The sequence below is a fragment of the Solea solea genome, chromosome 13 (assembly GCF_958295425.1).
Source record: "Solea solea chromosome 13, fSolSol10.1, whole genome shotgun sequence".
Lineage (NCBI taxonomy): Eukaryota > Metazoa > Chordata > Actinopteri > Pleuronectiformes > Soleidae > Solea > Solea solea.
This window is the reverse complement of record NC_081146.1, coordinates 27,074,139-27,136,288: the sequence shown is the minus strand read 5'-3', so window position 1 is coordinate 27,136,288 and position 62,150 is coordinate 27,074,139. Positions and strand designations below refer to the sequence as shown.

The following is a 62,150-nucleotide window of genomic DNA, read 5'->3' as shown; positions in this document are numbered from 1 at the left end:
AGATTAAAATAGTCTTGAGTGGGTTCACTCAGTTCCTTAACCCTAATCCAAAAGGCTTGATAGTTGACATTTTAAACCTTAGCTCGTCAAACAGTTTAGAGCTTAATTTCATTGAAGTTTAATTCAAGTGTCAACCAGCTATTTCATTTTAATTACGTTGTTCTGCTGACTTCATTTTTCAAATACAATATGCACATAAGCATACGAACAAAGTCAACAGCCAGCTCCTGAATGCCTCATCGTGGCATTACTATTTTACTTTTTTATTTTATTTATTCATTATTAGGTAGAAATATGAAATAATAGATACCTAATCTGTAAATATATACAGATTAGGTATCTATCTATATATCTATATATATGTATATATACATATATATATATATATTATGTATATATAAATGGTCTGTATTTATATAACACTTATAGTCTCGATGACTACTCAAAGCTGCTTTACACTACAGTTTTACCATTCACCCATTCACACTCATTCACTCACACTTTCACACAGTGCATCAATGTGCAGTGCATTTTCTATCACTCATCTTTTAAACCCATTCACACGCTGCCGGCACAGCTGTCAGGACCGATCTATTCTAAATGTCCCATTATTTCTTCTGATTTTAATGCTCTTATCAACATAGAAAAGTGGATCAGCTTTCTTTGTGTAAATGTTTTTTTTTATTGAGACAACATCTCTGTCACGCTGCATATTTTGTGTTATTCCTCTTATTGTGAGAGCCGCACAATAATAAGAGAGGCTGTGTATCAGCCTGCAGTGTTTGAATAAAGAGCTTCAACGCAGACAGAGTCCTGTGGTTTAATGTGTTGTTGTCGTAACGAGCTAATCCGAGCTAATCCGAGCAAAAGGAGCTTGCGGTCTTCGGTGGTCTCCTTACTACGGTTCGGGGGTCTACCAGGCCTTGGCTGTTAACACTGCAGACATCATGACTTGGATGTGGGGAGTGCGTCGTCTGTTGTTTTGTTCAAAAAGAACATTAATCTTGCAATAAAAACTGACGGTGTTGAAATGGGTTTACGTTAACGCCGCTAATGACACGTTTAACTGACAGACAGCACTAACACACACATATATATATATAAAGATGTATATATATACATATATGTAGTTTTTTCAGGTCAGGGTTTAGCAGCGTCTGCATATCAACAGTCTTAGACAGTACCAGTTCAGCAAATATATGCTTTTATAATATAAACAACTCTTTTACACTTAATGCAATGTTGTATGCCTTCTTTTCCATGCAAACATAAATAAAGTCAAATCAACACACATGGAACATTTGATTATTGTCAGAACAACTATTTTTTACTTTGTTCTTTACACAACAGTTTTATTTGCAAAAAAAAATAAGCATAATTTACATGAACAAATGAAAACAATAACCAAACCCTTTAATATGTATAAACTAATAAAATGCACTTATTTAGTCATTATTTAGTCTGTTGTGCTAGTGAACTGAAAAAGATAATAACAAAGCACATGTTCTCTGTGTGGACCATTTTCAAACAATAAAATACAATATTTTTGAATGATTAAATCGATATTTGTTTTGTTTCTTAAAAAGTGTTGTTTAAAATGTTGACACAAATCTAATTCCATAGTTTTTCGGCATCACATTTGAACAAGTATCCAAAAAAGTTTGCGTCACCAAAAGTACCGAACGTTAGTGATGCTGCGCAGTGCTCGTGAACCCGTGTCCGTGTCCGTGTTCGGAGGGAAATCTACAGAAAGAGGCTTGGACTTTTGAATTCCCAATGTAGCCTGATCAAACTGTTTTTCCAGGATGTCCAACCCTACCTTTAACAAGAGGGTCCATCAAAACATATACATACTAAGAAAAACTAATAAACTCGTACAACATTAGAACTAGAACTGACAAAAAAAACAAAAAAACACATGAGCACAGCCGACAGTCATCTCCTTCATCACCTGAGAGGATCCAGACCCTGCACTGTAACAAATGACTGTAAAAATACTGGATATTTTGCACAGTAGTGTACTGTTTTCCATTAATACAGTTGACTACTGTAAATTCTGATGTCTTTGAGGAACAAAATATTAACGGCAAGCTCCTGTAAAATTTTACGGTAAAAAGCAGTATTTATTTAAAATTTACAGCAAGCTACCTGTCATTTTACAGTATAATATAGTATTTTTTTATCCTTTTCCGCTTTTTTTTTTTTAAATCAGACTTGATCTTCGGTCAGTTTAATAGTTCATCTGAGCAAAACAAAAAAAATACGTGAAATTAAAACTAGGCGAACACATCAGTGTTTTTATTTGAGATTGAGGACACAATAACAAGAAGATGAAGAATGAGTTTTCATCCAGACTGCTGAAAGCACCAAACTGGACATCACCTGCTGCTTTCCTCACCGTTCTCTCCGAAGGTAAATATAATCTTGCAAAAATCAGCATAATGCTAATGTGATTTTGTGTTGGATTAACATTTCATTGACAGTCAAAAGTATGTGCCGCATGCTAGTGTAACCCACCCTTAGTGAGGATTACTGTATTTTTGTTGATGAAGTGGTTAATTCATTCAATTTAAACTGCTATCAGGCACCATTATATTATTTTTCACTGTCTTGTTATGATTTCTAACAATTACAGCAGTTTCGGGCAGTTTACGGTCAAGTCCACCAGGTGGTTTCTGGGATACGCTTGTTATATACTGTTGAAGGAGAATGACGTCATATAAGTCAGCTCCTTATATGAGTGGAAATATTGCAGCGTATTCAGTTTATGGTGGTGTCTGACACTCATTTTATATTCACATTAGGTAAGTCTGTGTGCCTTATGTTTGTTAATCTGTTAATCGAGTTTAATAGAAGTATTTTTGTGATGCGTTTGTGCTGGCTCGTCAGTAGCTAGTTAGCAGCTAGTTAGCTTGTCACGGAGAAGGGTGGGTGTCGTTAAAACAAATATAGCGATACTCTATTGTTCAAATGTTACCGTGAGTGTTAAAATAATTCTGTAAAATGTTGAATGTCATTTATGCACTGTTTTCTAATTTTCTTTTTACGTGTTAAGCAAGATGTAAGAGGGTCTAGTGTGAGCTTGTTATATTTTTTTTCTTTCCGATCTGACTGTTGAAGGAGAATGACGTCATATAGGTCAGCTCCTTATATGAGTGGAAATATTTGAGTGGACTTTTTATGGTGGTGTCTGACACTCATTTTATATTCACATTAGCGCGGCTGGTGTGTGTGTGTGTGTGTCGAGAGAGAGCGAGCGAGCGAGGAAAAGCGCCGTACCTGAGCGAAGAGGGACGGAGTCACCCTGCAAGGAGGGGAAGAAGATTAGGGTCAAGCTACAGGCGGGATTCTGGACTTCAGGCCTGGGTTCTGGATGAACGTCGGTTGCTCAGCCAGTAAGATTTTTCCTACACCAAGGATTTCCACGGAGTTCAAAATATTTTTTTTTTTAGCTCAACACTAACTGCACGAATACATTAGTGGGCCCACTGCTGCAGCAAATTTATAAATTAAATTTCTGGCCAGAGTATTTTTTTATTACTATCATTTCTGTTAGGGAAGTTTTATACAAGTTGCCAACTGTGTTTTTTTTTTTCTCTTTCTTTTTCTTTAATCTATGTATCTATATATATTTTTTCAAATAATAATTTTGATATCAAAAAGACAATACAATTGTATGAGTTTCTGTGTGTGAAGTCAATCATTCTCCATAGTCAAAGAGATATCAGTTATGTAGTTCACTCAATTCATAACTGTGTCCTCTTTAAGAAAATCTCGAACCAGGACACACATTTTTATTCTATTTCAAGTGGTGATCCCAGACCCTTAGTTTTTTTTTGAACATATTTACATGGAAGTATTACGGGTTAAAGTATAACCCGGTTACACTAGCATACCTTACTCTCATTTAGCAACTATGTGGACACAAGTTTAGCTTTCTGTTGAAGCATGTTACTTAAATTAGCATAAGTTGGCTTGGGCATTTGATTTGTTGTCAGATCTAAATAATGTGGGCTACAAGGTTCTATTTTACCATTTGTTTTACTTTTTCAAGTAAAACGGTTTATGGGAGTTTATAGGGAGATGCTTGTTATCCAGGTTTATGCAAAAAGCTAAAAAGTAGCTTCAAATATGCACTAATGTAATATACAGTAGCTATACGTTAGTTGACTAGTTGTTGATGCAATGATTTTTTTTTCTTGACAGAGTATTTTAAAGATTGTTTTGCTGTGAAGGCTTGTAGTGAAAACATGATAACTTGCAACATATGTGGTAAAACCTGCAGGAATACATTTGCACATGTCAGGCACATGCAAACTCATAGTTGTCTGCCTAATGCATCTTTCAAGAGCTTTTTCTAAGTGTTCGGCCTTTCGCACTCACACTCATCGCCATAAATATGTAAAGAATGTAACTAAACTGGATAATGCAGGACATTTAACATGTGATATATCTGTTGTGGTAGAGAAGGGAACTGAATTTATTGTGGGAGACGACAATGATGAGATCAGACAGTCAATTGCTCATCTTAATTTTGATCATCTAAATACCCTTATTAGTCATGATGTGACAGTAAAAGGGACAACATATAAGAGCAACATATTTGTTGTTGTAGGTCATAATGATCATGGCCTTGTAGTGGGAAGAATCAAAAAGGCTGTCATTCATAAGAATTCAGCCGTGTACTTCATCACTGGTATATCAGGCTGTTCGTCAACCAGAGATTAATGCTTACCACACTTCACCAATGCAGAAAGCCTACTACTGTGTCAGTCAAGCAGAGCTCCTTGATCACGACCCACTGCCTGAGTATTCAGTTTGGGGTATATCTTTGCTAACTCTTCATCATTCTGTCCCAACATTTTAGATTCATGTCATCCATTGGTGATGAAATAAAGGTCATCATCATCAAGAATTTGTCTGAGGATACTCAAAAACAGATCATCACAGCACTTGAAGTTTCGGGTGTGGAATCAACAGAGGACCTCAAATATGTACAACATATCAACAGATCACAACAGATCATCGTGCACAACAGAAATGTGCCTGTTATCCAGCAACGGAAACTTCTGGAGGCATTAAAAATGGGTAAGTATTATCAATATAGTGTTTTCCTGTCCAGTTAAAGCTGCAGTACTTCTATTGTCTATTCAAAACAATAAATGGAATTGCCATACGAATTCACAATCTCTAGTGTTTATGATAAGAGTTTGCATGCGTATGTGGCAAATATTGTGAAATAATAATATATTTTATTTCCATGTGTTCTAGAATCTATAAATCTTGCCTGGTGACTCAACACATACAAGTCGCACTTCACTCTCTTGTCCATTGCCTTGCTCTTCATCTTCACTGTCCAGCATTTCATCCCTGTCAAGCTCTTCAGAACCATCAAAACCATGTACATCGCACAGCCTAAGACAATCAGCCAACATATTCAGTAAGTGGTATGAAACCTTTGAAGTCCCATGGGATAAAATGCCAGAGGAAGTGCAATCAGCCAGAGCAAGAGACCTGCTCCTGACAAGCGACGCCAGATGATCAATTGTTGTTGATGAAATGTTTAGCAATATTTCTCGTCTCTACAACGACTGTACATGCAATTCCATTCTTAATATTTGGATACTGTTGTCCATGTTCTACAGATGTTTGCCACAGCAGCCGGTGTTGAGCACACCCTGACCCTCCCAACCAGTCCCCGACTGATTCTAATGGGTAAGTGTCATAAAAACATGACATGGAGTATAGAACAAAGTCAGTCTGTCTTTCTGTGTCTCCATCTGTCCAATTTTTCTTTCTGTAACCGTCTCCTAAACTTAAGTTTTAACATGGTCTGTCATTGATTTAGTTCTCTCATCATTCTTTTTGCTATCTCAAGTTGTGGAAACTAATGATTTGCAATAAGATAATTTATGATACTTGATATAAATACAGTAGAAAATGTAGGATAGGTGTTGCACACTTGAACAGAGACTCAGTGTAACTTTGTATGTTGTGTCTTTAGTGTGTTATTCTGCAAAATACACAGACATTGCAATGAATACATCGAACACATTTCTGTCCAGCCTTCCTCTTAGCACTACGGTTCAATGTGTGTGTATTGACCTAAAACACCAGTTAAACAACAACAAATAGCTTTAATGCCACACAAACACATCAAGTTGCACAAAACATTACTTTAAAAAAAATAGAGGGATGGCTTTTTTTGTGAACATCTTATGCTCATATAAGGCCCTTATACCCATATTTGTTTTCCCTAACTGTTGTCTGCATCAGTTGCTGGTGGTGGAGTCACATTGGGACATTGGATGATCAGCATCGAAAGCCAGGTCATCTGTGAAGGCATCCAAAAAACCTTCATCACAGGGCTTGCTGCAGTTTTTGCCACGTACTATGTGTTCAACCTGCACTACCAAGAAGAAGATGCAAGGACACTGGAATTTGTTCAAAGGTAAATGAGTATGTTACCCCTCTTCCCAGCTCTGTTCAGAAATATTGAATTGTCATTTATTATAAGCCATACTGGTATATTAACTTTTACAGTTGTTGTTGCACCTATCGCCTACACATCAAAGCATAGCCTGCTTCCTTTTGGCACATATCTTAATTAAGGAATGGGGCTGTTCAGACTGGCCATGTCACTCTCTGTGGTGCTCTTATTGAGCAATGTGTCCTTCGCTAAATGCTCTTCTTAAGTTGACAATAGACACAATGGTTGAGGAGCCTGAAATACAGTCTTCATAAAGTATGTATATGTTGAACTTTGCCAAAGATTAACTTTCCCAAAGATGACAAAGTTTCCTAATGCCACCCTCAAATCAAAGTTTAATAGATACTGTAATAATGGCAACAGCTGATCTGTTGTAATCCTGAATCATGAATGTTTTGTTTCTCATAAATAGTTTATCAAAATGAGATGATTCTCTCATAATTATGAGACACAGGGGTCATTATCATAAAAAGACATCCTATTTTTTTTTTATTCAATTAATGTGATAGGGTTCCATATTAAATGCAAATGATCTTTATCTTATATATTTTCTCTATTATTACATTTTAGGCGCCTCATTGGGATTAATCCTGAGAGGGGAAGAAAGACCAGCCAGGGGAAGGTGGTGTCAAAGAAGACAGGAAAGCTGGTCCACAAAAAGGCAACAACGGTGAATCCCCATGTGGCCACTCTACTAAAAAATTTGATGGATGACCAAAACTAGCAGTAAGGTTAAATCGAAGTTGAATTGGCTGATAATTTGTACTCTATGCTTTGCAAACAGTCAAACCAGACCTGGTCAATTTTGACCCGGGGAGGAAAATACAAAGTTTAATGAATGTAATGTTAGCCATTACTTTTCATAGTTCAAGAAAAAATTCTGACAACCAAGTAATAATGGTGTTTTTATGGATTTTGTAGATACTGAAAATGTTCAGCTTTAAAAAATGCCTAATGTTGTAAGGCCATCTCTTGTCTGAGCCATTTCTGTGATAGCTATTTTAATTTATTATTATTATTATTATTATTATTATTATTATTTTTATTATTATTATTGTTATTTCAGGGGTTTTCATTTAAATTTTTGAAATCATTAGTTTATATCACTGTGAAGATCACATTCTACAGTTTTACAGTAATAAGTTGTTAATGGAGAATACTGTAGGAACTGTAAAATAACAGTATAACTGCAACCAAAGAGCTGACAGTATAATACTGTAATGTTTATTTTACATACAGCACAGTACTGTAATATCTTAAAGGTACTAAACTGTTGTTGTAAGTCACAGTAGGTACACTGTAGAATAACAGTTTCAAGCTGTAGCTGCCAGTAGTTTACTGTAATTTAACAGGACATTTTGTTACAGTGTGGATTGAGAAACTTCCTGGAACTGCTATGACAGGAAGTTTCATGGCAGAAACAGAGAAGTCACTTCATATGAGAATCACAACAGAGAGGACAATACAGAGAAAGGTACAAGACAATATTTCAATAATGCTTTAAAAACATTTGAGTTGTTTCTTCACCTGTTTTTTTTCCACTTTTCCAGAGTGGGAGAGAGGAAGGGGCGATTGAATGAGTTTGTCAGAGTTAAAAGTTTCTGAGGGCTTAAATTTATTTCATAACTAAGGGATTTCTGAACGTTCAGAACATCCTGTTTTAGGATGACAGTATCAACTGTGGAGTTTCCTTTGGTTCAGTTTCTGTATTTGTCATGTACAGTTTTACTGTGGAGGAAGAAGAAGCACAGACATGAGGATGTTTGTTCTCATGTGGGCAACTCTTTTCTCTGTGACAATCATCCATGCAGGTATTCACTTTTCATTGTATTTATTTGTTAAATGTCTGTACAAAATAGTTTGATATTTGTCTACATTACGTTTCCCTCTTCTAAACCTGCTCATCACACATGTAGAATTGAAAAAAGGACACAGTAAAATCTGTGACTAATCGTCCCTGCTTTGTTTTAACAGGTGCTTCAGAGTGGGGAAAGAAAACCTGTTCTGCTGAATTTTGTATCACTCTTGCTAGGAAGGAAATAACCGCAGTGGCTGGACTCTGTGTCGTGATCCCGTGTTATTTCACTACACCCAAAACATTTATACCCAACAATCTAGTTTGGTACAAATGTGAACCAATTAAGCGGAGATGTAGTGATGTAGAGACCATATTCCAATCTAACATGGTCAACACAAAGATTCCGTCTGGGTTTAGGAGACGTGTAAAACTGCTGAAGCCTGGCGTGAGGAACAACTGCACGATCATTATCAGTAACCTGAAAGTGTCCGATTCTGGCTCATATCAACTTAGGGTAAATCTCTTAAAGGGATACACGTTTGCTCCAAGGACAATGGTTTCTGTTAAAGGTAAGGTATGGTACCTTTATTTATGCAGTACTATCTGAAGGCACTTCACACTTTCAACATCTCACGTTATTCACACCCATGTGCTGTTTTTCTATCACACAACTCTCACACATCACAACCTTAGGGGCAATTTGGGGTTCAATATCTTCCCCAACGACACATCAGCACACCAGCATCAAACTAGCAACCCTCTGGTTAGATGACAATCTGCTCTGTCTTTCTTTATCTTGATCTACAGCCGATACAACAAATATTGGTACCTACATTTATGTTTGACATTTATCAGCCATTTGAGAAACTACAAAATGTAAATATAAAGGTTGATATTTTATTTTAAATGTAAGTACATTTCACCAGAATCCATTAGCGGAATGCTGTTTTATTCCAGGTCTGAGTCAGAGGCCCACAGTGAAGATTTCTGGTCTGAAAGTGGGACAGTTGACCTACATGTCTTGCACTGCTCCCAGTCTCTGCTTGGAATCGGATCCTAAAATCATCTGGATTTGGAGTGGAGCAGGGAAGAATGAATCCCACATCACAGGGAACAGCACAGATTCCAAGTTTGAAAAACAGAGACACAGTTCAACTCTAACGTTCCACCCTTCAGCTGAACATCATCGCACCAACATCACCTGTAAGATCAACTTCACAGGAGACGTGACTACGGAGGAGACTGTGACTTTGATGGTGACCTGTAAGTAGAACATGTGGTTCTTCACCCGCAGAAGTGGTTTAAGGAAGTCTGTGTTCAAATACACACTCATTTTCATTTCTGAGAACATATTGATGTTTTTAATCAGTCCAGCTGTACACACATGTCATTGTGTGTTTGTGTTTGAATGACAGGTATTAAGGGAGGAAACATAGTCAAGAGTAACAGTGAATCAAAGATCAAGATTTAAACTTTCCAAAAAAAATCATGTGTTCATTGTTAATATGGTGGCGGTGGAAACAAATGGATGAACAGATTAACTCTTAATTGTCCTGAGGATAGATTGATATTATGCATACTTGTATGTGACAGCATTTGTCCTCAAACCACTTCTGAAGTTTTATGAAGTTTTATGATTTTCTGCTGTTACAAATGAAACCTTTGGCATCACTACTTTATGCTCGTCACCTTGTTTTTAATGAAGCAAATGAGCATTATGGTTCATGTATTGTTGCCGAGTGCCAAATGCTAATGATGTCCCCCTGAAGAATCGGAACTCCCATTTTCAAGACTTGAAAAGACGAGTTTATCATCAAGACTATTTGGTCAGCACAATGTTGAGGTTTGGCTAAAGGAAGTTCACAGATTGGATAATACTAGCTGCCATTCACATCAGTGTCCACTCATGCCATGCTGTGTCATCTGTTTTCCTGTATTTCTGTAAATCTTTGAGGCTGAAATTCTCCCTTAAGCAGTTTGAGGAGTGCCTACATTCAAATGGCCATTGACATTGATGGAAACGTTAGAAATCACACTTTCATAACTCACAATGTCCCTCGGCCCACTTGTTGCTGGTTTTGCCATGGCTGGGCACAAATGTTTGTTAACATTACAAATAAAGCGAGGAGTTGGTTCATGTTCTAGCAGTATGTAGATAATCAATCAGTCAATTCAAGTGTTTGTTCACAAAGTTGTGACTGCTGTGGAATAATGTTCTCAGCTCAGGGTCCCAGGAGATTGTCTGCTTTGTCATGTGACACCTACTGCACGTCTGTGCGTCCTGCAAGAGGGTTTCCTCCTCTGTGGCTCTTCCCGAGGTTTCTCTGGTACAAGGGCTTTTGTGCAGGACAGAGGCTGTCACTGTGCAGACTGTAAAGCCCTTCCAGGCAAATTGTGTTTGTGATGTTGGGCTATATGAATAAATGCCTCCTCTGTTGCAACACAGAGAAGTTTAAAGAGGCTTTGGGGCCCCAGGGAAACATGTCCACAGCAACAATTATGAAGTGACATAGAAAGGAGGGAGGTAGACGATAATGGCAGCAACATACATGAAGTTACATGAAAGTTATGATTGACAGCTGAGGAGTTCAGTGATGCTGATGTAAAACTGTGTTTTTGTACCTCAGATGTGAAGGAAGTTCGAATCACTGAGGATGCAAGTGTGAAGGAGGGTCAGACTCTGAACCTTAGATGCAGTGTTGAAAGTTTCCCTCCATCACTCATCTTGTGGACTAAATTTTCTGGCTATGACATTCAAAGTGGAACAGAAAATTATGAGCAAAAGGATGCTGAAACCCTCCAGGTGAAGGAGAGTGGAACTGCTACTCTTTCCATCGCAAACGTAACTGCAGAAGATTCTGGACTGTACATATGCAGGGTAATACATCCGATTGACACCCCAAAGAAATATGTCAACGTAACAGTAATCTGTAAGTACTCTGTCTGGTTATATGTTTTTAGATATAGTGAATTATTCGTATCAGATTATCAAAGTGCAATGTGTTTCTAAACAAAGCTTTGTGACGCTTGCGTCATTGTCATTGTCTGGCAAATTTAGAACAATAATGTGTTTGTTAAATTCTTAAGATTGTAGCACTCCCCAGTGAAATGTTTTAAAACACAATGTATCAGTCAAGATGATATAATACTTTATTAGTCCCACTATGAATGGATGTTTGTCTCCATGTGGCCCTGTGATGGACTGGCCACCTGCCCAGGGTGTGACCCCGCCTTTAGCCCTAGTCCCACTATGGGGGAAATTGCCTGTGGAGCGCAGCACATTGTAAAATACAGTATATACACAAGGATGCACAGTATAATGGTTGCATATCTGTGACATATGTATGTGATGTACGTTTATTTCTAATTCAAATAATTTTACGAGTGATTTGTTTGACAGATGTGAGAGAACCTTGGATCACTGGAGATACGACTGTGAAGAAGGGAGATGTTCTGAATCTCACGTGCAGCACTAACAGTTTCCCCCCATCTCTTATCTCATGGACTAAGCTTGGCTTACCTGGAACTGACCTGCATACTGACACTGGATCAGCCACGCTCATCATCCCAAATGTGACAGCAGACCATTCTGGTCGTTACGTCTGTTCAACAAAATACTTAGACACAACCATGACTATAAATGCTGATCTAACTGTGACTTGTAAGTAAACAGAACAAGTATTTCTGAAGATGAAGTGTTAACATTTAACATATTCATCATCATTTTGTTGATTTTGTTCGTGCTCATGTGCTTACAGGGTTTTCAAAGATCTTCAAAGCCTCAGGATGTAAGGCTGAGTTGGATGTACTAACCTGTGTGTGTATCAGTGGGGGCTTACCTTTACCTGCTATCAAATGGCCGCTGTTGAGAAACTATACAGAGTATTCAACCACTGTCACTGTGTCAAACTACACGGTCAACAGCTTCCTGATCCTGACTGTGAAAGGCCACCAAAATATTTCTGTTGAGTGTGTCAGTAGCAATGAAAATGGGGAAGCAAGAGAAAACCTCAACATCAGCATAAACCCATCATACAAAGAGGGTATGTTTTTTCACGTACAACCCTTTTGCTACATTATTACAGAGCTCCGTGACCGTAGCTTTTAGTGCCACTGTAAATCAATACTTTATTGCCTGAGGTATTTCATGTACATAATGTTTTTCATGTACAAATCCAGCTTCCTACAGCTAACTCTTTATGTTCCACTTTGTTCATTTTCATTGTTCTCTTGACTACAGGTCAATTCATGACAGTTGTTAAAAAGTTTCCATGGCTGCAAACCATCGTTGCCTTTTTGACTGGCATCATTCTCTACGTAACCATTTGCTGTTTGGTACAAAGACGCCACAGGTAAATATCAATCTCACAAGTGTATTTACAAGTTTTGTTCATGGACAATGTTGATTTAAATACATTGAAAGTATATTTTGATTTATTCTTTCTTTCTTTCTTGTAGAAAAAAACAGCAGAGCAACTGTATTCTTGATGAGACTCTGGAGATGGTTACCAATCAAGAGGATCCACTGGTATTTATGTTTAGAATTGCAGCTCTGCCCTTGGGGTCTTCCCACCAGATTAAGACTGACAGACACAAATTATATATGTGAACAATGGCCAGAGGCGGTCTATCCATCCCATAATGGCACTTGAAATTTTATGTATCTGTCTGTTATTTTTTAAACACATTTAATCACTCAATAAGGAACACAAATGTAGGCTATATGAAAGAAAATGATTGTATTAAGTAACGCATTGACCATATATCATCAGACTAACAAAGCTTGTCAAAATGAAACACTGATGGCAACTGCACAGCCATATAACATTTTAATTTACAGCCATTTTAAACATGACAAAGTCTTAACAGCTTATGTCAGTCAACTTATACAAACTTAACTTCAATGATCTGCCTTCATCAAACTCAATTAAATTCATTTCACATCATGAAAGAAGTCTGCAGCACCTTGGAACTTCCAGACATATAGACTTGAGTTAAAATACTGTCATAACCATGTTGACCTTATATTGATCACTTTCCATTTTAATGCTATGTGCTATGAAAGCACATATAATGACCTTTATAATTATCTAAATGGTTATGTTAAATAAAATAAAAAACATCTAACTTTTGTTTGATTTTAGAAGTTGAGTAATACCCTAGAACAATGGTTCTGACTTAAGAAAACATCATTATTCTGCTCATTTGTTGGACTTCATCTGCCTATAATTGTAACCGTACTTAACCTTACAGACATATGATGGCCAGGCACAAGAACATCATCAGATGCACAGCCAGGAGGAAGCTGAATATGAATGTGTGGAAAGGAGGGCCCTCCAACCCAGTGGTGAACCAACAGATGTGGAGTATGCCAACATTGATTTTTCACTGTTGGAGAGAAAATCTCCAAGGGATGCAGCAAAAAACCAAGAGACCACAGAGACTGAGTATACTGAAATTAAAAAAGTTACAACGCACATAGAAGACGGTGGAAAGGAACATGAGCCGTTGGAGGGCAAAGAGGCTGTCATGGAGGAAGATGCAGAGACAAAAATAAACCCAGATGAAGGTGAAGGTGAAGGGGAGGACATGGCAGTATACTCCGCTGTCAAGGATACAATGGCTGAAATGTGAGGATTGTGTTGTATTTTGGACAAAGTTTGATTTCAGTCATGAATTTGAATATAAACTCCTGATCAACATTTCAGTTGAAAAATTGCAAGAATTTACATGTTGCACTCACTGTTGGATCTTAAGAAGGTTCTAAGTAGTGCTTCAAAATGCAAAAAGAAGAAATGGGAGTGAGAAAAAAAATTAGTAAGCAATTTATTGCAAACAACCATTAAACTGAAATAGGCTGTTCATCAGCTGATAAAAACTTTAAGACCACAGCCTTTAAAAGCCTAAATCTTTGCAAAAAATGTGGATTTAGTGCCATTTTCTGTCAGGTATCCACACTGTCATGACCTCCTGATGGCAAAGGCAAAAAAAGCTTTCTCTCTTTGAACACGGTCGGATTGTTGAGCTGCATCAGCAAGGCCTCTCGCAGCGTGCCATTGCTGCTGAGGTTGGACGCAGTAAGACACTCATTTTAAACTTCTATGTTACTTATCCTGGCTGAAAGTTGGTTGCACAAAAGCAATGATGCATAAGTTCCCATGGTGATTGATATGTTATCCTGCTGCTCAGTCCGTCCAGTCAGCTGTCAGTGGGTTCAGACATAAACGTGTTTTACGTGTTATTCGTGATCTTTTAGATCAGCCTTTCTCAAAGTGTGGTCCGCGAGTGACCCCTAGTGGTCCGCGAGGTGATAAGCAAGTAACATATCATGTTTTGAAATTGAAAATGTCAGTTTTAATTTCAGTGTTTCGCAAACTGCCTGCGACATGTATGTGTTGTTTTCAATATCAAATCAACTAGTTCATTTTAGGAGGTTTTAGATGTATTTACCTTCATTTTATTTACCTGCATTAATTATTAATGTGATTACATGTGGTCCAGTGTTATTTTAATTCTGATGATTTCATGACGACCGATATTTGTATTTGATAAAAACAAAAATTAAGTTAATATTTAATATTGTATGGAATTAGATTTCTGTCAATATTTTCAAACAACACTTTTTAAGATTCAAACAAAACATTGATTTAAGCTTTCAAAAATGTTGTATATTATTGTTTAAAAATACACTTGATACCGTGATTTATAGCGCCTGTGGCACGAAACTAGGACAAGGGATTGAGTCGGGCTATGTTGCTTATCCTGGCTGAACTTAGCTTCAAATCAGTTGCACGAAAGCAATGGTTTCAAGCAATTTATTCTATGCGGTAAATCTGGTCCAGACCAGGCTAAAAAACAGGATATGTTAATCCTGCTTCTCAATCTATCCAGTCAGCTGTTAATCTGATCAGAAATAAACGTGTTTTACAAGTTATTCATGGAGTGTGGAGTAAACTTGTTTTTTGTTGTTTGCTTGTTTTGTTTTTTTAGATGAAACTGCGATGCGAGGTAACTATTTAAATTACAAATATGATGATGTCAGTGGATTTATTATTTTCCCCTTTTTTAAGTTTTATTTGTAGGATACGTCTGCTTCTGTTTTACATGGAATCCCAATGTCTCCAACCTCAGTTTACAGTACAGAACAGAACAGAACAGGTGACTGTTCTGTGCCAATTTTTCAAGAAAAAGAGGAAATCTGGGAGAAAACTATAGTTGTACCGTGTCCTCATTGCTCCTCTCTTACGTGATTAATACAGATGAAAACTTTGTTACTGTGTTCTTCATCCTTAGGACCCATAACACAAACATTTAAAAGTGCATCCATACGTTGTATTTCTTAAATTATTTGTGAAGCAACCTTATATAAATTTCCAGATAATATTGTAATACTGAAATGCTGCACTGTGACCAGCAGAGGGCAGTCTGGCATAATCAGTGGTGTAAAAAGCTGCCTGTGGTTTGCAGCTGGTCCAGTGGTGAACTGGGCAATGTGGTTGAAAATCATATCACAATATAACTACATCATATCGATCGATATTGATAATTATTGAACATTTTTCATGACCTATTAAAAATGAATAATATAAAAAAAAATAATATACTCAAACTCATAAACTTTCCTCTTATTTTAATCACTACAGTTATCAGTCAGACCACACAGAGGAAAATAGTCATGTCAAGCACGTTCATGAGATGTTTAAAACCAAACTTTTCAAATATGCTGACTGGAAGCATGTCCTGGGCTCTGTGATAAGTCACTGTCTCAGTTATGTCTTTGTAACGTTTAGATTTTTTATCATACGGCACTGTTGGGGAGAACCTCAACAGGGCGGTCTGTGTAGCTCCACATGTAGCAGCGGATGATGTTGATGGCCGTGCCGTGCAGCGTGTCTAATCCGGGGGGTGTGAGCGACAAAGATGGTCGAATAAGTTTGTTGATAATAAGTAATAAGCTCTTGGTGTTTGTATTTCTAGGCGACATTGGCATGACTGTAGTCGGACTTTAAGTAACCAAAAAACTGCCATACTGACGAGGTAGTGTGTCCAATAGTTACTGAGGATTTGACGTTTGACTGCCACTCCACTCTGGCTCTGACCACTCTACAGGTTGCAAGCATGGTAGCAACTTGGTTACGAGGGAGGGGCTGAGTTTGTTCATTCACCCAAACCTGCTTTGTCTATTTTTTATAGCGCTCTTTTTTGTTTCCTAACAAAGTTGGCTGACTTTGTCAAACGTCCTATCAAATGTTTTTTTTTGTATTGATATCGCGGAAGTCACTATCCTGATACATATCTTTATCGTATTATCGCCCTCCCCTAGTTGAAACTAAAAGTCCGATTTTGTGATGTGGGTCACAACTCTCATTTGACATTTGGTCTGTCTAAATATATGAGATTGTGTCCCCCATTAAAGAGGACACGGCTCTCTCCCCTCTTTTTCCCTGTCTCTCAAAATTCTCCCTGAAAACTGCCTTGATCTTTCACAGCGTAACTTTGTGATATGATGGACTCACAGACAAGCACATCGCACCCTAGACCAGGCATGACCACAGAGTTTGGATATCGGGTTAGCGCTATTTCAAGGAAATGCTGAGTTATAAAATTTGAGGACAAGGTCAAGGTGAGGAGCTAGTCAAAAACAACAAAAACAACTTTTTTGTATTGTTACAATGTTGTATTGTATTCCTCAACAATACAACCCCACTATTTTCCTGTATTCATGGCACTTTACCGAGGACTTGTTTTGTTTCATTCACAGAGGACTGTTTCATAATGGCTGAGTCTGTTCAAGCAAAATCAATTGTTTTGTCACCTCAGTCTTTTTTTCGTGCACTATATGAGCAGAAAGTAAATGAACTGTTCACAGACATGGAAAATAAAAAAGTGAGAAGAATTCCAAGAATAATCTAGTTGTAGCACACCTTCACTGCATCATGGTGAAGATTGAAAAATAGGTCTATGTATCATTTTATTATTTATCCATTTTATTTAGTTTGGACAGAAACTATTATTAAATTGGGTTTTCTGAACCCATGCCACGACCCATGATGGCTTTCTTTGTGTTCCTCTCTGGTCTCACAAGGATTATATAACATTTAGGTCCAAACAGCGCCACCAAGAGGCCAAAACTGGAGGCTAGGATGGCAAATACCTCCACTGCATCTGCATATTTGCCTGGTGAGTTGATGTAAGCAGGGATAAAGGCCACCCACACTGCACAGAAGATCAGCATGCTGAAAGTGATGAGTTTGGCCTCATTGAAACTGTCCGGAAGATTCCTTGCTAAAAAGGCTAACAAACAACTGAGGATGGCCAGTAAACCAATATAACCAAGTAAAACTGCAAAACCAACTGTGGACCCAACTACACACTCATAAACTATCTTGTCATTGTAATACTGGGTGTTTTTATAAGGCATTGGTGAAGCAGAGACAAGCCAGACAGTGCAGATTGCTGCTTGAATAGAAGTCAGAACCAGAACTGTCCCTCTCTGCTGCACAGCACCAAACCACTTGAGACTGGACTCACCTCCTGGTTTGGAGGCTCTGAACACAGCCAGAACCACCATGGTTTTCACCAGGATACATGAGACACAAAGCACAAAGCTGATGCCAAATGCTGCATGTCTCAGTTGACAAGTCCACGGTCTGGGTCGTCCAATGAAGAGCAAGGAACACAAGAAACACAATTTAAGTGAAACCAAGAGAAGAAAACTGAGTTCTGAATTGTTGGCACGAACTATAGGTGTGCTGTGATGATGGATGAAGATGCCCAGAACAACAATGCAGATAAACGTGCCCAACAGTGAGGTGAATGTCAAGCAGATACCCAGAGGTTCATAATAGGAGAGGTACTCTGTTTGCTTAGGAACACAGTGGTCACGCTGCAGGCTGGACCAGAAATCTTCTGGACAACTGGTGCACTCCATGGAGTCTGAGAAAAGAGGGAACGTGATGAGATACATGTTTGTCTAACATCTCTGAACTGTGGCATTTAAGACTTTAACACCCACCAGTCATATTGCTGATCTTTCCCTCAGAACAAGGGACACAGTCAAAACAACACTCAGGTTCCCCCTTCTTTCTGGCCATGCGGGTACCTGGAGGACAACTCTCACTGCACACTGACCGAGGAGGCTGTGTGGAGAAACATCTATATCTGTTAGACTAATGTATAATTAGAAAAGCAAAAACATAGTACACTCTAACAAAGTAATAATTAACCTGTTTGGATTCAAAGTTCCAGAAGATTTTGTCTTCATCCAGTGTGAGTTCTTCAGCTTTGAAGGCTGACCTCTGAACCTCACCCACTCTCTGAACTTTCGTTCTTCCATCAGGGAGCCACACCCAGTTCATGATGTCGTATACAGGTATGGCATCACCATTCTCATCAAATGACACTTGATGACCAAATGTTGTGGTGAAGTTGACTTTTTCCAAGTAATATATCATCTATGACAATTGAAAGGACAACTGAAAGGATTACTCCTGTGTTATGATAACTTAATACCACCTAGTATTCTAGTTTATTCTATTATTCTTTACATTCCACAAGAAATATAAAAGGTTTATTTGAAATTAAGATTCAAGTGTAAAGTGATATCTCACCTGCCATGGCTCCAGTCGTTGTAAATGAGCACAGGTGTTGTTGCTGAATGGTCCTCTCCCTGGTTCACACTGCAGCATGTCGTCAAGAGCATACGCCAGAGCGTACACAGATTTATACACATTATAGTCTATCCTGAGGTCTGAAGTGTCCAAGAACTCACTCTCCACATCCTCTATAGCTTCCTGTCCAGTGCATAATTCTCCTCCAGCTTCTGCCCAATCTGCTGGTGGTGGTTCAAATCTACACCGAAAAGTGTTTTCCCAAAACTGATTCACCTGTAATGTAGTTCATTTTAAAATCAATTCCAATGTATTATTCCTACAAATACCAAATCAGAAACACATTCTCACCATGTAATTCTCATGAGTGGTGTTGTGATGTAGGTCAGGTCGTATTTGTAACAGGAAATCACGAAGCTCTGGTATTTCTCCTCGACGGATGGCAATGCCCAGTGTTCCACCCAGATACGGCATGAGGTCAGGCGTCTGGAGCACAGCAACTGACGTCCAGTCTACACTGGCAATCCACTGCAGGCCTGTCACATTCTGCCTTACCACCTGAATGTTGCATTATAACATGTATACAAGTCATACTTTCACACCAGTAAAGTGTACTCTAGTTTCCACAGTAGATACACAAACCTGGGTTGTATTTGTCCTAGTAAGTAAGCTTCCTCTAAGACCCTCCTAACAAAAGCTTAAAAAAACAGACATAATAATAATAGAGTCTGACAGACATTAAGTGTATGTGTGGTTATATGAAGTTGCAGTTCAACAGCTGACTGTTGCTTGTGCCTATGCACAGAACAGCTGTTCAGAGTACCTACCCTTTTTGGAGTCCCTGGAAGGGGTGCTAGAAAGTGCTCCTGCTAGGGATTTTCTGGTTCTGCTGGGGAACTTCAATGCTCATGTGGGCAATGGCAGTGAGACCTGGAGGGGTGTGATTGGGAGGAACGGCCCCCCGATCCAAACCCGAGTTGTGCTTTGTTGTTGGACTTCTGTGCTTGCCATGGATTGTCCATAATGAACACCATGTTCAAGCATAGGGGTGTCCATATGTGCACTGGGCACCAGGATACCCTTGGCCATGAGTCGATGATCGACTTTTTAGTCATGTTGTTGAACCTGCGGCCACATGATTCCGGTGAAGAGAGGTACTTTTGGCCTGTGGGACTCCAGAGGCAGCTGATAGGTACTGGCAGGCCAAGCGGAATACGGCTTCAATGGTCGCTAAGGCAAAAACTTGAATGTGAGAGGAGTTTGGTGAGACCATGTAAAACAATTTCTGGTCAGCTTCGAGGAGATTCTGGTCAGCGATCCGGTGACTCAGGAGGGGGAAGCAGTGCACCGCCAAGTGGAGATGGGGTGGAGATCCTAGTCCGCATTGCTGGCAGTAAGTCGGGTCCGCTTCCAGGGCTGCCAGGGCTGCCCTTTGTCACTGATTTTGTTCATAACTTTTATGGACAGAGTTTCTAGATGCAGCCAGGGAATTGAGGGAGTCCGGTTTGGTGGGCCCAGGATTGGGTCTGCTTTTTGCAGATGATGTGGTCCTGCTTCATCGTGCTGTGATCTTCAACTCTCACTGAAGCAGTTTGCAGCCGGGTGTGAAGCGGCTGGAATGAGAATCAGCACCTCCAGCCGAGACCATGGTCCTCAGCCTGAAGAGGGTGGACTGCCCTCTCTGGGTCGGGAGTTAGATGCTGCCCCAAATGGAGGAGTGTAAGTATCCCGGGGTCACAAGTGAGGGAAGATTAGAGCGAGAGGTCAACAGACCTGCACCTGCAGTAATGTGGGCTCTACATCAGTCTGTCATGGTGAAGAAGGAGCTGAGCCTAAAGGCAAAGCTCTCAATTGACCAGCCATTCTACATTCTGACCCTCACCTATGGTCCCAAGCTGTGGGTAGTGACTGAAAGAACAAGATCATGGATACAAGCGGCCGAAATGGGTTTCCTCATCTGATGATCTGTAATCATCTGCCTCTCTTAGCTTCTGTTACAATTTAACAGTTCTGTGATTTATGTTTCAACAGATTCAACAGATAATCAGGAGCAACTTCTTTATATCTAGTGTACTCTACTGTTTTTGACATTAATTATATGGTTCTGACACATGTGAGTGTAGTTTTCCAACTAGTATTCTGTTGACAGTCACCTTTAGGATAGTTGACAAGTGACAGACTAATCAGAAGTAGATATTCAACAAATAAGATGCTGGAACAATCAACAGATAAGTCATTCATTCATTCATTCATTCATTCACTACTGCTTTATCCTCAGATGAGGATCATGGGGGCTCTGGTGCCAATCCCAGCTGACATAGGGCGAAAGGTCGGGGAAAATCCTGAACAGGTCAGATAAGTAATTACATTTTAATATAGGCACTTTAGGGTTACAATTTATAAACCAACTCTTGAAGCACAATTTACTCTACTGACATTTACTCAGTTATATGTCACTATCAGTTGAATAAGTGTATCTTATCTGTAACAGGTATTTGGTATCTGCTAACATGATACCAAATACCTGTTAATTTGATTAGTCAACAATTGACTTTACAAATAAAGTTTCTTTTCTTTCTTTTTTTTACAATTGTCTTTTATTTTAATGACTATCCTTTAAATGGTAAATGGTCTGTATTTATATAGCACTTTTCTAGTCTTAATGACCACTCAAAGCTGCTTTACACTTCACCCATTCACTCACACTTTCATACAGCGCATCTATGTGCAAGTATTTTCTATCACTCATCCTTCATATCCATTCACACACTGCTGGCACAATGCCGAAGACAAATTCTTTTCTGTTTTATATTTGAACAAAAACCTCACACAAAATGGATGTGCTGTGCTCACAAGTTTGTTTGTTTTTGTCTGAATCAGGTCCAAATGGTTCAAAACCCTTCTGGTAAGAATGTTACAGAAACAGCATGCAGACAATATGGAAATGTGAATTACTTTTCATAATTACTATTAACGGCTTTATGCACCACATTTGAATAAAGAAAAACTATCTACTTACTCTGTCATAAGATCAAAACATACAGTGAACATCAGACATAACTAATGAGAAGTGCAATTTCTAGGCTAAATGCAAATGAAAATATCTCTGTTTCAGTTTTCCTAAATGTTAATATTGAGAAAGAAAATGTTTATCATTACATTTTGTTTAATTCTTTCTCCTAAAAAGAACCAATAAGAGAACCATTAAAGCCCAGAATCAATAAGCAGTAAGCAGTAAAAAAAAGTTCAAATCTTTATACCACATATTTAACATGGCTCTAAACAAAGAACACAGGATGATGCTGTTTCTTTCCATGTTATATAATTATATACATTATTGTGCATGAGTTAGGCTGACCTAATACTAGCTCAATTTTTTGTCTTTCCATAAAATGGATGACATATACTTTTACTTGACTTTTGTAGCTGAACTAAGAAACATCTCAGCAGCAGCGTTATCAAGGTAGATACCTCTCCCAGTAGTTGGATCACATGACTCTCATGTGCAAACACAATCACCACTCGAGCTGTAGATTTCCTCATCACATCCACTATTCTCCTGAGTTCAGCAGGGTCGTCACCCCAGGGCAAAATCTCTGTGTACGCCAAACAACCTCCACCCACTGGACCCATATCAGAGTGAAAGATTCGGGCACCGTGGATTCCATAATCATCATTACTGATGAGCAGACCTGCCCAAGTCCATCCAAAGCGTTTTAGAATCTGAATCATTGCACGAACCTATGTGGACACAGAGCAGAGGGATTAGTGCACAGGCTGGAATCATCATTCACTAGAAATCATGCTAAACAGGTTCATCAAACATGTTTAAATCATGTTTAATCACTGTTGTTAAGTTGTATATATCTGACACCACACAACTCTGGAAGAAGACATCTTGTATCTCAATGGGACCTTCCTGGCTAAATTAAGAATAAATAAAAAAAAAAGAAAAAATAGACACATTACATGACTAGTGATACAAAAAGGGTATATTTTACATCGCAGTGTATATACACAGACAGGACTATTCTAATGCATGATTTATTTAATGTGTTTGATTTTGTAGATTCAGTTTCACCTGAAAAGTATCATTCGGGATCGTCCTAAAGAAAGATGGGAACTTCTGTCTGTCACCCAGGCAGGTACATGTGGCAAAATAACTCACCTGCAAAAGACAAAAAAAAATGATTTATTCAAACATTTCAAAGTTAATTACCCATAACTCATTTCTAAAATTGAAATGAAATCACAGTTTTTGAGTTGAACTTACCAGAGGCACTTTGTACAAACCTAAGACCGTGGATATGGAAATAGTATTTGTAGAGGTATAATCACCCACAACCCCTAGGACTGGAGGCGGTCCCACACAGTTCTCCTCTAATGTAACTTGCTCCTCTTGACCACTGACTAAGGACAGTGCTGCACGGAATCCAATTCGTAGTTGGAGACAGTTATCATACAGACTGTATCCCAGAGTCACATTGGGCAGCAGATCAGAGTTTCTGTTAATCTCATCAATAGCAAAGGCCATGGTCTGAGCCTTTCTGAATCCTGTAGCATCAAAACTAACAACATGACACAAGTGTTTACTCCAAAAAAATATTCATTACAATGTCACTGTGCAAGGCTACAACAACATATTATGAATTCAGTCTGAGGAATACTTCAACCATAATAACAAAATGTACATATGCAGTACACGGTCAAAAGTACAGTCTTGATCTGCATCTGCTTTGTTCTGTTTCTGTGAAACTCACTCACCCAAAGCAATCAGGCTGTTGTGGCTCTGAGGTAAAAGACAGGTCAGGTTCGGCAGCAAAGAAGTGGAGTTTGAAAAGTCCACCGAGAATCACATCTCCCGTCTTGTGCATTCCATTTAAATGAAACTGTTCCTGCAATTCACAAGAGGAGGAATAAAGAGAGTAGGACACGGCAGAGGAAAAGCAGGAGAACAACATTTGGAAGAGGAGGCTGGCGTCTAAAACACTTCTCATGACTCTCCTCTGGTTCATCCCCTAAACTGGCTGCAGTCTTATCACACTATCACCACATTTTATTGATTAGCAGGCGCCCATGTCTAATCTTGTAACACCACCCATCAGTGCAGAGGAGGAAGGGAAGCTGCAGGGGCAGGGCCCAAAATAAATCTTCTGACATTTATTTGTACAAAATGAAACTGTAGATATGATTATTAATGGTTTGATTTTGCATAGGTGTATATATATATACATATATTCAGAATTACTACTGTGTAGATCATGTTATTACTTAATACCCTCATCCTTATTTTGCTTATTATCAGAATTTTTATTTAATTTTTTTTTAAATTTTTATTGGTATTTTTATTGAAGCTGCTCCCCCAGCACGCGCTTTTTTTCCGTTAACTGGATGTTTATTTGACATCATCAAACTTATATAATGTTATGTAATAACAGTTCAACACAATTGTAATATTTCTACAACAGTTTTATAGCTTTCACATAACTCAGGGGTTTTATACATTATTATAATTATTATTAAAAAGGTACTTTTTAAATCGTTTTACAAAAACAATTCCAGTGCATATTAATCGTGAAGTTTACAAATAAAGCTCAGTCCACAGTCCACACCGTTATCTGCCCCGTGTCACGATGTATGGGACTGAACAAAGTGATACGTGTTAAGTGATTCCACGTTTCCACATTACTGTAAATATATTTGAGTATGTAGACTTGCAGTATATGTGGACATTTTTCCTATAATGTTGCATGTTTTACTCCACTCTCATTATTTGACTCTGAAGTAGTTACTTGAAAATAAGATTTTGCACACATAGCATATTTATGAATCAAACTTTTACTATCAAGAAAATACCCGTAACAAAATATTATATGAAAAACACTATCCAAATATATCAATATATATGTTAAAAAGACATCATATGGAATCAACACCAGCACTTTTTAAAACTTTAGTACTTAACTTACCTATAAACGAATGTCTATTACATTCAAATCACACAATACTGATTTAATCTATCAGGTCTCTGTGTTTTGTCAGTGTAGCAGTGATTTTGTGTCACAAAGGGAAATTCTGGAAAAACTGGAGACATGATGTTTTATGTCAGTTTACAATAGCGACATTACAATAATGAAACCAGATGATGGTAAAATGGTGAAAAAGTGGCCATGAAAAGTTCAAGAAGTGAATTCTTTTTTTGCTTTTCCTTTTCTTTGAAACATTTTTAAGAATGAAAACAAAAGTGTAGAGGGAAAGTTACACTATATGGACAAAAGTATTGGACCACACCTGTTATGTATTTGAATTCTCGGCTCCTTATCGCCAGTGAAGGACAATCTTAACACTTCAGCATACCAAGACATTTTGGACAATGCTATGCTTCCAACATTGTGTTTGAGGAAGGACCGTTTTCTATTCCAACATGACCCATGTGCACAGAGCAAGGACTATACAGACATGGTTTGATGTGGAATAACTTCAATGACTTGACTTAAACACCAGCACCTTTTGGATGAACTGGAACAGAAATTGCGAGCCACGCCTTCTCGCCAACATCAGTGCCTGACCACATAAATGTGCTTCAGAATAAATGGACACAGATTCTCATAGAAACACTCCATTACCTTGAGGAAAATCTTCCAAGAAGTGTGGAAGCTATTATTGTTTCAAAAGTGGTGACCAACTCCTCATTAAAGTACTGAATACAGTACCCCCCAGACCGATGGGGACCAGATCCCCCACATCCAACTAAGCCCCCAGGCCACCATAGCTGCCCCCACCCAGACCGCCAGCCCCAATATAGCTGAGGAGCAAACAGGAGTCGGGAACCCGGGAGAGCACTCACGCCCACCCCACCCCCGTCCACCAGGGAATGATTTGGTGGTGTGTTTGCATGTGTGTGTGTGTGATATGGGGTATGTTGGTATCTAGTGTGCTGTTAAAATGGAGGGGAAAGATGTGGCAGCGACACCCCACTGCTGGCAGACAGTGGAGCTGTCAACATGACCCCCCACCCCCCAGACCCTGATGTCTATCATACGATAAAATTAGGGGAGAACGGCAGACCAGGGGTGACGGAGAGCAACCCCACCATGTGGTGAGGGTAACCACGCCCCACACCAGATGAGATGAGGGCATCTCATCATGGGGGTAAATCATCGGACCAAGCCCCGCCCCAGGACACAGGGGCCTACATAAGTGGTAAGTTATTCAGATGAATGGCATGTACATGAATCCTTTTTCTAGTGTTCGCTCAGTAATGGCCACCCATTCGTCTTAGACACAACTTGGCACACTGATTTTTCTTGCAGCAGTAGGCTACAGTTCTTTGTAATTGGCTGCTGTTGTTTTCAGATACCAATCTATTTTATGGTGACTTTTCTGGGTAATCATCTTCTACCAGTTACTGATGGTGTAATCTGTCTCGTGGAGCCTTCTGCCTTAACAGACCTCCATGCTGCTGTAAGTACTCCTAATATTCCACAGATTTGTCATAATGAGTAGAATATAACACAAACATTCTGTTGCATTACAGGAGGATGATGACGACACCTTATTACCTGCCACAGAGAGAGGCCTGTTGAGGTTTACACCTTTTTAAAAAACAAACAAACAAACAAACAAACTATGATTTCAGTTAATAGTGTTGTTCCACAATATAACTTCAAACTTGTTTCTCTCTAACAGAGCAATGCTGGAAATTACAATGAGGAAGAAGGTCCATCAACCTCCACAGCACAGTTTACCTCAGTCAGATGTTGTGCAAGTACCCAACCACTCCTGTTTCCTGCCGGAGTTGTGTTGTTTGATAAATGGTCCTTGTACTCATAACTAGATACTGATTTCAATAATATTACATGAAAAAAAGACGTAATTTAAAAAAGCAGTTACTCTTGAAACAACAAAAATTACTCATGTACAATGAATTCAGAAAAATTCCAGAAAAATATCAAAACAGTAAACTAATTTATTGTATCATATCTTTATTGCCTGTTATTATGACTCAATTCTGTAATACAGAGTGGATCACACCGAGAGACAGAAGTGGTAACGTTTTTACTGTGTGGTGCCACGACCCATGATGGCTTTCTTTGTGTTCCTCTCTGGTCTCACAAGGATTATATAACATTTAGGTCCAAACAGCGCCACCAAGAGGCCAAAGCTGGAGGCTAGGATGGCAAATACCTCCACTGCATCTGCATATTTGCCTGGTGAGTTGATGTAAGCAGGGATAAAGGCCACCCACACTGCACAGAAGATCAGCATGCTGAAAGTGATGAGTTTGGCCTCATTGAAACTGTCCGGAAGATTCCTTGCTAAAAAGGCTAACAAACAACTGAGGATGGCCAGTAAACCAATATAACCAAGTAAAACTGCAAAACCAACTGTGGACCCAACTACACACTCATAAACTATCTTGTCATTGTAATACTGGGTGTTTTTATAAGGCATTGGTGAAGCAGAGACAAGCCAGACAGTGCAGATTGCTGCTTGAATAGAAGTCAGAACCAGAACTGTCCCTCTCTGCTGCACAGCACCAAACCACTTGAGACTGGACTCACCTCCTGGTTTGGAGGCTCTGAACACAGCCAGAACCACCATGGTTTTCACCAGGATACATGAGACACAAAGCACAAAGCTGATGCCAAATGCTGCATGTCTCAGTTGACAAGTCCACGGTCTGGGTCGTCCAATGAAGAGCAAGGAACACAAGAAACACAATTTAAGTGAAACCAAGAGAAGAAAACTGAGTTCTGAATTGTTGGCACGAACTATAGGTGTGCTGTGATGATGGATGAAGATGCCCAGAACAACAATGCAGATAAACGTGCCCAACAGTGAGGTGAATGTCAAGCAGATACCCAGAGGTTCATAATAGGAGAGGAACTCTGTTTGCTTAGGAACACAGTGGTCACGCTGCAGGCTGGACCAGAAATCTTCTGGACAACTGGTGCACTCCATGGAGTCTGAGAAAAGAGGGAACGCGATGAGATACATGTTTGTCTAACATCTCTGAACTGTGGCATTTAAAACTTTAACACCCACCAGTCATATTGCTGATCTTTCCCTCAGAACAAGGGACACAGTCAAAACAACACTCAGGTTCCCCCTTCTTTCTGGCCATGCGGGTACCTGGAGGACAACTCTCACTGCACACTGACCGAGGAGGCTGTGTAGAGAAACATCTATATCTGTTAGACTATTCTATGAATGCTTTTCCATACTTTCCATGTTCCATGTCTGCAAAGAGTTGCTGTTTAAGTCCACCCACATATACAAAGATTAGTTTGCACACTCGTTCTGATGCGTTGTATCGTGTGGGTGTTGACAAACCTCCTTGCATGACCTTGTTTTGTTTGTCTCTTCTTCAACCAAAACAAAATATGACCACCATTGGACAGAAAGTAATGTGATACAGAGAGCATATACAGCTGGCACGTTTAATACACAGTCACAACATGGAGGGCTGCACATGTATGTCAGCATACGATGATCACAGCAGCCACGTGCTGACAGACAGCTGAGCAAACACAACATTCCTCACAGAAGAAAAGTATGAATCAAGCCCAGTGAGTATGGCGAGGAGATCGTTGTGTAAAACCCCCAAAATGTTACCTTTTTGGATTCAAAGTTCCAGAAGATTTTGTCTTCATCCAGTGAGAGTTCTTCACCTTTGAAGGCTGACCTCTTGACCTCCCCCACAATCTGAACTTCAGATTTTTCATCAGGAAGCCATTCCCAGTTCATGATGTCATATATCGGTAAGGCGTCACCATTCTCATCAAATGACACTCGATCGCCAAATGCTGTGGTGAAGTTGACTTTTTCCATGTAAAACAACAGCTTTGAATATAAGAATTAGACAGAAGGAAATACAGGAGGAAAAAATACAATTACTACTCGGCCATCGTTTGCCTCAGCTGACCATTTTCTCCTATTATTATGCACAGTAATAATAATGCATTTAATTTAAGGGCGCCTTTCACACCTATGATGATTTAATATGAATTTATATTTAATGTTTGTGCTCAAGTTGAAAATCAAAAATCTGATTATTGCATCTATATTTTACATCTATATTATTTGCATCAATGCTTTTCATTGCCTTGCATTGCATTGTATAATTACTCTTTGACTTGATATTATAATAATAATAATAATATACTGGGAAAAGGACAGAATGAATGGAGAAGGGAGAGAAAAAGACATTTTTACTTAAATGAGAATGAATGTAAAGTTTTGAATCAATATATTATTTCTTTTGTATGCATGTATAAATGTGTTGTGTATCTTATAAATGTCATTATTGAAATGTGAATATAAAAAAGAATATACATCACACAAATAGTAGGTTATCAAGTGATATTTATGAACTGTTAATTAAATAATAAAGCAAACAATTTCACTGTGTACTCTGTGGCACTTAACGAAAGCACACCTGGAGGTACACACTTATATATGTATATGTATATATATATGGCATTATATATATATATGTATGTATATATACAGTATGTATGTATGTGTATATATTAGATTATTGATCCTCCTGTTGTTGATTAAAGAACTGATAAGGAAATGTTTTGACACAATTTTTATGATGACAAAAGCTTTCATAGAGCCACAGCAAGTCAGCAACTAAATATTTAACACTTAAAAAGGTTTTTATTATATCAGCAGGTTCTAGAAAAGAATCTTGGAAAGAATAAAAATCTAAATCCTATTTTTAAACATGAATTGTTTATTTATTTAATTGTTTGTTTAATTTAGCTTCATATTCACAGTTTCATTGTCTAAGCATTTGTAAATGCTTGTATGAATGTATTTACATAAATGTTTTTTTTTGTTTTTCAAGTGTAAAGTGAAATCTCACCTGCCATGGCTCCAGTCTTTGTAAATGAGCACAGGTGTTGTTGCTGAAAGGTCCTCTCCCCGGTTCACACTGCAGCATGTCATCAAGAGCATACGCCAGAGCGTACACAGCCTTGTATGCATTATACTCTGGCCTTAGGCCTGCAAAGTCCAAAAACTCAGTCTCCACATCCTCTAGAGCTTCCTGTCCAGAGCATAATTCTCCTCCAGCTTCCACCCAACCTGCCGGTGGAGGTTCAAACCTACACTGAAAAGTGTGCTCCCAAAACTGATTCACCTGTAAGATATTTAAGATTTAATAGTTTAATATTAATGTTTTAATGCAAATATCAGATTTGATTGCAAAGTTTAATTCTCACCACGTTCTGTCCATGATTGGTGTTGTGATGTAGGTCAGGGCGTATATGTAACAGGAAGTCAGCTAGGCCTGGTATTTCTCCTTGACGGATGGCGATGCCGAGTGTTCCAGCAAGGTACGGCATGAGGTCAGGCGTCTGGAGCACAACAGCTGATGTCCAGCCTTCACTGGCGATCCACTGCAGGCCTGTCACATTACGCCTCACCACCTGTACTCGCACATGAGTTAAGCACATTTTAGTTAATAACAATTTAACAATTGAGGTTATATACTGTAGATAGATAGATAGATATCTCTCTCTCTATATATATATATATATATATATATATAGATAGATATATATCTGTCTATATATATATATATATATATATATATATATATATATATATATATATATATATATATGTATATATGCAGTTTTTCTCTAAAACCCTCCCAATAAAAGTTTAAACTAATTCCAGGAAGGACATTATCAATGAAATCTCTATTTTATAGGCCAACAGGATTTTGGAACATATCTCTTTTAGGACTGACCTCTTTCATGAGTTTAATCACATGACTCTCATGTGCAAAGACAATCACCACCCGAGCTGTAGATTTTGTCATCACATCCACAATTCTTTTATATTCAGCAGGTTCTTCACCCCAGGGCAAAATCTCTGTGTACGCCAGACAACCTCCACCAGCTGGACCCAGATCAGAGTGAAAGGATCGGGCAGCGTGGATTCCATAATCATCATTACTGATGAGCAGACCTGCCCAAGTCCATCCATAGTGTTTTAGAATCTGAATCATAGCACGGACCTATGTGGACACAGAGCAGAGGGATTAATGCACAGGCTGGAATCATCTTTCAGATCGTTCTAGAAATCATGCTAAACAGGTTGTTGTATATAGTGTATATCTGACACCACACAACTCTGCAAATGAGACACATAACATGAGCATTGTCAAACAAGGTGTACATTTTCAATTGCAGTTTTTTCTGGAATGTTGTTAAACATTTTATGTTTTGTGCATTTTGGTTTTCACCTGAAAAGCATCACTTGGGATCGTCCTAAAGAAAGATGGGAACTTCTGTCGGTCACTCAAACAGGAGCATGTGGCAAAATAACTGACCTGTAAATAATCAGATCACCAACTTGTTGAAACATATAATTACAATTAGGGGACATTATTTTTTTAAAGAGGTCAACTCACCAGAGGCACTCTGTACGAACCTAACACTGTGGACATGGCTATAGTACGTGTCGACGAAGAATCACCCACAATCCCAATGACTGGAGGAGTTCCTACACAGTTCTCCTCTAATGTAACATGTTCCTCTTGACCACTGACTAAAGACACTCCTGTGCCAATCCCAGTTTGGAGACAGTTATCATACAGACTGTATCCCAGAGTCACATTAGGCAGCAGGTTGGAGTTTCTGTTGATCTCATCAATAGCAAAGGCCATGGTCTGAGACAGCCTGAATCCTACAACATTAAAACTTACACAAAAATACAAGCATTTACCACTTAAAATGCATTTGGCAGTAACTATGAGACGGTGTATGCATTTCACAAATATGCATATATCGGCATCAGCACCCACAAATAAAGTTAAATGCTTCAAAAAGATCAGATAAAATGCAATGATTTGACATTAATAACAAGATAAATACTTAAAACTAATAATTAGCTTCTTTACTGTTGTGTTCCCGTGACAGACTCACCCATAGCAGGTGGGCTGCTGCGGCTCTGAGGTAAAATACAGGTCAGGATAGGCAGCAAAGAAGTGGATTTGGAAAATCCCACCGAGAATCACATCTCCAGTCTTGTGCAGCCCGTTTAGATGAAACTGTCCCTGTAACTGACAAGAGGAGGAAAAAAGAGAAGAGGACACAGTCGAGGAAAAGCAGCAGAACAACATTAACAAGAGAAGGCTCATGACTTTAATGTGGTTCATCTCTTTTCTGAGTTCTGTTTCATTACATCATCCATTTTATTCATTTATGACAATTTTGTTTATTCGAACATACCACCTATCAGGGTAGAATAAGAAAGAGTAGGGGCCGGGCCTAAAATGCTATTTGTGAATACGAAGGTGTGTGTGTTGGGGAAACATTATTGGCAATAATTTGATTGTCTGTAATAACTAAATATTTTTTAATAAAAATAATTACATATTTATTAATTTTGAAAATGTAAGTTAATTATTAGCACAATCCATTTATTTAAAATCAGTCAACATAATCAATGTTGACTATAAAATTTAAAAGATATCCCACACAGAGTTTCTCGTTGTGAACACAAATAAAAATATATCAAATAAAATGACTAGTGCTGGGCATAGATTCATTTTTTTTTAAATTAGATCATTCTCACTGCAATCCTGTAGTTAATCTAGATTAATCTAGATTAAAATGCTAGATTTTAATTTTGCCGAAGACGTTCAAAAAATGTGTGACCTAAATAATAAAAATGCATGACAAACTGCTTGAGAAAGCTGTTCTACTATTTGGTAATAGATCATTATTGGTAATAATGATCAATAAGATTTACATCGGTGTTTATTTTTTATTTTGTTAAACACGTGAACATTAATGGAACTGTAGGCCTACATTACAGGTCATGAAGAACTACTTCAACAGTCAGTAGCTTTGTGACATGGCTTGAGTCGCTCAGACAGACCAGCTTGTTCACTGATCTCTTCTTCTTCTTCTTCTGCTGCAGTAACAGTAGGTTACAGTTGTGGCAGGAGTCTCCAAGCACAGACAGATTTAAAGTGGTGCCTTTTATACTGTGTCCCTGATTGTCAGCTCTGGTACTACCATTTGCAGGTTTCCCATCAACATCATTATTATCAACAAAACAATTTATTTTAACTCAGTATTTTTAACATGTTTTTACAATATTTTTTATTAATTATTTTATTAAATGCAAACTCTACAATCACCATTAAGGTTCTCAAAGTCCTATCCATCTTTCACAAGTTCCCCTCTCTTTCTCCCCACTTGGTCTGCCCCGGAACCATAAATAAATTCCTGCTCCCTCGGGACTCCTTTAGACTTATGGTTTTTTGGGAAGTAGTTGGAGGTTTGTTACGGTTGGTGAGAGAGAAAGCAAGAACGATTGATTTCACAACTTATCAAAGTAATTTGAAGGAGTGTGGGAGCAAGAGGAGTTGGAATGAGTGTTCGATGACCTATGACGTCCGGTATACGATATCTGTGTACGACTCTTAACCAAACTCTTTCTGATGGAAAATGGAGGAGGCGACAGGTGGCAGCGAACGGGGAATTTCACATCGAACAAATGACTTGTTTGACGCGGTTGAGCCAACTGCTCTGAGAACGGATCAGAGATAGGCAGTCGGGCAGGAATGGAAGTTGGTGAAGGGAGCGAGGGGGACAATGAGGGGGAGTGGAGAGGATACAAGGACATGAGAAGAAAATAAATCCATTCACGCTGACAACACATCTGGCTGATGAAGTAGTAGAAATAAAATATGCAAAGATGCTAAGTGATGGGAATCTGTTGGTGAGGTGTAACAGTGAAGAACAAACTGGGAACAACAAGGTGGTCAGCAACTTTGTTAAACCAAGTTTAGACTTTGTGGTACATGGGATTACAGTGGTAAGGAGACAGAAATGTACTAATTTAAATGGGAAAGTAGTTGAAGAGTTAATGGATGAAAGGAACTTGGTATGAATGAATGATGGGAGAGGAACTAGGGTGAACATCGCTACAGGTACGGAGTCAGCATTAGATGTTACACTAGTGTCTAGTGTGACTGCTGGAGTTAGCAATTGGGAAGACAATAGGCCAGGCCAAGAGGGCAAGCTGGAGAGAGTTTTGGTGGCAAAATGGGAAGAACGACACCTGTGGGAGAGGATTGGGATTGTAGAAAGGTATGGGATTATCGAGTCATGACTTCTGAACTTGCATCACAGCCTGTATCACTATTGTATTTGCTTTTTACCTATATCCCATTCTTATTTGTTTATTTCTAACTGCAATGGACCCATCTTTTATTAGTCTTTAATAAAGTAAAAAAGCCAATGTTAGATGTTGTTTTGACTTTATTCCATCATGAATAACAATATGCACTAAGGTGCAACACCCTTGGGAAGCACTTAACACTTGTTGTTGTTTAACTCACAGAAGTGAGGTGTCATCATCACAGCATCTTCTTAAACCTGCAAAGTGACATTTTTCCCAGGATACTGAGGTTGGAACAAAGTGCCAAGCTGGGCAAGAAAAGACAAGCAAGTGTTTCCAAAGTGACTGATGACATCTGAGTCTGAGGCTGTTCAGCAGAACTTCCAAAACAAGCCAATCACAATAGTTATCAGCTCTAAAGTAGAATCAATATTCACCATCAGCTCCACTTCTTAGTGTACTAAAGCAGATAATCAAATACTGATAATCAAAGGCTGTCTCAAAGTGTAACTGTTCTGGTCCATCACTGTCTGACAACACCACACTAATAGGATTCTCAGTTCAGGCTCTGATTATTATTGTAGAAAACACTAACTCTAATTTACAGAGATTTTCTGATGTCAACACAAAGCTTTAAAAACAGCGTTCATTTCAGGCTGTGTTGTGTTCTTAAATGAATCGTCACTGAGGTTAGCGTCCATTGAAAGTGCTTGTCCTTGTGTTAATGGGTCACGTCATCCATGTTGACTCCTACATGATCTGTTTGTTGATAATTATATCTTGATTGTATTAAATACTCTAATGTTCAATGTAATCAATTTATGCATCATGACCATATACAGTTAAATGTGTTCATATATAATAAATAATAATAATTGTAATACAATTGTTTTAGCAATGCTATAGTGACCAGTACAAACACACATGTGCAGTTTTAGAATAATAAAATAAAACTGCTTCTATTCAGAGTGACCTACCCTTACTAATAAAACTGTAATGTAACTCTAATTAATATTAATGGTAAAACATGTGTTTGTCCTATATTTCATGTTAAAAAATATAAAGAAAATACATCTTTTACACTAGGTTTATTCAAGGCATGCTTGAGCATTACATACAGGTTTCATAAACAGTATGAGACTAACTTGTTAAGTCAGATTTAATTCATATTACAAAAGGTGTACCTCAAGGATCAATCATTGGACCTGTTCTATTCTCCTTGTATATCTATGACATTGTAACTACTTTCACTGGCTGTAACATTCATCTTTATGCGGATGACACTATTTTGTATTGTATTTCTGACTCTATAACTTCTGCAATTGAATCTCTTCAGCACTGTTTCAACGACATACAAGTTGCTCTCAATAATCACAAATTGGTTCTGAATGCACCATATTCCATTCAGCCCTGAGATTTATTACAGGCGACAGCTACAACACTCATCATTGTGACCTGGATTCAAAAGCTCAATGGCCCTTGCTATCTAACAAGCGTGATAGACACTGGATTTTATTTATTTTTAAAGCTCACACTGGTCTATTACCATCCTATATTAACTCTTTAAGATCTTTAAATGCAAGTCTCCTTCATACACGTTCACTGGCTCACACTGCAGGTGCCCTCTGTTAACGCTGAATTTGGAAAACTGTTTTTCTTACTGTGCACCTGCAAACCTGAAACACTCTGCAAAACCATCTGAAACTTATCACATTTTTATCATTAGGACAATTTAAATCCATAATTGCACCTTATTTAACTGCACCTGTTTTTAGCTAGACCTCTCTTATTTCCATGATTTTTGTCACTACTTTTTGAAATTTCGGATTTGCTTATGTATTTTTCAAATGTTTTGTGTTTTGTCGCAGCTATATTGTAAATGAGGTTGCTCCTCAATATTTGTCCAAGTTTGAATAAAGGTTAAAATAATTATAATAATAATGAGCAGCCGCTAATAATATGAGAGAGATATTACTCAGTAACTCTGTGCTGTTGATTGTATCGTTATCATTTAAGTTTGTTTATTTGGTAAATAAATATAATAGCATAATGTGTCAAAAGGCTGTTTTGTGTATGTTTTCTGTGGATCCCAGGAAGAACGGTTGCTGCAATGCAGTAGCTAATGGTGGATCCTAATAAACTAAATTAAACTACTCTCATCACAATCCTCATAAGTTCTCACAAACAGATCTGATGAAATCCTGATGCAATACCTCTAAAACAAATGTCCCACTCAATCCTCAAGAAGTTAGTACAGAGAGACATTGAGTTCTAGAGGGAGGAAGTCATGTATTATTAGCGTTGTTATTGTTCTTATTGAGCGGGAAGAGCCTGAGTTATTACTCATGGTTGGCCACAAGGCACTTGCTCTTCACCACATGTGTTCAAACTAAAACAGCTCCCAAAAGACAAACCCCTCCAGAGATCCGTGACTGAAAAAACATGCAAACAACTTTTTAATTAAAAGGGACCTACGAGGGAAATTTGCTCAATATTAATTACCCCTTTGGCTGAAAAATAAGAATAACATCAAATTAAATATCACATGGTCCACTGCCTTGTTAAATTAGATGTGCCCAATCATTTGTCTTGGTCAGTGTCCATATACAAATGCAGAATTCCTTAAAAAAATATTCTACATAGTATAGTATAGTATAGGTGAAATAATTTGAAAATGGTTAGCACAACGATCGGGTTTAACTGGTTTCTGTGTGTGTGTGTGTGTTTGTGTGTGTGTGTCATAGTATAGTATGTAGAAGCACAGAGACAGAGAAAAAGAGTGGTTCAGCAGCAAGGCGGTGGAAGTACTCTGCAGTACACATTTAGTACATACTAAACTATGACATTTTTGTCAAATATGTCTTTTTTGATTGATTTTGGACGACATACTATAATATGACTTTTTGTCACATTTTGGACTCGTACTAAACTGTGACTTTTTTGTCACATTTTGGACGACATACTATACTATGACTTTTTTGACTGATTTTGGACGACATACTATACTATGACTTTTTTGACTGATTTTGGAAGACGTACTAAACTATGTTTTTTTGACGGATTTTGGACGACATACTATACTATGATTTTTTGACTGATTTTGGACGACATACTATACTATGACATTTTGTCACATTTTGGACTCGTACTAAACTGTGACTTTTTTGTCTCATTTTAGACGACATACTAAACTATGTCTTTTTTGACAGATTTTGGACAACATACTATAGTATGACTTTTTTGACTGATTATGGACGACATACTATACTATGACTTTTTTGACTGATTTTGGACAACATACTATACTATGACTTTTTTGACTGATTATGGACGACATACTATATAGTATGACTTTTTTGTCACATTTTGGATGACATACTATACTATGACTTTTTTGACAGATTTTGGACGACATGCTATACTATGACTTTTTTGACTGATTTTGGACGACATGCTATACTATGACTTTTTTGACTGATTTTGGACGTCATGCTATACTATGACTTTTTTGACTGATTTTGGACGACATGCTATACTATGACTTTTCTGACTGATTATGGACGACATACTATAGTATGACTTTTTTGTCACATTTTGGACGACATACTATACTACGACTTTTTTGACAGATTTTGGACGACATGCTATACTATGACTTTTTTGACTGATTTTCGATGACATGCTATACTATGACTTTTTTGACTGATTTTGGACGACATGCTATACTATGACTTTTCTGACTGATTATGGACGACATACTATAGTATGACTTTTTTGTCACATTTTGGACGACATACTATACTACGACTTTTTTGTCACATTTTGGACGACAAACTATACTATGACTTTTTTGACTGATTATGGACAACATACTATAGTATGACTTTATTGACTGATTTTGGACGACATGCTATACTAGGACTTTTTTGACTGATTATGGACAACATACTATAGTATGACTTTTTTGTCACATTTTGGACGACATCCTAAACTATGACTTTTTTGACTGATTTTGGACGACATGCTATACTACGACTTTTCTGACTGATTTTGGACGAGATGCTATACTATGACTTTTTTGACTGATTATGGACAACATACTATAGTATGACTTTTTTGACTGATTATGGACAACATACTATAGTATGACTTTTTTGTCACATTTTGGACGACATACTATACTATGACTTTTTTGTCACATTTTGGACGACATACTAAACTATGACTTTTTGGACAGATTTTGGACGACATGCTATACTATGACATTTTTTTCACTGATTTTGGACCACATACTATACTATGACTTTTTTGACTGATTTTTGACCACATGCTATACTATGACTTTTTTGACTGATTTTGGACGACATACTATACTATGACTCTTTTGACTGATTATGGACAACATACTATAGTATGACTTTATTGACTGATTTTGGACGACATGCTATACTATGACTTTTTTGACTGATTATGGACAACATACTATAGTATGACTTTTTTGTCACATTTTGGACGACGTACTAAACTATGACTTTTTTGACTGATTTTGGACAACATACTATACTATGACTTTTTTGTCACATTTTGGACGACATACTATACTATGACTTTTTTGTCACATTATGGACGACATACTATACTATGACATTTTTGTCACATTTTGGACGACATACTATACTATGACTTTTTTGACTGATTTTGGACAACATACTATACTATGACTTTTTTTTCACATTTTGGACGACATACTATACTATGACTTTTTTGACAGATTTTGGACGACATGCTATACTATGACTTTTTTGACTGATTTTGGACGACATGCTATACTATGACTTTTCTGACTGATTATGGACGACATACTATAGTATGACTTTTTTGTCACATTTTGGACGACATACTATACTATGACTTTTTTGACAGATTTTGGACGACATACTATACTATGACATTTTTTTCACTGATTTTGGACCACATACTATACTATGTCTTTTTTGTCACATTTTGGACGACATACTATACTATGACATTTTTGTCACATTTTGGACGACATACTATACTATGACTTTTTTGACTGATTTGGACGACATACTATACTATGACATTTTTTTCACATTTTGGATGACATACTATACTATGACTTTTTTGACAGATTTTGGACGACATGCTATACTATGACTTTTTTGACAGATTTTGGACGACATACTATACTATGACTTTTTTGACTGATTTTGGACGACATGCTATCCTATGACTTTTTTGACTGATTTTGGACGACATACTATACTATGACTTTTTTGACTGATTATTGACAACATACTATAGTATGACTTTATTGACTGATTTTGGACGACATGCTATACTATGACTTTTTTGACTGATTATGGACAACATACTATAGTATGACTTTTTTGTCACATTTTGGACGACATACTATACTATCACTTTTTTGTCACATTTTGGACGACATACTAAACTATGACTTTTTTGACTGATTTTGGACGACATACTATACTATGTCTTTTTTGTCACATTTTGGACGACATACTATACTATGACATTTTTGTCACATTTTGGACGACATACTATACTATGACTTTTTTGACTGATTTTGGACGACATGCTATACAATGACTTTTCTGACTGATTATGGACGACATACTATAGTATGACTTTTTTGTCACATTTTGGACGACATACTATACTATGACTTTATTGACAGATTTTGGACGACATACTATACTATGACTTTTTTGACTGATTTTGGACGACATGCCATACTATGACTTTTTTTGACTGATTTTGGACGACATACTATACTATGACTTTTTTGACAGATTTTGGACGACATACTATACTATGACTCTTTTGACTGATTATGGACAACATACTATACTATGACTTTTTTGTCACATTTTGGACGACATACTATACTATGACTTTTTTGTCACATTTTGGACGACATACTATACTATGACATTTTTGTCACATTTTGGACGACATACTATACTATGACTTTTTTGACTGATTTTGGACGACATACTATACTATGACTTTTTTTTCACATTTTGGACGACCTACTATACAATGACTTTTTTGACTGATTTTGGACGACATGCTATACTATGACTTTTTTGACTGATTTTGGACGACATGCTATACTATGACTTTTCTGACTGATTATGGACGACATACTATAGTATGACTTTTTTGTCCCATTTTGGACGACATACTATACTATGACTTTTTGACTGATTTTGGACAACATACTATACTATGACTTTTTTGTCACATTTTGGACGACATACTATACTATGACTTTTTTGTCACATTTTGGACGACATACTATACTATGACATTTTTGTCACATTTTGGACGACATACTATACTATGACTTTTTTGTCACATTTTGGACGACATACTATACTATGACATTTTTGTCACATTTTGGATGACATACTATACTATGACTTTTTTGACTGATTTTGGACGACATACTATACTATGACTTTTTTTCACATTTTGGACGACCTACTATACTATGACTTTTTTGACTGATTTTGGACGACATGCTATACTATGACTTTTTTGACTGATTTTGGACGACATGCTATACTATGACTTTTCTGACTGATTATGGACGACATACTATAGTATGACTTTTTTGTCCCATTTTGGACGACATACTATACTATGACTTTTTGACTGATTTTGGACAACATACTATACTATGACTTTTTTGTCACATTTTGGACGACATACTATACTATGACTTTTTTGTCACATTTTGGACGACATACTATACTATGACATTTTTGTCACATTTTGGACGACATACTATACTATGACTTTTTTGTCACATTTTGGACGACATACTATACTATGACATTTTTGTCACATTTTGGATGACATACTATACTATGACTTTTTTGACTGATTTTGGACGACATACTATACTATGACTTTTTTTCACATTTTGGACGACCTACTATACTATGACTTTTTTGACTGATTTTGGACGACATGCTATACTATGACTTTTTTGACTGATTTTGGACGACATGCTATACTATGACTTTTCTGACTGATTATGGACGACATACTATAGTATGACTTTTTTGTCCCATTTTGGACGACATACTATACTATGACTTTTTGACTGATTTTGGACAACATACTATACTATGACTTTTTTGTCACATTTTGGACGACATACTATACTATGACTTTTTTGTCACATTTTGGACAACATACTATACTATGACTTTTTTGACTGATTTTGGACGACATACTATAGTATGACTTTTTTGTCACATTTTGGACGACATACTGTACTATGACTTTTTTGACTGATTTTGGACGACATACTATACTATGACTTTTTTGACAGATTTTGGACGACATGCTATACTATGACTTTTCTGACTGATTATGGACGACATGCTATACTATGACTTTTCTGACTGATTATGGACGACATACTATAGTATGACTTTTTTGTCACATTTTGGACGACATACTATACTATGACTTTTTTGACAGATTTTGGACGACATACTATAGTATGACATTTTTGTCACATTTTGGACGACATACTATACTATGACATTTTTGTCACATTTTGGACGACTTACTATACTATGACTTTTTTGACAGGTTTTGGACGACATACTATACTATGACTTTTTTGACTGATTATGGACGACATACTATACTATGACATGTTTTTCACATTTTGGACGACATACTATACTATGACTTTTTTGACTGATTTGGACGACATACTATACTATGACATTTTTTTCACATTTTGGATGACATACTATACTATGACTTTTTTGACAGATTTTGGACGACATGCTATACTATGACTTTTTTGACTGATTATGGACAACATACTATACTATGACTTTTTTGACTGATTTTGGACGACATGCTATACTATGACTTTTTTGACTGATTTTGGACGACATACTATACTATGACTTTTTTGACTGATTATTGACAACATACTATAGTATGACTTTATTGACTGATTTTGGACGACATGCTATACTATGACTTTTTTGACTGATTTTGGACGACATACTATACTATGACTTTTTTGACTGATTTTGGACGACATACTATACTATGACTCTTTTGACTGATTATGGACAACATACTATACTATGACTTTTTTGTCACATTTTGGACGACATACTATACTATGACTTTTTTGTCACATTTTGGACGACATACTATACTATGACATTTTTGTCACATTTTGGACGACATACTATACTATGACTTTTTTGACTGATTTTGGACGACATACTATACTATGACTTTTTTTTCACATTTTGGACGACCTACTATACAATGACTTTTTTGACTGATTTTGGACGACATGCTATACTATGACTTTTTTGACTGATTTTGGACGACATGCTATACTATGACTTTTCTGACTGATTATGGACGACATACTATAGTATGACTTTTTTGTCCCATTTTGGACGACATACTATACTATGACTTTTTGACTGATTTTGGACAACATACTATACTATGACTTTTTTGTCACATTTTGGACGACATACTATACTATGACTTTTTTGTCACATTTTGGACGACATACTATACTATGACATTTTTGTCACATTTTGGACGACATACTATACTATGACTTTTTTGTCACATTTTGGACGACATACTATACTATGACATTTTTGTCACATTTTGGACGACATACTATACTATGACTTTTTTGACTGATTTTGGACGACATACTATACTATGACTTTTTTTCACATTTTGGACGACCTACTATACTATGACTTTTTTGACTGATTTTGGACGACATGCTATACTATGACTTTTTTGACTGATTTTGGACGACATGCTATACTATGACTTTTCTGACTGATTATGGACGACATACTATAGTATGACTTTTTTGTCCCATTTTGGACGACATACTATACTATGACTTTTTGACTGATTTTGGACAACATACTATACTATGACTTTTTTGTCACATTTTGGACGACATACTATACTATGACTTTTTTGTCACATTTTGGACGACATACTATACTATGACATTTTTGTCACATTTTGGACAACATACTATACTATGACTTTTTTGACTGATTTTGGACAACATACTATACTATGACTTTTTTGACTGATTATGGACGACATACTATAGTATGACTTTTTTGTCACATTTTGGACGACATACTATACTATGACTTTTTTGACAGATTTTGGACGACATGCTATACTATGACTTTTCTGACTGATTATGGACGACATGCTATACTATGACTTTTCTGACTGATTATGGACGACATACTATAGTATGACTTTTTTGTCACATTTTGGACGACATACTATACTATGACTTTTTTGACAGATTTTGGACGACATACTATAGTATGACATTTTTGTCACATTTTGGACGACATACTATACTATGACATTTTTGTCACATTTTGGACGACTTACTATACTATGACTTTTTTGACAGATTTTGGACGACATACTATACTATGACTTTTTTGACTGATTATGGACGACATACTATACTATGACATGTTTTTCACATTTTGGACGACCTACTATACTATGACTTTTTTGACTGATTTTGGACGACATGCTATACTATGACTTTTTTGACTGATTTTGGACGACATGCTATACTATGACTTTTTTGACTGATTTTGGACGACATGCTATACTATGACTTTTCTGACTGATTATGGACGACATACTATAGTATGACTTTTTTGTCACATTTTGGACGACATACTATACTATGACTTTTTTGACAGATTTTGGACGACATACTATACTATGACATTTTTTTCACTGATTTTGGACCACATACTATACTATGTCTTTTTTGTCACATTTTGGACCACATACTATACTATGACATTTTTGTCACATTTTGGACGACATACTATACTATGACTTTTTTGACTGATTTGGACGACATACTATACTATGACATTTTTATCACATTTTGGACGACATACTATACTATGACTTTTTTGACTGATTTTGGACCACATACTATACTACCACTTTTTTCACTGATTTTGGACCACATACTATACTATGTCTTTTTTGTCACATTTTGCACGACATACTATACTATGACTTTTTTGTCACATTTTGGACAACATACTATACTATGACTTTTTTGTCACATTTTGGACGACATGCTATACTATGACTTTTTTGACTGATTATGGACAACATACTATAGTATGACTTTTTTGTCACATTTTGGACGACATACTATACTATTACATGTCATTTAGCAGACGCTTTTATCCAAAGCGACTTACAATAAGTGCATTTAAACATTTGGGTACAAATAAGTGCTAGAAGTAAGTAAGAGCTTCAAGTAAATCAAACTATGAAGTGCTAGTCATAAGTGCGATACATTTTTTTTTTTTTTTTTGTCGTCGTCGTTATCGTCTTAGTCGAGGTAGAGTCGGAAGAAATGTGTTTTTAGTCGGCGGCGGAAGATGTGGAGGCTTTCCGCTGTCCGGATGTCGATGGGGAGCTCGTTCCACCATTTGGGAGCGAGGACAGTGAACAGTCTGGAGTTCTGTAAATGCCTCTGCGATCCTGTCAGTGAGGGGACAGCGAGCCGGTTTGCCAATGCAGAGCGAAGTGGGCGGGCTGGGGTGTAGGTTTTGATCATGTCCTGGATGTAGGCTGGACCGGATCCGTTTGTAGCATGGAACGCAAGCACTAGAGTCTTGAAGCGGATGCGAGCAGCTACAGGAAGCCAGTGAAGGGAGCGGAGGAGAGGTGTAGTGTGGGAGAATTTTGGTAAGTTGAAGACCAGTCGAGCTGCTGCATTCTGGATGAGTTGCAGGGGTCGTATGGCACACGCAGGGAGACCAGCCAGGAGGGAGTTGCAGTAATCCAAGCGTGAGATGACAAGAGCCTGGACCAGAACCTGTGCCGCCTTCTGGGTTAGAAGAGGCCGTATCCTTCTGATGTTGTACAACATGTATCTGCAAGATCGAGCTGTTGCAGCAATGTTGGCAGTGAGGGAGAGATGGTCATCAAGTGTCACACCCAGGTTCCTTGCGGTATGAGACGGAGTTACCACAGAGTTGTCGAGGGTGATGGTTAGGTCTGTGGTGGGAGAGCCCTTTCCTGGGAGAAAAAGAAACTCAGTCTTGTTGAGATTGAGTTTCAGGTGATGGTCAGACATCCACTGAGAGATGTCGGTCAGACAAGCGGAGATCCGTTCTGCTACATTTGTGTCGGAGCTGGGAAAAGAGAGGATGAGTTGGGTGTCGTCGGCGTAGCTGTGATAGGAAAAACCATGAGAGAGAATAACAGAACCAAGAGAGTTGGTGTATAGAGAGAAGAGGAGAGGGCCCAAGACAGAACCCTGAGGGACCCCAGTAGCTAGAGGACAGGGTTCCGACACAGATCCTCTCCAGGTTACTCTGTATGTTCGGTTTTGAAGATAGGACGAGAGTAGGGTAAGTGCAGATCCTGAGACACCTAGTTCTTGAAGGGAGGAAATAAGGATCTGGTGGTTAACTGTGTCAAACGCTGCAGAGAGGTCCAAGAGGATGAGCACAGAGGAGAGAGAGGCAGCCCTGGCAGTGTGGAGTTGCTCAGTGACAGCAAGGAGTGCAGTTTCGGTCGAGTGACCTGCTTTAAAACCAGACTGAAGAGGATCAAGAAGGTTGTTCCGGTGAAGGTAGGAGGAGAGTTGATTAAAGATAGCACGCTCCAGAGTTTTAATGTAATGTAATGACATGTAATGACATGTAATACTATCACTTTTTTGTCACATTTTGGACGACATACTAAACTATGACTTTTTTGACTGATTTTGGACGACATACTATACTATGTCTTTTTTGTCACATTTTGGACGACATACTATACTATGACATTTTTGTCACATTTTGGACGACATACTATACTATGACTTTTTTGACTGATTTTGGACGACATGCTATACTATGACTTTTCTGACTGATTATGGACGACATACTATAGTATGACTTTTTTGTCACATTTTGGACGACATACTATACTATGACTTTATTGACAGATTTTGGACGACATACTATACTATGACTTTTTTGACTGATTTTGGACGACATGCTATACTATGACTTTTCTGACTGATTATGGACGACATACTATAGTATGACTTTTTTGTCACATTTTGGACGACATACTAAACTATGACTTTTCTGACTGATTTTGGACGACATGCTATACTATGACTTTTTTGACTGATTATGGACAACATACTATAGTATGACTTTTTTGACAGATTTTGGACGACATATTATACTATGACTTTTTTGACTGATTATGGACGACATACTATACTAGGACATTTTTTTCACATTTTGGACGACATACTATACTATGACATTTTTGAACAAACAAATTTTCTTGGTCACTCTTACTCTATAAAGACTGGTTTGCCACAGGAGGTACTTGAACCTACAATCCTTGGGTTAGTAGGCAGGTGTCTTATCCATTAGGCCACTTGAGCTGACTGTTGGTTTCACACATGTCTTATTTACTACATTTCGGACGACATACTATACTATGACTTCATTGACTGATTTTGGACAGCATACTATGCTACGACTTTTTTTTCACATTTTGGACGACATACTAAACTATGACATTTTTATCACATTTTGGACGACATACTATACTATGACTTTTTTCACATTTTGGATAACATACTATACTATGACTTTTTTGACTGATTTTGGACGACATACCATACTATGACATTTTTGACTGATTTTGGACGACATACTATACTATGACTTTTCTGACTGATTTTGGACGACATACTATACTATGACATTTTTGTCACATTTTTGACGACATACTATACTATGACTTTTTTGACTGATTTTGGACAACATACTATACTATGACATTTTTGTCACATTTTGAAAGACATACTATACTATGACTTTTTTGACTGATTTTGGACGACATACTAAACTATGACTTTTTTGGACGACATACTATACTATGACTTTTTTGACTGATTTTGGACGACATACTATACTATGTCTTTTTTGTCACATTTTGGACAACATACTATACTATGACATTTTTGAACAAACTAATTTTCTTGGTCACTCTTACTCTATAATGACTGGTTTGCCACAGGCGGTACTTGAACCTACAATCCTTGGGTTAGTAGGTAGGTGTCTTATCCATTAGGCCACTTGTGCTGACTGTTGGTTTCACACATGTCTTATTTACTACATTTCGGACAACATACTATACTATGACTTCATTGACTGATTTTGGACAGCATACTATACTACGACTTTTTTTTCACATTTTGGACGATATACTATACTATGACATTTTTGTCACATTTTGGACGACATACTATACTATGTCTTTTTTGTCACATTTTGGACAACATACTATACTATGACTTTTTTGTCACATTTTGACGACATACTAAACTATGACTTTTCTGACGACATGCTATACTATGACTTTTTTGACTGATTATGGACAACATACTATAGTATGACTTTTTTGACAGATTTTGGACGACATACTATACTATGACTTTTTTGACTGATTATGGACGACATACTATACTAGGACATTTTTTTCACATTTTGGACGACATACTATACTATGACTTTTTTGGACGACATACTATACTATGTCTTTTTTGTCACATTTTGGACAACATACTATACTGTGACATTTTTGAACAAACAAATTTTCTTGGTCACTCTTATTCTATAAAGACTGGTTTGCCACAGGAGGTACTTGAACCTACAATCCTTGGGTTAGTTGGCAGGTGTCTTATCCATTAGGCCACTTGAGCTGACTGTTGGTCCACACATGTCTTATTTACTACATTTCGGACGACATACTATACTATGACTTCATTGACTGATTTTGGACAGCATACTATGCTACGACTTTTTTTTCACATTTTGGACGACATACTAAACTATGACATTTTTATCACATTTTGGACGACATACTATACTATGACTTTTTTCACATTTTGGATAACATACTATACTATGACTTTTTTGACTGATTTTGGACGACATACCATACTATGACATTTCTGACTGATTTTGGACGACATACTATACTATGACTTTTCTGACTGATTTTGGACGACATACTATACTATGACATTTTTGTCACATTTTTGACGACATACTATACTATGACTTTTTTGACTGATTTTGGACAACATACTATACTATGACATTTTTGTCACATTTTGAAAGACATACTATACTATGACTTTTTTGACTGATTTTGGACGACATACTAAACTATGACTTTTTTGACTGATTTTGGACGACATACTTTACTATGACTTTTTTGACTGATTTTGGACGACATACTATACTATGTCTTTTTTGTCACATTTCGGACGACATACTATACTATGACTTCATTGACTGATTTTGGACAGCATACTATACTACGACTTTTTTTTCACATTTTGGACGACATACTATACTATGACATTTTTGTCACATTTTGGACGACATACTATACTATGTCTTTTTTGTCACATTTTGGACAACATACTATACTATGACTTTTTTGTCACATTTTGACGACATACTAAACTATGACTTTTTTGACTGATTTTGGACGACATGCTATACTATGACTTTTCTGACTGATTATGGACGACATACTATAGTATGACTTTTTTGTCACATTTTGGACGACATACTAAACTATGACTTTTCTGAGTGATTTTGGACGACATGCTATACTATGACTTTTTTGACTGATTATGGACAACATACTATAGTATGACTTTTTTGACAGATTTTGGACGACATACTATACTATGACTTTTTTGACTGTTTATGGACGACATACTATACTACGACTTTTTTTTCACATTTTGGACGACATACTATACTATGTCTTTTTTGTCACATTTTGGACAACATACTATACTATGACATTTTTGTCACATTTTGGACGACATACTATGCTATGACATTTTTGTCACATTTTGGACGACATACTATACTATGACTTTTTTGACTGATTTTGGACAACATACTATACTATGACTTTTTTGACTGATTATGGACAACATACTATAGTATGACTTTTTTGACAGATTTTGGACGACATACTATACTATGACTTTTTTGACTGTTTATGGACGACATACTATACTATGACATTTTTTTCACATTTTGGACGACATACTATACTATGACTTTTTTGACGACATACTATACTATGTCTTTTTTGTCACATTTTGGACAACATACTATACTATGACTTTTTTGACTGATTTTGGACGACATACTATACTATGACATTTTTGTCACATTTTGGACGACATACTATACTATGACTTTTTTGACGACATACTAAACTATGACTTTTTTGACTGATTTTGGACGACATACTATACTATGACATTTTTGTCACATTTTGGACGACATACTATACTATGACTTTTTTGACGACATACTATACTATGACTTTTTTGACTGATTTTGGACGACATACTAAACTATGACTTTTTTGACTGATTTTGGACGACATACTATACTATGACTTTTTTGACTGATTTTGGACAACATACTATACTGTGACATTTTTGTCACATTTTGGACGACATACTATACTATGACTTTTTTGACGACATACTAAACTATGACTTTTTTGACTGATTTTGGACGACATACTATACTATGACTTTTTTGACTGATTTTGGACGACATACTATACTATGTCTTTTTTGTCACATTTTGGACAACATACTATACTATGACATTTTTGTCACATTTTGGACGACATACTATACTATGACATTTTTGTCACATTTTGGACGACATACTATACTATGACTTTTTTGACTGATTTTGGACAACATACTATACTATGACTTTTTTGACTGATTTTGGATGACATACTATACTATGACTTTTTTGACTGATTTTGGACGACGTACTAAACTATGACTTTTTTGACAGATTTTGGACGACATACTACACTATGACTTTTTTGTCACATTTTGACGACATACTATACTATGACTTTTTTCACATTTTGGACAACATACTATACTATGACTTTTTTGACTGATTTTGGACAACATACTATACTATGACTTTTTTGACTGATTTTGGACGACATACTAAATACTATGTCTTTTTTGTCACATTTTGGACGACATACTAAACTATGACTTTTTATCACATTTTGGACGACAGACTAAACTATGACTTTTTTGACTGATTTTGGACAACATACTATACTATGAGTTTTTTGACTGATTTTGGACGACATACTAAACTATGACTTTTTTATCACATTTTGGACGACAGACTAAACTATGACTTTTTTGACTGATTTTGGACAACATACTATACTATGACTTTTTTGACTGATTTTGGACGACATACTATACTATGACTTTTTTGACTGATTTTGGACGACATACTATACTATGACTTTTTTGACTGATTTTGGATGACATACTATGACTTTTTTGACTGATTTTGGACGACATACTATACTATGACATTTTTATCACATTTTGGACGGCATACTAAACTATGACTTTTTTGACTGTTTTTGGACGACATACTATACTATGACTTTTTTGTCACATTTTGACGACATACTGTACTATGACTTTTTTGACTGATTTTGGACGACATACTATGACTTTTTTGACTGATTTTGGACGACATACTATATTATGACATTTTTGTCACATTTTGGACGACATAGTAAACTCTGACTTTTTTGACTGATTTTGGACGACATACTATACTATGACTTTTTTGACTGATTTTGGACGACATACTATATTATGACATTTTTGTCACATTTTGGACGACATAGCAAACTTTGACTTTTTTGACTGATTTTGGACGACATACTATACTATGACTTTTTTGACTGATTTTGAAAGACATACTATACTATGACTTTTTTGACTGATTTTGGACGACATACTAAACTATGTCTTTTTTGACTGATTTGGACGACATTCTATACCATGACATTTTTGTCACATTTTGGACGACATACTATACTATGACTTTTTTGACAGATTTTGGACGACATACTATACTATGACATTTTTTTCACATTTTGGAAGACATACTATACTATAACTTTTTTGACTGATTTTGGACGACATACTATATTATGACATTTTTTTCACATTTTGGACGACATAGTAAACTATGACTTTTTTGACTGATTTTGACGACATATTATACTATGACTTTTTTGTCACATTTTGGACGACATACTATACTATGACTTTTTTGACTGATTTTGGACGACATACTAAACTATGTCTTTTTTGACTGATTTGGACGACATTCTATACCATGACTTTTTTGTCACATTTTGACGACATACTGTACTATGACTTTTTTGACTGATTTTGGACGACATACTATGACTTTTTTGACTGATTTTGGACGACATACTATCCTATGACATTTTTATCACATTTTGGACGACATGTTAAACTATGACTTTTTTGACTGATTTTGGACGACATACTATACTATGACTTTTTTGACTGATTTTGGACGACATACTATATTATGACATTTTTGTCACATTTTGGACGACATAGTAAACTCTGACTTTTTTGACTGATTTTGGACGACATACTATACTATGACTTTTTTGACTGATTTTGGACGACATACTATATTATGACATTTTTGTCACATTTTGGACGACATAGCAAACTCTGACTTTTTTGACTGATTTTGGACGACATACTATACTATGACTTTTTTGACTGATTTTGGACGACATACTATATTATGACATTTTTGTCACATTTTGGACGACATAGCAAACTCTGACTTTTTTGACTGATTTTGGACGACATACTATACTATGACCTTTTTGACTGATTTTGAAAGACATACTATACTATGACTTTTTTGACTGATTTGGACGACATTCTATACCATGACATTTTTGTCACATTTTGGACGACATACTATACTATGACTTTTTTGACTGATTTTCGACGACATACTAAATACTATGTCTTTTTTGTCACATTTTGGACGACATACTAAACTATGACTTTTTATCACATTTTGGACGACAGACTAAACTATGACTTTTTTGACTGATTTTGGACAACATACTATACTATGAGTTTTTTGACTGATTTTGGACGACATACTAAACTATGACTTTTTTATCACATTTTGGATGACAGACTAAACTATGACTTTTTTGACTGATTTTGGACAACATACTATACTATGACTTTTTTGACTGATTTTGGACAACATACTATACTATGACTTTTTTGACTGATTTTGGACGACATACTATACTATGACATTTTTGTCACATTTTGGACAACATACTATACTATGACTTTTTTGACTGATTTTGGACGACATACTATACTATGACTTTTTTGACTGATTTTGGACGACATACTATACTATGACTTTTTTGACTGATTTTGGACGACATACTATCCTATGACATTTTTATCACATTTTGGACGACATGTTAAACTATGACTTTTTTGACTGATTTTGGACGACATACTATACTATGACTTTTTTGTCACATTTTGACGACATACTGTACTATGACTTTTTTGACTGATTTTGGACGACATACTATGACTTTTTTGACTGATTTTGGACGACATACTATCCTATGACATTTTTATCACATTTTGGACGACATGTTAAACTATGACTTTTTTGACTGATTTTGGACGACATACTATACTATGACTTTTTTGACTGATTTTGGACGACAAACTATATTATGACATTTTTGTCACATTTTGGACGACATAGTAAACTCTGACTTTTTTGACTGATTTTGGACGACATACTATACTATGACTTTTTTGACTGATTTTGGACGACATACTATATTATGACATTTTTGTCACATTTTGGACGACATAGCAAACTCTGACTTTTTTGACTGATTTTGGACGACATACTATACTATGACTTTTTTGACTGATTTTGAAAGACATACTGTACTATGACTTTTTTGACTGATATTGGACGACATACTAAACTATGTCTTTTTTGACTGATTTGGACGACATTCTATACCATGACATTTTTGTCACATTTTGGACGACATACTATACTATGACTTTTTTGACTGTTTTTGGACGACATACTATACTATGACTTTTTTGTCACATTTTGACGACATACTGTACTATGACTTTTTTGACTGATTTTGGACGACATACTATGACTTTTTTGACTGATTTTGGACGACATACTATCCTATGACATTTTTATCACATTTTGGACGACATGTTAAACTATGACTTTTTTGACTGATTTTGGACGACATACTATACTATGACTTTTTTGACTGATTTTGGACGACATACTATATTATGACATTTTTGTCACATTTTGGACGACATAGTAAACTCTGACTTTTTTGACTGATTTTGGACGACATACTATACTATGACTTTTTTGACTGATTTTGAAAGACATACTATACTATGACTTTTTTGACTGATTTTGGACGACATACTAAACTATGTCTTTTTTGACTGATTTGGACGACATTCTATACCATGACATTTTTGTCACATTTTGGACGACATACTATACTATGACTTTTTTGACTGATTTTGGACGACATACTATATTATGACATTTTTTTCACATTTTGGACGACATAGTAAACAATGACTTTTTTGACTGATTTTGGACGACATATTATACTATGACTTTTTTGTCACATTTTGGACGACATACTATACTATGACTTTTTTGACTGATTTTGGCTGACATACTAAACTATGTCTTTTTTGACTGATTTGGACGACATTCTATACCATGACTTTTTTGTCACATTTTGACGACATACTGTACTATGACTTTTTTGACTGATTTTGGACGACATACTATGACTTTTTTGACTGATTTTGGACGACATACTATCCTATGACATTTTTATCACATTTTGGACGACATGTTAAACTATGACTTTTTTGACTGATTTTGGACGACATACTATACTATGACTTTTTTGACTGATTTTGGACGACATACTATATTATGACATTTTTGTCACATTTTGGACGACATAGTAAACTCTGACTTTTTTGACTGATTTTGGACGACATACTATACTATGACTTTTTTGACTGATTTTGGACGACATACTATATTATGACATTTTTGTCACATTTTGGACGACATAGCAAACTCTGACTTTTTTGACTGATTTTGGACGACATACTATACTATGACTTTTTTGACTGATTTTGAAAGACATACTATACTATGACTTTTTTGACTGATTTTGGACGACATACTAAACTATGTCTTTTTTGACTGATTTGGACGACATTCTATACCATGACATTTTTGTCACATTTTGGACGACATACTATACTATGACTTTTTTGACTGATTTTGGACGACATACTATACTATGACATTTTTTTCACATTTTGGAAGACATACTATACTATAACTTTTTTGACTGATTTTGGAAGACATACTATATTATGACATTTTTTTCACATTTTGGACGACATAGTAAACTATGACTTTTTTGACTGATTTTGGACGACATATTATACTATGACTTTTTTGTCACATTTTGGACGACATACTATACTATGACTTTTTTGACTGATTTTGGACGACATACTAAACTATGTCTTTTTTGACTGATTTGGACGACATTCTATACCATGACATTTTTGTCACATTTTGGACAACATACTATACTATGACTTTTTTCACTGATTTTGGACGACATACTATACTATGACTTTTTTGACTGATTTTGGACGACATACTATACTATGTCTTTTTTGTCACATTTTGGACGACATACTATAGTATGACTTTTTTGTCACATTTTGGATAACATACTATACTATGACATTTTTGACTGATTTTGGACGACATACTATACTATGACTTTTTTGACTGATTTTGAAAGACATACTATACTATGACTTTTTTGTCATATTTTGGACAACATACTATACTATGACTTTTTTGACTGATTTTGGATGACATACTAAACTATGTCTTTTTGACTGATTTTGGACGACATACTATACTATGACATTTTTATCACATTTTGGACGACAGACTATACTATGACTTTTTTCACTGATTTTGGACGACATACTATACTATGACATTTTTATCACATTTTGGACGAAAGACTAAACTATGTCTTTTTTGACTGATTTTGGACGACATGCTATACTATGTCTTTTTTGTCACATTTTGGACGACATACTATACTATGACTTTTTTGTCACATTTTGGACTACATACTATATTATGACTTTTTTGTCACATTTTGGACGCCATATTATACTAAGACTTTTTTGACTGATTTTGGACGACATACTAAACTATGTCTTTTTTGACTGATTTTGGACGACATACTATACTATGACTTTTTTGACTGATTTATGACGACATACTAAACTATGACTTTTTTGTCACTTTTTGGACGACATACTAAACCAGGGGGCTCAAAGTGGTGGCCCGGGGGTCCTCCAAACAATATTAAATTGTAACGAGTCATTTCTATATGTTTTTATTTTTAAATGAATAGATTAATTTTGCATCATAAATATGTTTTTTTTTATTGTTGCATATTAAAACAATAAAAAAAATATTTTGAAATTATCCAATCCAATCCAACTTTATTTGTAAAGCACTTTAAAAAAAACACAGTGGACCAAAATGCTGTCCAGAATAATGGATAAAAGACAGAAGAAGTAAAAGACAGAAAAGCTCACAAGAGGTAATAGTGTACATATAAAGAAAAGGAATTAATATTGATGATATGAGCTCATAACGTCCACCGCAACTGTTGCTTTTCCCAAAATATATATATATTTTTTTTTTACTCAACTGGCCCCCAACTGACCAGACGAGACCGTCAGTGGCCCACAGGTCATTTGAGTCTGAGACCCCTGTACTAAACTATGACGTTTTTGTCAAATTTTGACAACATACTTAACTATGACTGTTTTGTCACTTTTTAGACTTATATATATATACATATATATATATATATATATATATACATATATATACATATGTATGTTCACTTACATTACAATTAACAATGATTTGTTGAACCTAATGTTTCTCACATTAACTAAATAAGAAAATTAAACTATGCCATCCAAGACAACAGAACATGTGTAGATATTTTTAAATTTTAAATTTTAAATTACATTTTTTATTGTTGATAATAATGTGATCAACATCATATACACAAGAAAAAGAAGGTTAACACTATCAGCGGAGTAAATAACATTTTGTATTGCTCTTGAGGGATTGTCGTTTGTGTGTAAGACTGAAGATTCTACAGCGAGACATTTAACAAACTTGACTGGAGTCTTCAAGCATGTAACCAACCACAGCTGATTGATCCCAACATTAGAGGACCTCTGTATCTTGGACAGGTTTAGAGGACCTCCTGGGTGTCTGAGTTTTGACCTCACAGCCCTCGTTTCTCCCTCTCACTTGCACTGATTTTTGATTTGATACCAGCCTCGGAATTTATTCTTTATTTTAATATGATCAATTTATTTTTTTGCTTTTTAATAATGCTTTGGATTTTAATTGGAAGTTAAGTTATTTAGTAACTAACTTTGTGGTTCTTTACTTTAGTTACTGTAATGCCCCAAATACAGCAGAGAGGTTTGGTATGTTGGGACAATGACCAGTAGATGGCAGTATTTACCCAACAATTGTCTGGGGCCAAATTACAAGATTTCTGTTTTGTTAAGAGTTCAGCTGAGGAAACCATAAAGATGACTGTTTGAGTGGTTTATACCATAATGACCCTGTTCGGATGTGATATTATTATCTGCCCTGAGAGATCTGAGGTCACAAGGTTCTCAGTTTTGCAGGTGATTGTTTTAAATATCAGCGACTGGATTGGCTTTAGTATAGTTGGAGACACTCTTGTCCAAGAGAGCTCTTCACTTCTGACTGTGTGGAGGAAAAATCCTTGTATTTAGAGTCTGAAGTCTAGAAACCTGTCTCGAGTGTTCACCCCCTGACCCAGTTCCTGGTTCTTCATTTTACAAGTTGCATGAATGTCGGAGTTCACCTGTGTTGTTCTGGGGATGAGTGGAGAGAGCTCAGGGCAGCATTGATGTACTGCAAATATTTCTGCTCATAATTGAGGTGGCCATCTATCAATCTGGAAATATGGAATTACCAATAATTTGGGCCAGTTAATGGTTGTTTAACATCCCAAGCCTTTCAGATGACCTGTGAGGGCTCAGGGTCAAGGTCGGGTTAATTTATACACACACTTTTAAAAACATACCCTGTTGCCTCAAAGTGTTGTACAAGCTGAAATAAAATAAAAATAAAAATAAATGAAAATGCAATGTGGTCAAAAAGCGCAGATGAAACACTTTGACCTGCAGTTTGATCCCCTGGATCCAGAAGGACTTGAAACATGAAACAATTCATTGTGACCTGTTAAGATGTCGCTGAGATAAACACATCTGAACTTGAGGTGAAAAGAGTTCTGAAACATTCTACTCAAGTAAAAGTACTGGTCTAAAAATGTACTCAAGTTAAAGTGAAAAAGCAGCTTGTTTAAAAAGTACAAGGCTGGGGTTCTTTCCTGTGTCGTGCAAAAACGACACGGAGACACAAATCTCACATGTTCACTTGTTTTTCATTAAAGACACACCTATGTAAACACATACTGTATCAGTCCACATGGGTCAAAGGTCGCAGATGTTTTAACTTTCTCACTCACTCACTCACTCAGGGACCTTAATTCACACCGGTTCACCTGTCCTCATCATTCACCTGTCCTCATCATTCATTCACCTGTCCTCATCCTTCACCTGTCCTCATCATTCATTCACCTGTCCTCATCATTCACCTGTCCTCATCATTCATTCACCTGTCCTCATCATTCATTCACCTGTCCTCATCATTTATTCACCTGTCCTCATCATTCATTCACCTGTCCTCATCCTTCACTACTACTATAATTTAAAAACATGTTTTACTTTCATTCAAATCAGGTTTTGACAGAGATGTGGTTTCTCTGCACTCATTATTAGAGTTTTCTTCAATATTGTATTTTCTTGGATAAATTTGATGATTTGATCATTTTTTGTGACGAAAAAATCAAAGGGAACATATTTGATCACAAACAAAAGTCAAAAGCGGTGAAAGAACAGAAGGACAAGATAAAAGAGAGGAAAACACACTTTTCTTGCTTTAGCTTGAGGCACATGAAACTACTCAGCTGCGCCCCCTGTGTCCACAATCTGCTATTGCTGCAGAAGAAGCAAGAGGAAGAGCAGGACGAGGAGGAGGAGAGAAACAAACAGCGACACGAAATGAAACAGTTCTCCTCTTCCTCTCGTGACTGCACATGATGATGAAGACGATCCTGTGAATGAGCAGATGTAAACGGTGGAAGTGGGCGGAGCTGAGCTTTTCCTTTGTTTGTTTGTTTGTTTGTTTGTTTGCTGGAATATGAAGCAGCAGCAGGTCGCTTGTATGTGGATGTTACCATGAGAGGAAGCAGCATGGATCTGCTGTGGAGGATCCTCGCTGCTCTCAGCTTCGACTGCTTCAAAGATTCGTCTTCGACCAGGTGAGTCGTGAGGGTTTCATTATTCCTGTCACGTGTCCCACTGTTTTCTCCCCCTGTTTCATATCGAGGTCAGAATAATTGATATCATTTTTAAAACACAGGTCAGTTCACTTCACAGTTGTTATGACAACAGGTTTTTTTTTGTTTAAATTGCTCATTTACTCCTGCGTGTCCTCAGTGAGAGCAGCTGGTGTTACACAAGCTAATGAATCAGATTATTATGAGGTAATAATCGGATTCTGTTAAGGTGTGACCCACTGGAATCCACTGATGTTACATGACATTGATCAGCGCGCGCGCGTGAATTTCATCTCATGATGTTGAATACTGCAGCTGTTCACGAGAGTCACAGCTCCAGCACCAAAGCAACAGGCTGAACCGTCAGGTTCACAGGCTATTAGAGCTTCCAGGTTGTTATATATATATATATCTATACACATATATATATCTGTACACATATACATATATATATCTGTACACATATATATATCTATATCTGTACACATATATATCTTTACACATATATATCTGTACATATATGTATCTGTACAGATATATATGTGTATAGATATATATATATCTATACACATATATATATATCTGTACACATATATATCTATACACATATATATATCTGTACACATATATCTATATATACACATATATGTACATATGTATATGTATATGTATATATATATATATATATATACATATATATATATATATACGTATACACATATATATATATATACACGTATACACATCGTCAGATCAGATTCAGGCCTCATTCGTATGTGGAAATAAATCAGATATGAATCAATTTGTGTACAATCACTAATGCAGACAGATCCGATTGGCTGATGCTTCCCTAAAAATAGGAATGATGGAAATACACATAGTGTACACCATCTACAATCACATGACTCTCCTTCAACCCGGTGCAATGGAGGATGAGAGCTCAAACCAGTGGACTCATGCTGAGGTTTCATGCCTTTTAATCCTCTCAAGTGAAGATTTCAAAATTTCATAGTAACCACTTTCTGGGATGGGATAGCTCTTCAGCACATGCATTTCCACCTGGTTTTAACATGCGTCTCTGGTGTCCACATCAAGACCTGATTGCCCTAAGATCAACAACATTAGCCGCACATGAAGTCGTTGCTATTGTACGGACTCGTCTTTGCAGGGGACGATGTCGTCTTTGAAAAGCAGAAAACCAACAACAGCAGAGGAGACTGTGACGCTTGGAGACACCAACGGAGACTGTTGCATTTACACTGATGTTCACTAATGTGGTCACAATGCATCTCTGACCACCTCCCAAAGTGGTTTGGCAGATCAGATAACAATCCATCCTCAATGTGTCTCGGGTGTATTTACCCCTGTAAACACATTTTAATGACAGGTGTAAACGGGCCTAATGCTGCGTTCACACCAGACATGAATTTGTTGCACGACAAGTTTACAGAGACAAAGTCAACGCACAGAAGCCATTTTCACGTTGACCGGGCCGAGTGCGATTTCCACACACATCGTGCGTCACTCGAGTTGAAATATTTCTACTTTGAGGACAAATCGAGCGTGAAGTGACGGCGAGGTGGCCAATCAGAGGCTTCACTCTGGAACCTCAACTGTGCCTTTAATGTCAGTGAGTCACCTTCCAAACTCCAGCCTCACCGTCGCATATTTCCACTTGTTTTACCAGTTGAATTTCACAGGAACAAATCTGTTTTTAATTTGCATGTGACGAGTCTGACTCACTCACTCACTCACTCACTCACTCAAATGTCATCATTTTACCATCAGTTATGACAAAATAAAAGCATGTTAAGTAATGTTTGTTGACTAAAACAGTTGATAATGTCTTAACTCTTAAGGAGTTTTGGACACGCCTTCTCCACAGACTGGATGTAAAATAGAGATTTTATAAAATAAGCAACAACAATATGTTTTCTTGAAATGTTCAATAACTTATTCTTTTCATACCGGTAAATGAGTTTGAATTTTTGTTTTGTATACCTGTGTGTTGCATATGAGGCTACGGCTAACAGCTAGTCTTAGCATAGCATGCTTATAGCTTAGCATGATAACAAAGGAACATAGCTTGTCAGCAATTCAAAACCAAACTTATAAGCTTTTTTTTCTTTTCCTAAATGTCAACACACAGGCTAGCAGTTTCCATCTGCTTTCAGTCTTTATGCTATGCTAAGCTAAGCTAAGCTAACATTAGGTCTCCATTTCCACAATGGTTGAATTCAGCCTAGAAAAAAGTGTATTTGAACATGTGGATGTTTACACCAAACTTTCTATGGATAGAAAACAACCGTGACCTAAATCACAATATCAGTCTTATCAAGATATAAAAAATATATCTGTTATAAAAAAGGCAAAAAAAAACCTTTTAAAGTAGCACATACTTACTACTAAAAGGTTTAAAGTAAAGTTTTGATGTTTTTTATCAAAGAATAAAAAAACATCAAAGAAGTTAAGTCGACTGTTGATTCCATGATATCCAATCATTCACAAAACCAGCTCAGCTTTACAGTGTGAGGACTGTCTCACGCTAACTGTGTCCTCCGTCGTCTCAGGTCTCCAAACAAGCTGAGCTCCAGTCAGGCGGGCAGCCTGGACAGCAGCTCACTGACGGGGTCACTGTCGCTGGGCCCTGACCTTCCACACTGCCAGTGCTGCATCACTTACGAGACCCGTCTGAAGCGTCTCTCCTGCGGCCACCTCTACTGCAGCCCCTGCTGCGACCAGATTGTCAACCTGGCCTTTGAGGACATTGAGGGTTTGTCCGATTATCCCTGCCCCATGTGCAAATCCATGCGCCAGCTGGGGGGCCTGGGGCCCTCGTCCTCCTCCGGGTTCCTCTGTGGCTCCCACAGCATCCTGCAGCAGCAGCAGCAGCAGCTCCAGCAGCAGCAGCAGCAGCTCCAGCAGCAGCAGCAGCAGCTCCAGCAGCAGCAGCAGCAGCAGCACACAGGGAAGGAGTTTGGGAGTTGCTGGGGGTGAAGTGAAAGCTGTGTGTGTTTTGTTCCTGGACTTCCGGTTTGTCTCTCTCTGTCTATGAACTGATGTTTTCAATGCACTTCCACTGCCATTAAAACTACCTAGTGACTTCAGACTACAACAAATGACATTCTAAAAGTGATAGTTTGGGTTTTTTCAAGTGTGGTTTTTATGAGGTACCGACAAAAAGAACAAAAACAAACACATGGGAACAGATTTGACCCAGCAGCATCTATGCCTGCTTATATCCTGAGAACATTAGCATCACTTTTCTCACCATTAAACAACATTTATCGACTGAAAACTTACGTTTTCAAACCACTTTCTCTCCCGCACTAAAGTCCATAGAGAAAATCTGCATTTTTAGGTGTGTGTGTGTGTGGGGGGGGGCAGCAGTGGATCAACAACTCTTGTC

General features: G+C 36.9%; 5 protein-coding genes and 1 long non-coding RNA gene across 8 annotated transcripts in view; 2 read left to right on the top strand and 4 right to left on the bottom strand.

Annotated features, from left to right (window-relative positions):
• Positions 1-4,941: 4,941 nt before the first annotated feature.
• On the top strand, positions 4,942-15,230 carry LOC131471957 (sialic acid-binding Ig-like lectin 16). 3 transcript variants are annotated; one of them, XM_058648787.1, is made up of 15 exons: positions 4,942-5,088; positions 5,272-5,440; positions 5,646-5,715; positions 6,277-6,451; positions 7,061-7,160; positions 7,858-7,964; positions 8,214-8,301; positions 8,465-8,857; positions 9,246-9,551; positions 10,916-11,218; positions 11,689-11,949; positions 12,047-12,331; positions 12,529-12,640; positions 12,747-12,816; positions 13,542-15,230. In XM_058648787.1, exons 6-15 carry the CDS (start codon positions 7,887-7,889, stop codon positions 13,920-13,922), a joined length of 2,277 nt encoding a protein of 758 aa, XP_058504770.1. In that variant the 5' UTR covers positions 4,942-5,088; positions 5,272-5,440; positions 5,646-5,715; positions 6,277-6,451; positions 7,061-7,160; positions 7,858-7,886; the 3' UTR covers positions 13,923-15,230. The 3 variants fall into 3 exon arrangements, with proteins under 3 accessions (XP_058504770.1, XP_058504768.1, XP_058504769.1); XM_058648785.1 differs by having other exon boundaries at positions 7,061-7,216; XM_058648786.1 differs by lacking the exon at positions 5,646-5,715 and having other exon boundaries at positions 7,061-7,216.
• A 1,731-nt stretch (positions 15,231-16,961) lies between these two features.
• On the bottom strand, positions 16,962-21,362 carry LOC131471959 (extracellular calcium-sensing receptor-like). Its single transcript, XM_058648788.1, has 5 exons — positions 19,250-21,362; positions 18,899-19,174; positions 18,515-18,742; positions 18,304-18,427; positions 16,962-18,224 (listed from the first exon to the last, which is right to left on the bottom strand). Exons 1-5 carry the CDS (start codon positions 19,370-19,372, stop codon positions 17,302-17,304), a joined length of 1,674 nt encoding a protein of 557 aa, XP_058504771.1. The 5' UTR covers positions 19,373-21,362; the 3' UTR covers positions 16,962-17,301.
• A 702-nt stretch (positions 21,363-22,064) lies between these two features.
• On the bottom strand, positions 22,065-23,772 carry LOC131471333 (extracellular calcium-sensing receptor-like). Its single transcript, XM_058647830.1, has 4 exons — positions 23,663-23,772; positions 23,172-23,466; positions 22,980-23,066; positions 22,065-22,639 (listed from the first exon to the last, which is right to left on the bottom strand). Exons 1-4 carry the CDS (start codon positions 23,770-23,772, stop codon positions 22,268-22,270), a joined length of 864 nt encoding a protein of 287 aa, XP_058503813.1. The 3' UTR covers positions 22,065-22,267.
• A 3,169-nt stretch (positions 23,773-26,941) lies between these two features.
• LOC131471332 (extracellular calcium-sensing receptor-like) lies at positions 26,942-30,737 on the bottom strand. Its single transcript, XM_058647829.1, has 6 exons — positions 30,666-30,737; positions 30,133-30,339; positions 29,775-30,050; positions 28,517-28,744; positions 27,947-28,070; positions 26,942-27,867 (listed from the first exon to the last, which is right to left on the bottom strand). Exons 1-6 carry the CDS (start codon positions 30,735-30,737, stop codon positions 26,957-26,959), a joined length of 1,818 nt encoding a protein of 605 aa, XP_058503812.1. The 3' UTR covers positions 26,942-26,956.
• A 113-nt stretch (positions 30,738-30,850) lies between these two features.
• LOC131470867 (uncharacterized) lies at positions 30,851-31,496 on the bottom strand. The gene is made up of 3 exons (XR_009241954.1): positions 31,332-31,496; positions 31,164-31,250; positions 30,851-30,935 (listed from the first exon to the last, which is right to left on the bottom strand). It is a non-coding gene; the product is annotated as an uncharacterized LOC131470867 (long non-coding RNA).
• Positions 31,497-58,416: 26,920 nt separating this feature from the next.
• Positions 58,417-62,150, top strand: part of LOC131471237 (hybrid signal transduction histidine kinase B-like) — a 4,283-nt gene continuing 549 nt past the window's right edge. The window contains exons 1-2 of the mRNA XM_058647679.1: positions 58,417-58,723; positions 61,312-62,150. The exon at positions 61,312-62,150 is cut by the window's right edge and continues 549 nt beyond it. Coding sequence (XP_058503662.1) covers positions 58,641-58,723; positions 61,312-61,738 — 510 coding nt within the window. The 5' untranslated portion in view covers positions 58,417-58,640 and the 3' untranslated portion in view covers positions 61,739-62,150. The remainder of the gene's footprint in view (positions 58,724-61,311) is intronic.

Excerpts from the sequence above, each read along its gene's own strand:
- LOC131471957 (XM_058648786.1), top strand. Across the intron at positions 8,302-8,464 it reads TGTGACAATCATCCATGCAG|GTGCTTCAGAGTGGGGAAAG; the intron begins GTATTCACTTTT and ends TTGTTTTAACAG. Across the intron at positions 11,950-12,046 it reads TGCTGATCTAACTGTGACTT|GGTTTTCAAAGATCTTCAAA; the intron begins GTAAGTAAACAG and ends ATGTGCTTACAG.
- LOC131471959 (XM_058648788.1), bottom strand. The coding sequence starts at position 19,372 with ATGCCGTATCTGGGTGGAACACTGGGCATTGCCATCCGTCGAGGAGAA. Across the intron at positions 18,743-18,898 it reads AACGACTGGAGCCATGGCAG|ATGATATATTACTTGGAAAA; the intron begins GTGAGATATCAC and ends CAATTGTCATAG. Across the intron at positions 18,428-18,514 it reads GGAACTTTGAATCCAAACAG|CCTCCTCGGTCAGTGTGCAG; the intron begins GTTAATTATTAC and ends TTCTCCACACAG.
- LOC131471333 (XM_058647830.1), bottom strand. The coding sequence starts at position 23,772 with ATGCACAAGACGGGAGATGTGATTCTCGGTGGACTTTTCAAACTCCAC. Across the intron at positions 23,467-23,662 it reads CAACAGCCTGATTGCTTTGG|TTTTGATGCTACAGGATTCA; the intron begins GTGAGTGAGTTT and ends TCATGTTGTTAG. Across the intron at positions 23,067-23,171 it reads GTTTGTACAAAGTGCCTCTG|GTGAGTTATTTTGCCACATG; the intron begins GTAAGTTCAACT and ends TGTCTTTTGCAG.
- LOC131471332 (XM_058647829.1), bottom strand. The coding sequence starts at position 30,737 with ATGACAAAATCTACAGCTCGGGTGGTGATTGTCTTTGCACATGAGAGT. Across the intron at positions 30,051-30,132 it reads CCAATCATGGACAGAACGTG|GTGAATCAGTTTTGGGAGCA; the intron begins GTGAGAATTAAA and ends AATATCTTACAG. Across the intron at positions 27,868-27,946 it reads AAAGATCAGCAATATGACTG|ACTCCATGGAGTGCACCAGT; the intron begins GTGGGTGTTAAA and ends CTCTTTTCTCAG.